Here is a 60,948-nt window from a genome sequence, read left to right as displayed (position 1 = left end):
ATTTGGAAATCAAGGTCCCAGAGTCTGGAGGAAGAGTAGAGAGGCACAGAATCCAAGTTGCTTGAAGTCCAGTGTGAAGTTTCCACAGTCAGTGATGATTGGTGTTGGTCCAATGCGTTTTATGAAGTCCAGAGTCAACGCAGCTGCCTACCAGGAGATTTTAGAGCACTTTATGCTTCCATCTGCTGACAAGCTTTATGGAGATGCTAATTTCCATTTCCAGCAGGACTTTGCATCTTCCCACAGTGCCAAAACTACTAGTAACTGGTTTGCTGACCATGGTATTACTCTGCTTGATTGGCCAGCCAACTCGCCTGATCTGAACCCCACAGAGAATCTATGGGGAATTGTCAAGATGAAGATGAGAGACACCAGACCCAACAATACAGACGAGCTGAAGGCTCCTGGGCTTCCATAACACTTCAGCAGTGCCACAGGCTGATTGTCTCCATGCCATGGCGCATGGATGCTGTAATCTGACCAAGTATTGAGAGCATAAATGAACAATTTTTCTGAAGGTCTGTATTATAAATTCTTTTTTTGGTCTTATGTGATATTCTAATATTTTGAGATACTGAATTTTCATGAGCTGTAAGCTTGCTTGTAATTATTGCTGTAGTGAAACCAGTTATTAAATTTAAGGGGGCAATTACTTTTTCGCAGGGGTGACATCAATGTTTGAACATTCGTTTTGTGTTTACTCAGGTTTCCATTGTCGCCAAAATCACATTTTGCCTGAAACCATTCAATGCGAAAAAGATGCAATATTAGAGGAAAACAGTTAGGCATAGACTTTTTCACGTCGCTGTATGTGTACTTAAAAAAAAACTTCCGTTATATTGACCTAGATACACCTGGATATGAAACATCCTTCAAGTCAATTATCTGTGAAAATGTGCGCCTTCTCTGCGGAAGCATGGTATTTAGGAAATGACTCAGACATGGTGAACTGTACGAGTGGGTGTGATCGCTTTTAAAACAAGGCAGATATTCAGGGTGAGTCATTCATATGGAAGCACAGACGTGAACATAGCCCTGCTATTGTCCCACAGAAGTTCAGGAATCATTTGGCTGGTTTTTCAGGACGCGATGGATTCAAGAATTGTCTCTCTTTTGTACGGGGTTATTCTTCTGATGGGAATTAATTTCGCTGGGACATATTCGCAGAGAAGTAAGAATTTATAACTTACACTGCTTTTTCTTTTCTCGGTTTCATTTCTTATTAGCACTATATAACAATGACAGCACCATGTAGTCTACTGTTATACACAATACACATTAAATTACTAGTCCGTAACACGTGAGTATTATGGTTAAAAAGTGTTTAACAAAAGCGAAACTTTGTTTAATACTTCGTTAGCCTATTACGGTTCTCTTAACCGGTTCCGCATTCTTTTGCTTTATTTCACTTGGACATATGCGGAGGGCCGGATGGGCGGTTTGCTCTGTGTCGGCAAAAAAAATGGATGAAGTGTATACCGCTTCATTCGTGCCAGAAAACATATGCTACGTAGGAGAGGCCGAGAGCAGCTAGACTTACTTATGGCAGGGAGCCAACAACACAGCGAATGACGAGCCGGTGCCGGCGACCGACGAGCCGGTGCGATGCCGAAATCAGTTTCCCCATCAGAATCGGTATCCCCTGTGCCGGGAGCGCACATTACTCTTTTAAAGGAACCACATACGTTTTTAGTTTACTTGCAGTTAAAAGTATTGTTGGCTTCTGTTTAGTATATTTAACAGTATTCAAATTTCAAAATTCAAAAACTTTTCAAATTATTTTGAAGAGAATGTCAAGTGTTGCAATTGGAACAGATAGAATATAACTAGCGAATTAGCCAATATCTACCAGTCCTATAAGAGAAAATATTTTCGGGTTTTTACGAAAACGACTTTTATCAGTAATTATAATTGGCAACTACAAGGATGTATAGATTTCTGATATAGATTAATGAAATTTTAAAATCAGTCGAATGCTATGTGTAAAACCGTAACAATCACTCAATGAATAGCCCAACTGTTGAATAAGTAAATGTCTGTGAAAACATGGGGAATGTCCAAGATGCAGTATATTCACCAGATAATCTTAGAATGACATCAGAGTTATGGCCAATAAACCATGTTATCCTGGAACAACCAGAGAACAAATGAGAGGGGGATACAATTTCTGAACTGGAATATGCATAACCTGACATGCAGCCTACCAAAAAATGTATCCCCCCTAGTAACGTTGGCTTGGAATGTCCCACATGCACTATATTCACCCGATCATCTTCGAAATACATCGGAGATATGCCTTATTAACCATTATATGCTAGGTCAAATATAACAAAAAATAGGGATACAATTTCTGTCAGCTGGCTCATGCAGCCTACAATACAGGGGGATGCAATTTCTCAGCCTGTTCCCGGAGCCTACTGAAAAGTCCCCCCCCCCCCCCCCTCCCACTAACTTTGGCTTGGAATGTCCCACGTGCACCATATTCAACACATCATCTTAGAATGACATCATATGCATGCCTTATTATCTATATTATCCTAGGTCAAACTGAAGAAAATAGATGGGAGCACAAATTCTGACAGAAACCTAAACATTCAAATACATTTTTATTTTAACAACAATATTATCCAGGAATAAATATGTCCAAATACATTATGTTCTTGTACCATGTGCAATGAGGGAAGCAGAACTTTATCTGGAGGTTTAACAAGCAGCTATGACAGCTAGGAGAAATGGGTATAGGTTTATGGGTCATTGGGACTCCTTTAAAGGTACAATAGGTTTTTTTGTGTTAAAACATTGTTTACAAGGCTATTGTAAATCCCTTCCTATCATTGAAAAAGGCTCACTGACATGTTGACTCACCCTCTGCCTGTATTTATAGTCCTTAAATTCAGGTTTTTTAAACATGGTAAAGAAAATATTTGCAGACAAATGGTACTTGAGATTGGGTCAATTAATAAGAGATCACTAACACCTAAGAATTAATCACTGATCACTAATTCCTATGTTTGACTGAAACTTGGCTTAAACCAAACAAATGTATTGCTTTAAATGAAGCTACACTGAAAAGACAGCAATTCAATTGTTTACCCTTGTAATAGTTTATAGGCCACCTGGGTCTTATACCATCTTCTTATCTGAATTTGCAACCTGGTTGTCTGATAGTAGGTGATTTTAACATTCATATATACAATTATAACAATCAGCAGTCCTATTATTGACTCCATTGGATTCTCTCAATGTGTAGATCAACCATATTGATTGCTGCATATTGATTGCTGCAACCATACTCTTGATCTTGATCCCATTAGCCTGTAATATGAAATCAGATTCCAGATTTTCTTTTTGGCATACAATCTCCTGAGATACTGCTAATGCCTTTATTGATGTGCTTCCTGGATCGTACAATCTGCTCAATGAAGACTCCCTTATCATAAATGCAAAGTTTGTATTTGTATGAACCACTGAAGAGGGATTATCCCCAATTAGTATTCTCAGGTGGAGAAAGAGACTATTCCGATTATGACATTATGGGAGCTCCAGTACAATCGCTAGCTTGCAAGAATCGCAATGATTGGCTCCTGGCTCATGATGACTTGACATCACACCTCCGTCAAGTATTCGGCAATTTTTTGCTCACTGAAATGTCACGGGACCAACGTGGTCCAATAAAATAAATGAAATATGTTGTTATGCATTACTTATTTATCTTACGAGAATGGGAAGTTATTTTTATGATATAGTAAACTGATCTAGGCATATACTTGTTCTGGGTACAGTTATTGTTCCTACCTAGTTGAATAGAAATGAAACTTCATGAAATGTAGCTTAATGCATGCAGTATTATTTTCTGTCTCTCACATCACCTGCATTTTGACAGGCAGAGATCAATGCTATTGATATTGCAAGGATATTTCATAATTTTAGGTTCATACACTAGAGGTACACACCACCACTACAATAACAGAATATCCAATAACTGAATGACCTGTTGAAATTCTTTGTCTGTATTTGCTTCACTCTGTCCCCTGCCACAACCTGTGAGAAGGAGTCAAGGTCAGGGAAAGGAAAGTGCTTGAGGAGGAAAACACAAAATTAGTGGACAAGCAAAGAATGCAAGAGGTCATACAGAGAACATCTTTTTAAATGTCTGGTCTACAAAAGTAAAAGGACAACGCAGTGTTAAAATGAATGTAGTTAGGACTATTTTAGTGTCAGCTGCAGAAGCAGTGTAGGTTATAACATACATTTACGTGTTCCTTTAAATAAGTACAGTACTGTGCAGAAGTCTTAGGCACCCTAGACTTTATTATATATATACAGTGCATCCGGAAAGTATTCACAGCGCTTCACTTTTTCCGCATTTTGTTATGTTACAGCCTTATTCCAAAATACCCCATAATGACAACGTGAAAAAAGTTCTCGAGATTTTTGCAAATTTATTAAAAATAAAAAACTAAGAAATCACATGTACATAAGTATTCACAGCCTTTGCCATGAAGCTCAAAATTGAGCTCAGGTGCATCCTGTTTCCACTGATCAACCTTGAGATGTTTCTACAGCTTAATTGGAGTCCACCTGTGGTAAATTCAGTTGATTGGACATGATTTGGAAAAACACATACCTGTCTATATAAGGTCCCACAGTTGACAGTGCATGTCGGAGCACAAACCAAGCATGAAGTCAAAGGAATTGTCTGTAGACCGCCGAGACAGGATTGTCTCGAGGCACAAATCTGTGAGGAAAATGTATGCTGATCTACAGAAAAATGTATGCTGCTTTGAAGGTCCCAATGAGCACAGTGGCTTCCATCATCCGTAAATGGAAGAAGTTCGGAACCACCAGGACTCTTCCTAGAGCTGGCCGCCCGTCTAAACTGAGCAATCAGGGGAGAAGGGCCTTAGTCAGGGAGGTGACCAAGAACCCGATGGACACTCTGTCAGCTCCAGCGTTCCTCTGTGGAGAGAGAAGAACCTTCCAGGAGGACAACCATCTCTGCAGCAATCCACCAATCAGGCCTATATGAGACAAAAATTGAACTCTTTGGCGTGAATGCCAAGCGTCATGTTTGGAGGAAACCAGGCACTGCTCATCACCTGGCCAATACCATCCCTACAGTGAAGCATGGTAGTGGCAGCTTCATGCTGTGGGGATGTTTTTCAGCGGCAGGAACTGGGAGACTAGTCAGGATTGAGGGAAAGATGAATGCAGCAATGTACAGAGACATCCTGGATGAAAAAAGCGCTCTTGACCTCAGACTGGGGCGACGGTTCATCTTTCAGCAGGACAACGACCCTAAGCACACAGCCAAGATATCAAAGGAGTGGCTTCAGGACAACTCTGTGAATGTCCTTGAGTGGCCCAGCCAGAGCCCAGACTTGAATCCGATTGAACATCTCTGGAGAGATCTGAAAATGGCTGTGCACCGACGCTCCCCATCCAACCTGATGGAGCTTGAGAGGTGCTGCAAAGAGGTATGGGCGAAACTGCCCAAAGATAGGTGATGCTTGTGGCATCATATTCAAAAAGACTTGATTGCTGCCAAAGGTGCATCAACAATGTATTGAGCAAAGGCTGTGAATACTTATGTACATGTGATTTCTTAGTTTTTTATTTTTAATAAATTTGCAAAAAAACTTCTTTCATGTTGTCATTATAGGGTGTTGTGTGTAGAATTTTGAGGAAAAAATGAATTTATTCCATTTTGGAATAAGGCTGTAACATAACAAAATGTGGAAAAGTGAAGCGCTGTGAATATATGTGAATTATTTTTGTGTGTTTCTGAGATTTATTTTCCAAAAGATTTAATTTGACATTTTTGTATTTAATTAAATAAAGTAGCATATTACTGTAAGCAATTGACTACTTTTCACATAAAAGCTTGATCAAGGTTGTCTGAGATCAGAAGCAAGGAGCCAACCAAAGTCTGCAGAAGAACTGTGGCAAGTATGCTTGAAATAACCTCCCTGCTGATTGTCTTAGCCAACACTCTCCTGCAGTTCTATATCTCAGAGAAGTGATGCAGTTTAACACTGAAGGGTGGTCACAAAAATATTGAATTGATTCTGTTTTTTACTTTTCTGACAAATTACTCAAATGTAATATAAAGTGAATAGTACATTTATTTAGGACATTTCATTGAATTATTTTTGAAAAACTCTTATCTATACAGATAGTTATACAGGTGCCTAAGACTTTTGCACAGTACTGTATGTCATTACATAACCTATTTGGCAGAGGTAATTAACTACTACTATAAGAACTGAATGGTTTAAAAAAGCTCACTGAAAGGTGACAAAATGAAAAACGTTTCTGGAATGGAAAATTAGGCTGAACCTGTTTTTAATTCTTATGGACTACCCCGACAGAAATATAGGCCAAATTGTTGTTCACTGTTAAACCTCAAACAAATCAATATTCTGCCCCTTGTTAGAAAGGCTCAAGCATTGGTCTCTGAATCTGAAACTGACATCACTGATATTCAAACACCGCAAGAGTGTCTAGTTCCAAAAATGGACTAGTTCCAAAAGTCTAGTTCTAGTTCTAGTTCCAAAAATGGACTTCATTAATGTACTGGTTAATGAATCCTCTCCTGACATTTTTATCCTGACAGAGTCTTGGCTTTCAAAAAAATACTCTGATGGACTCTGATATTTACATACATGGATACACTATTTTCCGGTGTGATCGTAAAACTAAAGGAGGCGGAGTATTGATTTACTTTAAAGAATGTTTTGTTTCCCATGAAATCACTTCCTCATCAACTCTGAAAGGCATTGAGTACATTGTTTTAGATATCAGCACTGGGGGTAATAATCATTAAACAGTTATTGGTTTTTGCCGTCCCCCATCTGTAAACTGTGCCTTAATTTTTTATTATGCCTCATCAGTATTATTACTAATTACTACTACTGCTATTGGATAACTCCTCTAGGCTTAAAGAGTTATGCATAGAATTTAATCTCTCGCAATTATTGTCCAAGCCAACAAGGCCACATTTTAAGAACCCTGCCAAGTCTACATTGATTGATGTCACACAATTAACAAGCCTCACAAATACTTAGAATGCGGTATATTTGCACAGGATTTTAGTGATCATTGTACAATTGCCTGCATCAGAGACACCAGATTAGAGTTTAAGTTTAAACCTAAAATCATCTAGTAAAGAATTTAAATGAACAAGCTTTTATACGTTACTTTTAGCAATTCAAATTTATTAATGGATAACCCCTAGAGATGAGCCATCTCATTTTCGAGGGGGTCCAACACAGAACATACAATACAATACAATACAATAGTACAGTACAACAAACACAGTCACGTACACCATACATACACAGAGGCTCTCATTTACCAATCCAGCCCGCACATCGTTCCCATAAACCCGCAATACCCACACAAAATAAGTAGGAGGTAGGTACAACAGAATGTGTTGTAGTAATAATAATGTAGTAATAATAATAATAATGGTAATAATGATGATAATAATAATAGTAACAAAATAACCAACAAGCAAATACAGTGATGCAATGGTAAAGGAGCAGGAAGACAGTAGCATTAGAAGCAGCAACATGACGTTTTAAGAAAGGGTAATAATGAGTTCTTAAATATACTTAGTGAGATAGTTGTTCTGATGTTGACGGGTAGATTGTTCCAGTCGGAAGGAGCTTTGAATTTGAAGGCGCGTCTGCCAATTTCTTTCTTGGTTTTGGGAACAGAGAAGAAAGGTTGCTGTATATGTCTAAGAGAGTATGAGGATATGTGTGGTACTAGATAATGCTTTAGGTAAGAGGGATAGTTAAAGTGGATGCATTTGAAAATGCATTGGAGCCAATGGTAATGTCTTCGAGCATTGAGGGGTAACCAGTTCAGAGTTTCATACATAGAGCAATGATGAGTTTGATAGGGACACCTTAGAATAAATCGACAGAGACTATTGTAAATAACATTAAGGGGTTGAAGATGTGTTTCGAAGGTGTTCTGATAAACAATGTCAGCATAATCCAATATTGGCAATAACAACTGTGTAACAATTATTTTTCTGAAAAGTAAAGCAATTTATGGAGCGATACAGTATGCCCAAATTGCGACTTAGTTTGTGAGTGATAGTCTCAATATGTTGTTTAAAAGAAAGCACTGGGTCGATCCAAAGTCCAAGGTATTTATAAGAAGTCACATGTTCAAGAGGTGATCCATCATTAAAAGAAATAGTCAGGTCTGAGGCATCACTCAGACCGTGTCTGGTACCAAGCAACATACTACATGACTTCCTTTTGTTGAGCAGTAGTTTGTTGACTGAGAACCACTTCTGAACAGAGGCAAACTCACGTTGCAAGGATCTCTCAATTGCAGATCTGTTAGTGCTAGATGTGTAAATTGCAGTGTCGTTGGCATATAGTTGTACTTGACAGTCAGAGCAGATTTTAGGAAGGTCATTAATAAAAATGGAGAAAAGGAGTGGACCTAATGATGAGCCTTGTGGTACTCCCTTCTCGACAATTAAGTAATCGGATTGACTTCCATTGAGACTGACGCACTGGCGTCTATTGTGAAGATATGAGTTAAACCATAGTAGAGCAGTCTGGGAGACACCAATGGAATACAGTTAATCAAGAAGTAAATAGTGATCAACAATGTTGAATGCCTTGGTTAAGTCAAGAAAAATTACACCAGTGAGTTTGCCATTCTCAGAAGCAGTAAACACGTCATTTGTACATTTTAAGAGAGCTGTTGTTGTTCAGAAGTTAGGCCTGAAACCAGACTGGCATGGGGACAAGATGTTCAGATCAGTAACATAGCGTGATAATTGATTGAAGATTAGTTTCTCAATGATTTTGGCTATGATAGAAATAGGACAGTAGTTATTAATGTCATGGGGGTCACCTCCCTTATGAAGTGGAGTAACTGGCACATTTCCAGGTGGAAGGGAGGGCACAGGTTGATAATGAGAGGTTAAATAAGTCACAGAGTGGATACATCAAGATATGAGCCGCTAACTTGATAAATTTAGTCTCAATGCGATCTGGTCCAGTTCCACAGTCATCTTTTAGTGCATTGATTGCACATTGGACTTCGACAGGTAGAATCTTTCGAAAGGAAAATGAACTTGTACAGGTAGAGCTACTAGAAGAATCACATGCCATGGGTGGATCAAATACACAAGAGCTACCTATAGAGGAAAAATGCTGATTAAAAACATTTGAGATAGTGGAGGGATCGTGGATAATGTTGTTGAACCGAATCTGGGTGCTGGTATTTTTGTTTGATTTATTGAGAATATTGTTCATAGTTTTCCAGAACCGTTTACGGTTATGCATATCATCAGATATTTGTTTTTTGTAGAAGTCTGATTTAGCATTGCGTGTTTTTGTTGTACATATGTTCCTTAGAGATCTGTATTTGTCCCAGTCAGCAGGATCCTTGGTTTCTCTGGAGATCCTCCAAGCTTTATCCCGTTGTTTAAAGAGACTAATCAGGTCAGAGCTAGTCCAGAGTAAGTGTTTACCCTTGACCCTGATTTCCCTCCAGGGGGCATGTTTATCAATGACTCTAGCAAGTTCAGAATGTAAATAATTCCAGGCATCTTCAACATAAGGTATAAGTGAAAACCTGTCCCAGTTTATTGAAATCAAATCATGTGTGAAATTATCGAAGTGAATGTTCTTGCATTGCCTAACTCTAATGCATTTTGGAGGAAGACTGAGAGATTTAATCTTCCATATACAGAAGATAGCTGAGTGATCACTAAAGCAGTCAGATAAAACACCAGAGTTTTTAATTCTGTCAGGATGCGTAACAAGGATCCAGTCTAATAAAGACTTAGATCTGGTGTGGACTCTGGTAGGCTCATTGATCAACTGGGTCAGGTTTACACTTTTGAATAGGGTTTTATCATTTGATGCGGTCAAGCCAGTTGCTGTTGAAGTCGCCCATGATAATCGTTTCACCTGGATGTTCAAGTGAGGTGAGGGTAGATAATATACATTTAGTTGAGTCGGGATGGACAGGTGGAGGTCTATAGATGCTACCAATGGTGAGATGTTTATTTTCATGGAGTTTTAACTTAACAAAAAGACATTAAAAAAATGACAGGATTACTTTAGGAATGGTAAGTTCAGATACAGGTGCAGGGAAACATATATAGCCACACCTCCTCCTCTTGTACCCCTGTTCTAAATAACATATAATTATCAAGTTTGATCTCATTGTCACATATCTTGCTGTGCAACCATGTTTCTGAAAAAGTAAGTACATCAGGTTTGTGCTGAGCAACCCAGACTCGAATTAAGTCAATTTTTGGGAGATATATATTCAAGTGCATGATTTTTAGACCTTTAGCTGTATCAATTATCGATCAAGGGGGTTGAGTGATAGCGGATGGGGGAAGGGAAGGGTCTGAGAGAGGAAGGCAGGAGAGCCATAGCACGCACCACATACACACACACACACACACACGACAAAAAAGGACAGAACAAATCAAGTGGCAACATAAAAACAAACAGCTCAGTCTGCATAGCTCATGAACAAAAAAATAAATTAAGGGTCCAAGACCTTTGAGTGATAATATAGGCCAAAGGAAATAGATAAATTATGAATTAAATATAATAATATATAATATAATATAATATAATATAATATAATATAATAATAATAATAATAATAGAACATGGCCTGTGCATCCATCATCCAGAACATTCCAGGATAAACTTCGGATGCCTTCATATTTTTCTATTATTCTGACAAGTTTTAATATTTGAGTCTTCATAATTAAGATAAAGTAACAGCAACTCATTATTTTTCTTCACTTCCCCATTTGTTTTTACTTCAGTCCTTTTACATTAAGCCTACGTTTTGCGGCAGCTGCAACTGCTTGACGGCAAACAAACAGGCTCCATGAAGCCGAGGATATCCTTACCCTCGGACTTCTCGGGGACAGAGATAAAGCTTAGGTTGGAGGCCCGGCTTCTGTTCTCAGCGTCCTCGGCTCGTTCTTTCAAGTGAGCATTGTCTTTTTCAAGCTGTTTAATGCGTTGCGTCAGGTCCTGTAGATTATCCTCATAAGAACCAACTCTCTGCTCAAGTTCATCGACATGCTCACCCAGTGTGGCAAGAGAACCCTACATTTTATTGAGGCTGGCCTTGATGGTATCGTGTTTTAAGTCCACATGGGAAATCATTTCGATTTTCATTTGGTGCATCCCCTCCAGAATGGTTTGGAGGGAGATTGGGTTTTGATCCATTTGATCCATTTGTAAGCCTACCGGGTTGTTCTTCTTAAAAGACAAATATTTTGAGCCAGCAGACTGGAGCTTGTTGCAGGACAAACACCACGGCGACCATCTTGCAATTTAAAAATCAGATTGGATCAAGTGTTGCACTTATTCCAGATATTGAGTTGGATTGAGCGTTGGATTGTTTTACTCTGTGTTTCCCTCTGTGGCTGATAAGCATGCTCAGTTTAAAAAAACTTTATATTACAAATAGAGCAAATCCATGGTTCTCCTCTGTGCTTTCTCAGTTACTCAGAGACCGAAATACATCTTGGGCCAAGGCAAGATCCACAGACTTGGGATTCCAATTGTCTTTATTTCAGGCAGCTTAGAAAAAATTGCACTCTTGAGATAATCTTCCCATTATCTACATTCTATCAGTGGGGGTAATTCATCCTCTGTCTGGAAAGCATTTAAATCAGTAAAAAACACAAAATGCCTCTCTTCCTCAGAAAATAATCTCAAATCCGATTACTATTACTGATTGAGAGGAAATTAGTAATACCTGAAATCAGCACTTCATTTCTGCTGGTTATTTATTTGATAGAAACTTTCCGGCTCATTTCTTGCAGAACACCTCTTTACCTACCTCTGGTACTCAGAATGTCTGTCAAACAACCCCTCCTACAGCTTGCTTAAATAAAAATCTCAATCATACCTTTTCTTTTAAAACCTTCTCCACATTGGAACTTTGGAGAGCCTTGACTGATAAGCTTGACCCATACCTTCTGCGTCTCTCTACCGGTCTGATTGCTGAACCACTGGCCCAAATCAATTTGTCAATTCTTTCTGGTTCAATCCCTAAGACTTGGAAGGCAGTTAAAATACTCCCGCTTCACAAGGGTGGTGACCAATGCGATACGAATAATTATCACCCTATATCTAGGCTTTCATGTCTTGCTGAAATTTTTGAAACTGTAATCAATTCTCAGTTACATTCGTTTTTATCCTTACATGGTATTTTAAATGTACATCAATCAGGTTTTAGAGCCGGACATAGCACTATCGCAGCTGCATCCTTATTAATTAATGGTATATGAGCTCGCTTGATAAAAAGCGTCACTGTGCAGCCCTCTACATTGACCTATTGAAAGCCTTCGATACTGTTGACCATGAGTTGCTCTTACAAAGGTTATCTGCCATTGGTCTTGATAACTCTGCTTGCATCTGGTTTCAAAACTACCTACAGGATAAAACTCAGTGTATCTCAGGAGATGGAAAACAATCAAACTTTCTCAGCATTGCTAAAGGCTAAAGGCAAGGCTTGACTCTGGGTCCATTGCTGTTCACAATTTGTATAAATAATCTTGGTCTTTCGCAGAGTAATTGTAAATTACATTTCTATGCTGATGATATGGTTGTCTATAGCAGTGCCCCTTCAGCCCAGCACGCTATTATCGATCTTCAGCATGGCTTTAATTCTCTCCAGAAATCCCTCATTGACCTGAAGCTGGTACTAAATACAAAAAAAAAAAATAATAATAATCATGTATTTTTCTAGATCTAGTTACTCTGTTACTCTGCATATTCACACATTGCATGGAACTGAAATTGAACAAGCATGCACAACAACTCATTATAAGTATCTGGGTTATCCGGGTTGACGATACTCTAACTTTTAAAACACATATGGAGAATTTGCAGAATGGTCTGAAGGCAAAGCTTAGCTTCTTATATAGAAATAAATCACATTTCTCTTATGAGAGTAGAAAGATTATTGTTCAAGCGACACTCTTCCCTGTACTCCACTATACTGATACAATTTACACAATTTACTATGCTGTACCCTCAACTCTTAAAAAATTGGATTTAGTTTACCATTCTGCATTGCATTTTATTACCAGGGACAGCTACTGTACATACCATTGTGAGCTTTATAAAAAAAGTATGATGGCCCTCCCTTAATGTAAGGAGAGCCCAACATAGCATATTGTTTGTCCATAAAGCTCTTATTCAAGAATTACCTCACTATTTATGCTCACTACTCAAATACAAAACTAGCAACACATGCTCGCAAGAACGCTTGGCACTGGAGATCCCTCGAGTGAGTACAGAGCTGGGAAAAACCTAATTTAGTTTTAATGCACCTCACATTTGGAACAACCTTCAAGGCTCGCTAGGGCTCCAACGCCTTGTTCCTCTTGATGAGTTCAAACTCTTGATTATGGATATTTTTATAGATGAAAGCAATTGTTTTTAGATGTTTTTAGAGTATTTGGCGTGCTTATATATTTATGTGTGTGTATATATATATATATATATATATATATATACACACACAAGCTATATATATATATACAGTGGTGTGAAAAAGTGTTTGCCCCCTTCCTGATTTCTTATTTTTTTGCATGTTTCAGATCATCAAACAAATTTAAATATTAGTCAAAGACAACACAAGTAAACACAAAATGCAGTTTTTTAAATGAAGGTTTTTATTATTAAGGGAGAAAAAAAATCCAAACCTACATGGCCCTGTGTGAAAAAGTGATTGCCCCCTAAACCTAATAACTGGTTGGGCCACCCTTAGCAGCAACAACTGCAATCAAGCATTTGCGATAACAGAATTGTTGTAATTCAGCCACATTGGAGGGTTTTCGAGCATGAACCGCCTTTTTAAGGTCATGCCACAGCATCTCAATAGGATTCAGGTCAGGACTTTGACTAGGCCACTCCAAAGTCTTCATTTTGTTTTTCTTCAGCCATTCAGAGGTGGACTTGCTGGTGTGTTTTGGATCATTGTCCTGCTGCAGAACCCAAGTTTGTTTCAGCTTGAGGTCATGAACAGATGGCCGGACATTCTCCTTCAGGATTTTTTGGTAGACAGCAGAATTCATGGTTCCATTTATCACAGCAAGTCTTCCAGGTCCTGAAGCAGCAAAACAGCCCCAGACCATCACACTACCACCACCATATTTTACTGTTGGTATGATGTTCTTTTTCTGAAATGCGGTGTTACTTTTATGCCAGATGTAATGGGGCACACACCTTCCAAAAAGTTCAACTTTTGTCTCGTCAGACCACAGAGTATTTTCCCAAAAGTCTTGGGGATCATCAAGATGTTTTCTGGCAAAATTGAGACAAGCCTTAATGTTCTTTTTGCTCAGCAGTGGTTTTCGTCTTGGAACTCTGCCATGCAGGCCATTTTTGCCCAGTCTCTTTCTTATGGTGGAGTCATGAACACTGACGTTAACTGAGGCAAGTGAGGCCTGCAGTTCTTTGGATGTTGTTGTGGGGTCTTTTGTGACCTCTTAGATGAGTCGTCGCTGCGCTCTTGGGGTAATTTTGGTCGGCCGGCCACTCCTGGGAAGGTTCACCACTGTTCCATGTTTTCGCCATTTGAGGATGATGGCTCTCACTGTGGTTCGCTGGAGTCCCAAAGCTTTAGAAATGGCTTTATAACCTTTTCCAGATTGATAGATCTCAATTACTTTTTCTCATTTGTTCTTGAATTTCTTTAAATCTCGGCATGATGTCTGAGGATCATTTGGTCTACTTCACTTTGTCAGGCAGGTCCTATTTAGGTGATTTCTTGATTGAGAACAGGTGTGGCAGTAATCAGGCCTGGGTGTGGCTAGAGAAATTGAACTCAGGTTTAATAAACCACAGTTATGTTTTAACAGGGGGGGCAATCACTTTTTCCACACAGGGCCATGTAGGTTTGGATTTATTTTCTCCCATAATAATAAAAACCTTCATTTAAAAGCTGCATTTTGTGTTTACTTGTGTTGTCTTTGACTAAAATTTAAATTTGTTTGATGATCTGAAACATTTAAGTGTGACAAACATGCAAAAAAATAAGAAATCAGGAAGGGGGCAAACACTTTTTCACACCACTGTATATATATATATATATATATAATTTATTAACTTTATTTTATTATTATTTACTTATTATTTTTATTGCTTTTATCTTTCATGTCCTTGCTTCTATTGTATCTGTATTGGTGTTTACACAGGGCTCATCTGAAAATGAGACTTGTCTCAGTGTAATCCCCCTGTGTAAATATAGTAAATAAAATAAAATGAAGTTTCAGCCACATCAGAAAATGTACAGTGGAATGCTGCCTGCATGCTTTTTGTGCAAGGTGTCATGTAAATTCAATGCCTTGCCATAAGCACACCATTGAAGATATTTTTTAAAAGTTCATTTTTATCCTGCAACTTACCATCATGAATATTGGAATATTATGTCCAAATTTTCATGCATCCTCTAGAACGAGAACACAAAAGACTTGGCTTTGCCGTAAAAACCAAACTCCTTCGTAACATCCCAGAATCACCCCAGGGAATCAGCGAAAGACTAATGACCTGGCGCATTCCACTGGCCAAGGGCCACTTTGCTACCCTCATTAGTGCATACACACCAACCCTGGTTGCAGACGATGGTTTAAAGGATGCATTTTATGAGGTCCTAGACAATATACTGTCAAAAACACCTTCCTCCGACAAAATCATCCTTATGGGAGACTTCAATGCCAGAGTGGGCACCGACAATCTACTCTGGCAAGGAATTATTGGAAAACATGGCATAGGCAACTCAAACAGCAATGGCCTAAGGCTTCTCTCACTCTGTGCTGAACATCAATTCATCATCACCAATACCATATTCCAGCTGAAAAACAAGCATAAAACATCATGGATGCACCCACGATCTAAACACTGGCATCTACTCCACTAAATAATCACTCGTCAACAGGACCAGCATGACGTGTCCAAAACTCAGGCCATGCGTGGCGCTGAGTGTTGGACAGACTATCGTCTAATCCGCTCAAAATTCCAGTTAAAGATCCGCCCTCACCGCCCAAAACAACCCTCCCGCCGAAAAATTGACATCAGTGGACTCCAGTCCCCTGATGCCCTGGCGAGTTACCGCTGGAAACTCTACGTAGGTCTCTCCACCCCCCAAGCTAGCAACCCCTGCAGCAACACCCTCAACATTGAGCGTTCCTGGGCTAACCTCAGCTCAGCCATACACACAGCTGCATATGAATCACTAGGCCTCGCCAAAAAACATCATCAGGACTGGTTTGACAGCAACTCTGCTGAAATTCAACATCTCTTGGAAGCAAAACGTAAGGCTTATACTTCCCATATCTCAAACCCACAGTCCCCCTCCCCTCTCTCACGGTGGAAAGCCATCCGTGCGGAGACCCAGAGGCAGCTCTGAACCATGGAGAATGAATGGTGGCTCAAAAAGGCTCATGAGATCCAAGCCTTTGCAGACTCCAATAACACACACGCCTTCTACCAAGCAGTCAAGTCACTTTATGGACCACAAAGACATGCCATCTCCCCAGTAAGGTCCACTGATGGCTCAACACTTTATAAGGACAAAAAATGAATTATTGAACGCTGAGCCGAACACTTCAATGGCCTCCTTAACCAACAAAACCCCTCAGACCACTCTATCATAGCCAAACTTCCAAATCTCCCACCAGTACAAGAAGTGGATGATCCGCCCACCTTCTCTGAGGTCCTTGCAGCAGTAAGAGGCCTCAAAAACAATAAAAGTGCTGGCCCCGATGAGCTCCCTGCCGAGTTCCTAAAGAAAGGTGGCTACTTCCTCACATCTAACCTACACAAACTCATACAAGCAATATGGTCTCAAGAAACTGTCCCCCAAACCTGGAAAGACGCAAACATAATCACAATCCATAAGAAGAAAGGAGATAAAGCCATCTGTGGGAACAGCCGTGGCATTTCGCTCCTGTCTGTGGCTGGGAAGGTGCTAGCACGGGTCATGCTGTTCCGCTTGACCCAGCACATCACAGAAAACATTCTTCCTGAAACCCAATGTGGATTCAGGAAAAGCCGTAGCACTAGTGACATGATCTTCGTCGCTAGGCAGATCCAAGAGAAGGCTAGAGAGCAAAATCAAGACCTGTACATTGCTTTCCTGGACCTAGCCAAAGCCTTCGACACAGTTCACCGGCAGGCACTCTGGAGCATCCTCACAAAGTTTGGGGTTCCACCCAAATTTTTGAGTATCCTTCAACAGCTACACTCTGGCATGCAAGCCTGTGTGTTCATCGGTGGACAAAAATCCCCACCCTTCCCCGTTCAGGTAGGGGTAAAGCAAGGTTGTGTACTTGCTCCAGTGATTTTCAACCTCTTTCTGGCAGCAGTATCTCTCCTTGCGCATAAGTCTCTCCAAGCCGATGGCGATGGGATCCAGCTTCAGTTCCGCCTTGACGGCAACCTTTTCAACCTCCGCCGTCTACAAGCCTTCACCTAGACTACAACCATCACTGTACACAAGCTACAATATGCAGATGACTGTGCCCTCATCGCTCACACCCCTGCTGCAATGCAACATGCACTGGACACAATAACAGAAATTTACTGTGCTGTTGGCCTTCAAATCAACACCCAAAAGACGGAAATTATTGTCCAGTCTGCAGCTCCTGTACCCACCCCCCCCAGTGTTCAATATCCACGGTTCACCACTAAAAGTGGTCCACCAATTCTGCTACCTCGGCAGCATCCTTGCATCAAACTGCCAAATTGACAATGACATCCAAGCACGAATCAATCGTGCTTCATCTTCCTATGGCAGACTGCGCTCTCGGGTCTTTGAGAACAACAACCTAAAGTTACCAACTAAGGTAGCAGTCTACCAAGCAGTCTGTGTTTCCACCTTACTGTACGGTGCTGATGCATGGACCCTCTACCGACGTCACATACGCCAACTGGAGGCATTTAATATAAAGTGCCTCCAGCGCATCCTAAAAGTCACATGGCAGGACCGAATACCCCATACAACCATCCTTCAACGCACCCAGACAATCAGTGTGGAAGCAGCCTTAGTACAGCGCCAACTCCGCTGGGTCGGGCATGTAATTAGGATGCCTGAACATCGCCTCCCAAGACAAACCCTGTATGGACAGCTCCTGGGAGCCAGCAGGAACCCTGGAGGACAAAAACGGAGGTTCAAAGATCATCTCAAGGACATGCTCAAGAAATGCGGAATAAAGCCAGGGGATCTTGAAGCAACTGCTATGGACTGCCATGTCTGGACTACCTCCGTGAAGTCTGGCATCGCCCTACTAGAATCAAAACGCACATTCCAGGGAGAAGCACAACGACAGCGCAGGCATCACCATGTGCAACAACCCCTAGCATCACTAGACTCAGTCCTCACGTGCCCCAGCTGTGGCAGGGCATGTGGATCGAGGATTGGGCTTCATAGCCATCTTCAATGGCACCGCCGTCAGCAGCAGTAGCCACAACACTCCACCACTCACCCCAAGGAAGTGACGTCATCTTCGGCAACGATGGACAGCAGCAAGCAAGCAATTTTAATATGGCCTTCCTGCAATTAATATTTATGTGGTATGCGGTCCTGCCAGGTAAGTAAGCCTTTCACACCTGGCCTGACCCCTCCTCCCTACCTCTATGACAAAGCCTTTCCACAAAGCAATACTCAGTGAGCCATTTAGAAGGCAGAAACAAATACATTTTTTGATTCAGTAATTTATTGAAATCACCACACAAATTTTATACAATGAAGATGCCATTCACAAACAGATTCCTTGGGTACCTTCTGTGAGTTGCTGGTGGTGTACTCTGTGTTTCTTCTGCATCTTCATCTCTGAAAATAAAATAAAATAAAAACAAAAATTGTTTGGAAATGTGACGAGATGCCTCTTTACCGACTATCCTTTGTCTAAGATGAAAACGCAGAGGTATTATTTTGAGATGTAATGGTTAGAATTGTTCAGAAATTCGGAACAGAGTGGGAACTGACAACATTACATTACATCACATTACAAGGCATTTAGCAGACGCTCTTATCCAGAGTGACGTACAATAAAGTGCAGATTGAACACAGGAACAAGTGTGAAGAGGACCCTAGAGGACACTATGGTTCCGAGTCCTAGCGTAACCATACAGATCCAATCAGAACCCTTGAAGAATACATCAACTTCAGAGATGAGTCTTCAGTCTGTGTTTGAAAGTGGTCAGAGACTCTGCCGTTCTGACATCCACAGGGAGGCCATTCCACCACCGTGGGGCCAGAAGAGACAGCAGTCGTGACAGACGGCCCAAAGTGGTGGAAAAGAGGGGTCTTGCTGGTGTATATGTCTTGATAAGCGATTGTAGAAGAGGAGGGGGCCGAGGACTGAGCCCTGGGGGACTCCTGTAACAAGAGGGCGAGGGGTTTACACTCTTCCAGCCCTGGTCACCTGGGAGGACCGGTCAGAGAGATAAGATTTAATCCAGTCTAAAGCTGTGCCACAGATCCCTGTAGATGCCAGGGAGGATAGGAGGATGGAGTGGTTGACCTTGTCAAAGACTGCAGAGAGGTCAAGGAGGATCATGACAGAAGAGAGGGAAGCTGCTCATGCAGCCTGAAGGGACTCATTGACGGAGAGGAGTGCTGTCTCTGTCGAGTGGCCAGGTCTGAAGCCGGACTGGTGGGGTTCCAGCAGGTGATTCTGTGAGAAGAAGGAAGAGAGTTGGTTGGTGGAAGCTTGTTCAATGGATTTGGATAGAAAAGGGAGGAGAGATACCGGACGGTAGTTCTGAATGCAGGAGGGGTCCAGAGTGAACAGTTGACGAGGGTTAGAGGTAGAATTTAGCAGTGGTGATAGCGGAGGAGAATGCTGCCAGGAGAGACTGGTAGGAAAAGAGGTCCAATGGGACCTTTGATTTCCTCCACTTCCTCTCAGCTGCTCGTAGGCTGGGCCTGGAGTAACGTAGAAGGTCGGAAGCCCATGGGTTGGGAGGGGAGGATCGGGCAGGCCTGGAGACAAGAAGACAGAGAGTCAAGTGCTGAGGAGAGAGTGGAAAGCCGGGTGGATGATGTGGAATCGGTGGGTAGTTTGGAGAAGGATTCAGGAGGAGGGAGAGAAGCAGTGACTCTGGGGGCAAGCGAGGAGGGTGATAGAGAGCGGAGGTTACAGTGGACTGAAACTGGGGGTGAGAGGAGGAGAGGAAGGCAGGGGAGCAAGGGGGATGGAGGAGGAAATGAAGTGCCGCATTACTGAATATTCAGATGAACAAAAAAAGATGTTGCAATACAGAACACGTTTTTACGTCTGTTTAGTAAAGTTCTTTTTTCTGCTGTTTTCTAGAACATAGATACAGTATGCTAATATCAATTGTACAAGGACACCCAGCTTTAGAATCCTGGCTACGCTACTACACATCATTTATGTCTTATTTTGAGATGCAATGGTTAGAGTGTGGGAATTTACAAATGTGCATATTAATGAATATTCAAACGAAGCTTGAGAAGTTGCAGTACACACGCAAGAAATGTATTACTCATGAAGTTTATCCTCAGCTGGATCCTTTCACTGTTCAAAATGACACCTCTCTTCATCTGAGTACCTGATGATTTGTTCGCGTCTTCTTCATCTCTGCTCTCCCACAATGCATGCAAAACCTTGGGGACAAGATCAGATCAACTTTCCTTTCTATTTGGATGATTAACTTTGTGAGATTTTACCATACAGATGCAAAAAACATATTGACAGAAACCATAGAATGTTGACTTTCACATATTGACACATAATATTAATTGTTTTAAAATGTTTTAAATGAGGTGAATAAGACCACTGCAATTTCATAATCTTTACTCATGTGAGTTTTGCTCAGCAAATTCCGGACCATCTCATTCACATTGAAACAAGGTGATAATCATTCTCTGGCAGGGGAGGGACGATGTCATGTGCGAGAACACCTACTGATAAAGAAAGAAGTGAAAGAAGTGAATAGCCTATGTTTCTGTGAAGTAAACATTTTTCATCACAGAATACATTTCATTTCGGAAAATGGTACGCATGACTGGACGTCATGAGTAAGTGCATTTCTTCTGTGTCTATTGCAACTTCTCCAGCTTCATTTCAATATTCAGCAATATGTGCATTTGTAAATCCCCACACTCTACCCATTGCATCTCAAAATAATACATACGTCTTGTGTAGTGACATTGTCAGGATTCTAAAACTGGGTATCCTCACATAATCGGTATTAGCATACTGTATCTATGTTCGATGAAAAAACAGAAATAACTTGGCTAAACATACCAACTCCAAGAGCAAGTGTATTTCTTATAATCATATTGGTAAATATGTGTGCTCACTGTGTTCATCTGAATATGAACGATTGTAATGGATATAAAGCTCTACGAAAGTGCAAAGAGTGTGATGCCCCCTTGTGCTTGCAGCTAAAAATGAATTGTTTTGAAAAATGGCATGCAAAACTTTGAGGTGCTGTGAATGGCATCTTCATTGTATATAGTTTGTGTGGTGATTTCAATAAATTACTGAATCAAAAAATGTATTTGTTTCTGTCTTCTAAATGGCTCACTGAGTATTGCTTTGTGGAAAGGCTTTGTCTTAGAGGTAGGGAGGGGTCAAGTCAGGTGTGAAAAGCCTACTTACCTGGCAGGACCGCATACCACATAAATATTCATTGAAGAAAGGCCATTAGCCCTCCCATTGTCAACTGGTGCTCAGAAATAGTAGTGACAACACTACATTTGTAATTTATTTTATATTTCTAATTGGATTTGCTACAATATTTTGTCATCTCTTGATACCCAAGACCTAGATGAACAAATTTCAGTGATCCAAATATATTTTAATTACAATTGATTAGTATGTGTTTTTACATCATTCCTGCAGCATTTGTGCACATATTCAAAACTACTATTTCCAATTTGTGTGGTTCTAGAGCAATTTACAACCAACATATTATTCTGACCGAATTACTATTGCCGTAATATTGTAGCTTTGTGCTGAAAACAAAGATATGAACACTTTGGAATCACTGTATATAAAGTTAAAGTTAATAAAAATAACACAAATGTCAGAGCATGGTACAGTCACCAGTTTCCTCATTTTGCCCTAATAATAATAATAATAATAATGAAATGTTACAATGTATCGAACGTGGCATTCATATGCTATGAGTTCAACGTTACCTACACACTGCTTAAGTTAATATAAAAATAATGTACTTACCGATGAGATGAGGTGATAATGCAGTTTCTAACATGGTTAGTAAGCTTACTAAATAAGAAATGGTGGCTTGCTAGGTAACATTAGCTTGTGATAACGCAAACTCACTGTGTTCCGAACACCAAAGTTAGCTCACCATGTTCCGAAGTACATGACAAATAACAAAATAATTACTTCCAGATCAGCTTTGGTTTTTTATTTTTATTCACTGTAAACATTTTGTCTTTTCAGCTCTTCTTCACACAGGTGAATGTAAGAAAGAAGAATTCTGGAATTCTGATGTAAGCCGGTGCTTGCCCTGCTCTACATGCAAAGAATTTCCAAAAATTCCATCATGTGACACATGTAAGTTAGAAGATTTTGCTCACAGGAAGTAATCTGTGGCATTCGGGTATTAATATGCTTGTTACTTTAATAGGAATATAAAGGTAAAATGTTTTAAATATCTCAGCTTCACCATACCTCTACTCAAAGGACAGGACATCTTCCACAGACTAAATAACTACCTCTCATCTGTGCTGCTCTCCCATGCCCACCTCTTCAAATTCAATATGCTTTTCCTCTTAGGGCTTGTTATGTAATTGATGTATAGTGGATTCTAAGTTTGGTTCTTTGGTAGCATAGTGAACTGCATGAATGCTTTAATAATGTGAACTATATACTTTCTGGTCTTGGGATGTTGTTAGCCTGACAATCATATGAATCAGTAGCAGTTGGTGAGCTGAAAACATGCATGCTCATATACTCATATGCAACCACTGAGTGACCACTGTATTGGTACATCTGTACATCAGCTCTCATCTGGCAGCAAATAAATCCATAAAAGCATGCACACATGACAGGTTCAGCAGTTGTTCAGATCAAACATCAGAATGGGGAAGAAATTTGATCCAAGTGACTTTGACTCTGAAATGATTGTTGGTGCCAGGTGGGGTGGTATGAGTATCTCAGAAATGGCTGATCTCCTTTGATTTTCACACACAAAAGTCACTAGAGATTACAGAGCATGGTGCAAAAAACAAAAAAACATCCAGTGAGCGGTAGAGGAGAATGGCCAGACTTGTTCAAGCTGACAGGAAGGCAACAGTAATACAAATAATGACGCTTTACAACATTCATATATAGAAGAGCTACTCTGAACACACAGCATTTCAACCCTTGAAGCAAACTGGCTACAGCAGCAGAAGACCACACTGGGTTCCACTCCTATCAGCTAAGAACAGAAAAATGAGGCTACAGTGGGCACAGGCTCATTAACACTGGATTGGGAAAATGTTGCCTGGCCTGACAAAGGACTCTGAATACAAATTGAGCATTATTTAAATGTCACAATATTATCGCTGACCATGTGCATCCCTTTATGGCCAGTCTACCCATCTTTGCATAGGTACTTCCAACAGGATAACGTGCCATGTTACAAAGCAACTTCATGATCATTCATTAATATCGCTTTCTTATAACCAAATTTTACAGACATCCTTTCTCTAATTTTCCTTAAACTTGCTCTTCAATAATGTTGTATCTTTATCATGCATTAATTTTTGTACCGATGCGTGCTTACCAATAAGCACGACAGATTGATCATTCATTAATTTTTTTCCGTAATTTTATTCAAAAAGTAAAACTTTCATATATTCTAGATTCATTTCACAAAGTTCAATATTTCAAGCCTTTTTGATGATTACAGCTTACAGCTCATGAAAATCAAAAATCCAGTACCTCAAAATATTAGAATATTACATAAAATATTACATAAAACCAAAAAAATCTAAAAAAGGAGCCGCGGTGGTGCAACAGGCTAAGACGCAGAAGACTTGCGGTTGCAGTTTGCTGCAGTTGCACACCGGGGACCGGGGTTCGATTCTCGGTCCTGCCAAAAGCCAAGTTTGGCTGGCTCACGTGGGGCAGCAATAATTGGCTCGCTGCTCCAGAGGGAGGGACTTGGCAGGATTATTAGATCGCCGCACAATAAGCACCTCGGGCGCGAGAGGGCTTGAAGAAGGCGTGTCGCTCTCATTCGGGCCGCCGAGGGACGGGGTACGGGCGGTACATCTAATACGACTACCTCCAATTGAATCAGACGAGGTACAATTGGCTACCAAATTGGAAAAAAAAAAAAAAAAAAAAATCTAAAAAAGGATTTATAATACAGAAATGTCAACCTTGTTTTCAGCACAAACTCAGCTACAATAAAATGGCAACAGTAAGTAGGTCAGAATCATATGTTTGTTGTAAACTGCTCTAGAATCACTCAAATTGTAAATAGTAGTTTTGACTATGTGCACGAATGCTGTAAAAACACATACTAATCTATTCTAACAAAATTTTTGGATCACTAAAATTTGTTAATCTAGGCTTGGGTATCAAAAGATGACAGAATCCATTGGAATTGTGGCAAATCCCATTAGAAATATAAAATAAATTATTAAAACGTAGTGTTGTCACTACTATTTTCAGCACCAGTTGGGAGGGCTAATGGCCCAAGACAGAAACAAATACATTTTTTGATTCAGTAATTTATTGAAATCACCACACAAGCTACATACAATGAAGATGCCATTCACAAACACCACAAGGGGGCATCACACTCTTTGCTGGATGGACATTTGGAAAAAAAGTGGAAGTGCAGAGTATGCAAGTTTTGCAAAAACACAGAGGTATTATTTCAGTGGTAACTTACAAATGCGCATTACTGAATATTCAGACGAACACAGAGAGAAGTTGCAATACAGCACACATATTTCCCAATATGATCATAAGAAACACACTTGCTCTTGGAGTTGGTCTGTTTAACTAAGTTATTTCCGCTTTTTCCTTGAACGTAGATACAGTATGCTAATATGGATTGTGCGAGGACACCCAGTTTTAGAATCCTGGCTACGCCACTACACATCACATATGTATTATTTTGAGATGCAATGGGTAGAGTGTGGGGATTTATAAACACGCATTACTGAATATTCAAACGTCAAACGTTGATATTACATTACATTATTGGCATTTGGCAGACGCTCTTATCCAGAGCGACGTACAGTTGATTAGCAGGAGACAATCCTCCCCTGGAGCAATGCAGGGTTAAGGGCCTTGCTCAAGGGCCCAACGGCTGTGCGGATCTTATTGTAGCTACACCGGGATTAGAACCACTGACCTTGTGGGTCCCAGTCATTTACCTTAACCACTACACTACAGGCCAATGTAGTATACCAATATCGATTGTGTGAGGACAGGCAATTTTAGAATCCTGGCTACGCCACTACATATTACATATGTATTATTTTGAGATGCAGTGGTTAGAATGTGGGAATTTACAAATGTGCATATTGTTGAATTGTTGTATTTAAACAAAGTTCAGTACACACGGAAGTACCGTTCGTTGATTCATAGCAGTGATACATTTTCTATATACCACGGCCATGCTTCTTTACAGTTCTATTTCAAGTATCACTCCGCGGCAAACCAGCCATTCAAGTCAAAATGAAAAACCATTAGATGAAAGACGATGCCCGTCAATCAACTTACAACAATTTTGCCCAGAATTTGCAAGCAAGCAGGTACGCAGAACTACACACTGCCTCCGCTTCCACGTGACTCAGAAACTATCTGATGGGGCTCTTGACTTGAGAGATTTGTATCCATAACCAGGGGCAGTTCTAGGATTTTTATTGGGGTGGCCAAGGGTTGTCTTTGAGTGTGGCCACTATATCTCCTGGCTTCACACCCACAAAACATCTTTCGGTTTATTTATTTATTTATTTATTTTTTCACATGCAAAAAAACAATAACAAAAAAAACTATATGCATTACTAGTCTGCTAAGACTAAATATAAATCAATAGGCTATAGGCTACTGATAAGCTAATGTACAGGATGACATTAACAATGACAAATAAATAGGCTATCGCCTCTTTGGTCATCAAAACCCTTCTCTGAGCTCACTAACAAAAGTTAAGGCTATTCAGTAGACAAATGCACTAAGCAAACCACCAAACAAAAATGCATTATACAAACCCTGGGTTTTATCTTTCTCTAAATTGACACACGGAGCAAAATTTTGAGGCTCTTCAGTGCACTGTGCACTAAAATGGGCAATGTGGCAAAAATGTGGCATGGAACAAGGAATGGAATGTTCTGAGTCAACTGTATGTGTATAGTGAGAGCACTGCATTCCATATTTCATGCCACACTGCCTGTTTTAGCACACAGCGCACTGAAGAGCCTCAAAATTGCACCAATTATGACTGATCTGAAGTACATAGTACATCATACATTACATCATATCGTTATCATAAGACGATTAGATGTTTATGGATCAAGAATAAAAACAAATATTTTACCATATTTAAGGCCATTAAACTCATGGACTATGTTCTGCAGAACAAACTAAGGTGTAGAGCAAACCCTGCCATGGTACACCAACATAATACCAATTTACAGGCTTGTTTCAAAGTAAGGAGAAGAATAACATGAAGTGATTTGATAAGCAAGTCATGCATCAGAGCTGGTGAGAATGTGATTTTGGACAAAGCAACAGTGTGTATTACCATCATGATGTATCTGAGATTTATTACAATAAATAATGATCTGACCTTTGTTCAGGAATTTTGGTCATGGATCTATCATAAATTCACTTAATTAATATGATTCAAATGATTAATTAAATTAATTAAAATGACATACATAATATCATACACATTGTTGCTTTGTCGAAAATCACATTCATGAATAATTACTAGAATTAATACAGAGAACACAAACTCAACAACGACATAAAAAAATAACCAATGACATGCGGGGTGGCCAATCAGATTGATGCTTCTGACAGACCAAGCTTTTGACGCACATTTGCAAGCCAACAAAATGGGAAAGACGGTGTCTCGGTAAAAACGGTGTCTGGGTAAAAGCATTCTGACTACGTGAGGGGTGACACTGGGGTGGCCAATCAAATTCTCCACTCCTTTAAAACTGCACTTAACCGTAAGCTAGCAGAAGTGAGAGAGCTTTAGGTGAACGAAACGTGGAAACTTGTGGACCGGAGAAAGCAGAGCAGCATTTGCGTCAGTGCTCCGCTGACGGTTTTTCAGTGCTTGCGTCAGGCTGAATGCCCCTTAGCTGTGTTAAAATTTCTATATACCACTGCCTGTCATTTATTTCTCACAACATTTTTCAGATACATTTTAGATTTTAAACAATTGGCATCTGGTTTTCAGCTTTTATTAAAGAGTATTTTTTATAAATGTTTGTTATACCATGTAGAAATTACAACACTTTTTATACATAGCCCCCCTCATTTCAGGGCACCATAATATTTAGGTCAAATGGCTTAACAGATGTTTCTAATTCATCAGATATGTTCAATCGCTTCCTAAGTGCACGTATATGAGAGCTTTCACCATCTAGTCTTGATAGATTATGTGGCTGATAAATAAGAAAAAAAGTCACCGACATAGGCCAAGCAATAGGCTTACCAAAATATATAGTTTGGAAAATACAGTCTCCTTCACAAATATTGGAACAGCAAAGTCAATTCCTTTGTTTTTGCTATATACTGAAGACAATGGAGTTTGAGGTCAAAAGATGTACATGAGATGACAGAGTTGTTAAACAACTTAGAACATATCACCTTTTGTATCAGACCACCCAATTTTTAGGTGAGCAAATGTATTGGAACATGTAACTGACAGGTGTTTCTTGTTGCTCAGATGTGTCCTGTTGAATTGATTGGTTAAACAATAAATAGTTCTGAATGTCTACTCTTGGTTTTAGCTTTGGGTTTTGCCTGTGATGAATGCATTTGTGTTAGAAAAGATCGACCAACATGGAGACCAGAGAGCTGTCTTTGAGAGAAAAGCAAGCTATTTTGAAGCTTAGAAAAGAGGGGAAATCATTGGGGATAGCTTCTAAAACAGCATATGCATTGGCCTTTTTGTGGTTCTGAGCATCAAACACAAATAAATAAAAATGTAATTTGTCAAAAAACTTTTTTATATTGTTCAAAACATGCTGCTTTATGTGAACATTCTGAACATACATGCAATTCATCACTCACTTTTTCACAATTTTCAACCAAACATGAAAAAGCTCATATGGTGTGACTGTCCGAAGCACTGTTCACAAAGTTTAAACCTGAATAAAACTAAGAAAAATAAATGCAACTCTCCTCAATAAAGTACAGAATGATAATACAGATGTCTATTAGTGAGTCTGCTCTTGTCAAAGTCCAGGCATAATATTTGAGTCAGCTGTGATCAAAAAGATTTTGTCCCAGATATCATATGGTGTGACACTATTTTGTAATATTTAAACTGGCAATTGTTTGAAGACCCTTGGGGAGGAGGGGCCCTTGTTCAACCAGGAAGTACAGAAGACATCTCAGAAGGACATGGAAGGGCTACAAGGTCAGTTGTCTCTTGTCATTTATTCAATAAATCAAACCTTTTTGGCACTCCCACTTCAGTACTCTTTCCCAGTGTCTTTTGGTGTGACGCTTTTTACACAGAAATGCCAAAGATTATGAGTTTTTTGTCATTATTACATTTAAATCAATGTTAGCATGTTAGCATGCTAGCATATAACCACAAGGCACAATGTTGTACAAAGTGCATGAAACCTCATATGGTGTGACAATAAATCATATTGTGTGACAGGTTTTGCTTGTCACACTATATGATCAATTTTTCACACCATATGATATGAACTCTCCTACGATATGAATTTTCCTACACATAGAATCATTATTCATTTGAGCTAACAATTTATTCTTGTATGTTATAACTAATAGCTAAGTTTAATGTATGTTTTTTTCCTTTTTAACACTTTTGTTGTCTATTATCACATGAAAAAAGATGTATACCTACTCCACTCAGGGGAATCCATACTTACCTACTCCATTTGCCGTACCCAATCCGGTAACACTTTACATTACAGCTAGGTAATAACTGGGTTATACTATGGTAATATCTATTAAATAGAAACAGGTAATGTTGCATCTTCCAGCTCTGATTCCATGTTATTACATGGAAAGTACCTCTCTGTTTCCATGTAACAAATCATGGGCTTAAATGGGATGTTAGGAAGGGATTGGGGGGTAACTACTGGTAACTAATGGTAATTGCTTGTAATTTTCTACTAATACTTTAGATATTGCCATAGATTACCCTGTTATTACCAAGTAATGTGAAGTGGTACCACTCCATTTGTCACACTTAGTCCATACTTACCTACTCCATTTGTCATACTTACTCACGCATGTGCTTCCTTTTTGTTTTGTCTGCTTGAGGCAGATATAGTAAAGATGACAAGTGCAGAAAGGAGATACAGGGAGAGATTAAACGCAGATCCTGCAAGGAGAGAGGAAAAGACAAACATAAAGTAAATAGAAATGTTAGAGACCTGGGTCATAATATGCTTGTGGTGCAACATGTGCAAATGTCAATTAATTACAATTAATTTAATCTATTATTAGGTATGTATTTTAAATATTTGAATACACTGTTTTGTTTCTCTGTTAATAGATACAAAGAGAAGAAACTCAAAGGGGAAATCAAAACATTCAGAGTGAAGTCTCTTCCACCATCGCAAAGAGAAAGCTTAGAGAATTATGGAGAAATGCACAGTTAAAATACAGGACAAAGAAAATAAATCTACAAATGGTAATGAACTTTCATCCCCAGAAAACCCATTTAACAATGAAGTGGAAATCCAGCCCAACCCAGTGCCAGTGCAATGTAGCACACCAGAACATCCTGTTTCAGCACAAAACCAGGAAAGTCCACCAACATCAGCACCACCAAGCTCTTGTAGAACAGAGATAGAGAAGCTTAAGACCCAGTTAAGAAGGCAGAAAAACTAAAATAAGGTGCTAATGAGAAAAATTGACGAAGGAAATTAAAGGCTATGAAATATAGAAAACAAAGTCAACGGCAAAAAATAATAAAGCTAACAGTCAGTGAGAAACACAGCTTGCCACCATGCAAAAAGTCTGGGAAGGAGAAGAAATATCAAGTGGAGTCCTTTCTGCTGACAAAAACAGTACACTTCTCCCAGTGAAGAAGGGCACAGTAGGCAGGAAAGAGAAAAAACAAAGAAGAATACTTACCTGCACTCTAGATCTCCATAAGACCTACATGCAGAAATGTGAGCGAAAATGCCACATGTCCCACAGGCTATTTACTAGGTACAGACCTTTTTATATAACAGAGGAAAAGCCAAGTGACCGCAACACATGTGCGTGTTACCAACATGCAAATATCATTCTCCTGATTGACAGTCTTGCAAAAAGAGGCTTGGTCCCCACAAAAAGCCTTTCTGCACTGCTTTCAAGTATAAAATGCAATACAGAAGATGAAAGATGCATGCATCGGGAGTGTACAGAGTGCTGCTTCGACAAAGTGCAGCTTAGTGACCACAGTCCAACTGACACTGCAACATGGCAGCAGTGGCAAAAGGAGTCACCAGTTTAGCTGGCTTCACCAGGTGCAGCAATTCAGACACGCCAAAGAGAACCTTAAAAACAATGAGATGGTTTGCACATTGACTTCTCAATTACGCCTGTAAACTAAACACTGATTCAGGCCTTTCACTTCGGTGGCAATAGACAACAGGCAACAATACACACTGGAGTTGCCTACTCAGTCAATGACTCCCAGTGCTATGCCACAATTTCAAAGTCAACGTGCAGTGTGGGCACACATAAAGCCAGTTATAGATGATTTCCAGAAAATAAAAGACCATGCAATTGACACCCTGCATGTCCTGATTGATGGGCCAGCAACTCAAGTATTGCAATCGAGCAAACTGCTTCCTCATGAGCAGTATTCCCTATACATGGGGATTCAAGCAGGTCACTTGGAACTTCTCGGAGTGTTCACATGGAAAGGGTGCACCTGATGATGTTGGAGGACTGTTGAAGCGTAAGGCAGACATGCATGTATTTGGAGGCAGTGACCTTCAAACCCCAAGGGATGTGTATGACTATTTCCAGAAGAGCTCTGAAAATGTTACAATCAAGTGGATCGAAGAAGAAGAGATCTCTGCCATGAATTAAATGCTCCCTCCTTCAGTGTCCAGTGACTAGAATCAGTAGTACACACCAAGTTCTGTCTTTTGCCCCAGGGCAAATATTTTACAGAGCTGTAAGCTGTTTCTGCAAGTAACCAGAGATCTGCACTTTCCACAAGCTGAGCAAACTTGAGTTTGACCGTCTCTCTCCTGCTGAGGTGCCATGTGCCCAATCAAGCCACCGTCGCTGTCCCACAGGAGAGCACCAAGCCCGTCAGAAGTTGTCACATCACGTAAACCCGACCCCGAGACAAGTTCAGATGAACAGGAAAAATACATGTTTGTTATCGTTAAATATGATGACAAACCGTATGTGGGACAGATCATGGGGATGTATGGTAAGGAGGGGCTGCAGGTGAACTGTATGCAACAAAAGAAAGAAGACTGCTTTTGTCTGTACAAACAAACCAGACTGCATTTTCTATCATCACAATCAAATTGTCTGGAATAACAGACAGCCATGCAGACAGCCATGCAGTCGGTTTGCTACGCTCTTGAAATACAACTGGCTTGTGTATAATGTGAGAACACACACAGACACAAAAACTTCAGCTGACATCGCAAGAAAGATATCATTAACTTGTCATATTCAGTTGTTGTTTAACTCATCTGACTAGAATGTACTGCGTCTATTTTTGTTACAACCGTTTGTCATATTTATTGATTTGCCATTCAGAAATTACTATTTCAGATCAGACAGTAATGACTTCCTCCTCCTGTCTTGTAGTCGCAGACCAAAATAAGGCCTACTGTCAATAAAAGGTAGTTTTTAATCCAGTAAAAAGTGACTAGTGTTGCTGTTGTTAGTGATATTTTTAGTTTTTACACAGACTAACTGAGCTGTTCTTCCATTCCCTTGTGCCTGTGAATGAGGATGAACTCATTCCATCACTTTGAGTCTGCAGGTCAAATGTTCTCCATGAATTTCAAAACTGTTGTAATGAGTTTCCTACCACTCACATTTCATGGTATTGTCATCTGTTGTACTCAGTTTTGAATTACCTATAGTTAAAAAGGCAGTGTTCCATATCTCAGGCTTGCTTATGAACATATCATTAGGGGTTCTAAAACCTATTGGAAATGCATGTAATACATATTTTTGCATTGACAAGTTGTGGTGCGGTGTGGACATTCAAAACTGTGACAATAAAAAGGCTTTGTTAGTGATGAATCCTAAAAATCTCAATGGAACACATGGAAAATAGTATCAGCAAGAGGTAATACAAAATTAATTTGCACAAGGAAATGCTGGATCTTATGATGGTAATGATAAAGAATTATGATAAAGTGAGTTACTTCATGCCTTGAAGTAAAAAAAAACCCACCCATGTATGTCCTGAAAAAGAAAGAAACCACTGGTGCACAGAGCAACAAACATTGAACAGGTCGACCAAGGAAAACAACAGCAGTTGATGACAGAAACATTGTGAGAGCTGTTTAGAAAAAAACCCAAAACATCAATCATTGACATCACAAATAATCTCCACAGGGCAGGAGTGAAATCAACCATTTGAAGAAGACTTATAGACAGCAGCAATATAGAGGTTATCCCATATGATGCAAACCACTCATAAGTAGCAAGAATCAGAAGGCAATATTATAATTTGAAAAGAAGTACAGAGATGAGCCACAAAGGTTTTTAAACAAAGTTTTATCGACTGATGCAACCAAGATGGTTGTGGTTAAGGTGTGGCTGGAGCAGCCTGTAACATAGTGGTTAAGGTAAATGACTGGGACATGCAAGGTCGGTGGTTCTAATCCCGGTGTAGCCACAATAAGACCTGCACAGCCATTGCGCCCTTGAGCAAGGCCCTTAATCCTGCATTGCTCCAGGGGAGGATTGTCTCCTGCTTAGTCTAATCAACTGTACGTTGCTCTGGATCAGAGCGTCTGCCAAATGCCAATAATGTAATGTGTTACTTCAGAGGATAGTGCTTTATGAAAACGTGGGTGTGTGTTTAAAGAGGTGAGTGTGACGGCAACACGGTTAGTGGTTCTGATACGGGCAGGCAGCTCAGCTAAACATGTTCCTTGTACAATTATTAATGCCCAGTTCCGTGTACAGATGCAGATAATTTAATTGGTTTAATGGATACGGAAATGGATACGAATAATGCAGTACTTGCTCGCCCCTAATGTTTGTGTTTTGTTGCATTTCCTTTGCATGCCTGTATTGCAGCCATCTTTAGCTCATGCTAGTTTTGGGGGCTAGTCCCCTTAAGTTCTCTTCAGCATATGAAAGACATGCTTAATTGGGTTCAAATTAAGTGATTGACTTTGCTACTCAAGAATTGTTTTTGAATGTTTTTGCTTCAATAAACATCTTTGTTGCTTTAGCAGTTGGTTTGGGATCATTGTCTTGCAGTAGAATTAACTGCTGGCCAATGAGTTGAGGCATGTGCTTGAACTTGAGCAGATAGGATGTGCCTATACACTTCAGAATTAATCGCTACTACTCAAAAATCCCTTCAGCAGTTATATACAGTACTGTGCAAAAGTCTTATGCACCTGTATAACACTGTGTACAGATAAGATTCTTTCAAATATAATTCAGTGAAAGGTCCTAAATAAACATACTATAAATATTACGTAATATTTTAGTAATTTGGCAGAATAGTTAAAAACTGAATCAAATCAATATTCGTTGTGACCACCCTTCAATGTTAAAACTGCATCAGTTCTCTGAGATGGCCAATGCTGTCCTGCAGTTCTATAAGACAATCAGTAGGGAGGTTGTTCCAAGCATGTTGGCGAACTTGCCATAGTTCTTCTGTAGACTTTCGTTGGCTCCTTGCTTCTGATCTCAGACAGCTTTGATCAAGTTTTTATGTAAAAAATAGTCAATTGCTTACAGTAATATGTAATTTTTTTTAAATAAATACAAAAATGTCTCTGTAAAATTAAATCTTTTGGAAAATGAATTTGGAAATCTCAAATGTGTTCTTTTATACTAACACACACACACACACACACATAAAAACAAACATATATACGTGATAAAGTCTAGGGAGCCTAAAGGCCGGACACACCAAACCGACGGTCAGCCGCGGAGCGCCGACAAAGATCGCCTCGCGTCGATACGTGTCGTTAATGTTGGCTGTGCCGAACACACCGCAACGACGGTCCGCTGACGGCCGAGTTGCACGTACGTTCTGTGCCTGCGTGAGAGGTAATAACTCTCCACACCAGCAGGTGGCGGTAGTCTGTATTTGTCTTTCAAAAAATGGAAACCGGAAGACCGGGGAATGCGTTTGCATTGCGTTGGACCTAGAAGCAGCCAACAAACAGTTTGCAGCAATTTCCTTGTTCTCTCGCTATTTAGTAATACTAATCGAAAATTATGTCTGGTAGTGATAGTAACTTTGGAATGGCTTGCTTTCGTCACTTCCGTTTCTCTTCTCGTGCACTGATTCGCTAGCTGGACAGCCAATCAGAGAGCTCTCTCTCATCGACGGCTCCGGGGGCTCCGACGCCGATTGTCGGAGCCCTCCAAAACAGCGGGACACACCGGAAAGACTCGGCCGACAGGGCGCCACCGATGTCCGATGGCCGACCGTCGGTTTGGTGTGTCCGGGCCTTGACTTCTGCACAGTACTGTAGGTGGTATGCTTCGGCAGTTCCTTCTCTCCTCCATACTTTGCTCTTGCCAAGATATAAGTTAATCTTCGCCTCATCTGTCCACAAGACCCTTTTCCAGAACTGTGGTTGCTCTTTTAAAAACTAAAGGCTAACCAGTGGTTTGCATCTTGCAGTGTAGTATTTCTGTTCATGAAGTCTTCTGCAGAGGTTATTGACAAATCCACACCTGACTCCTGAAGTCTTCTTAAAGGTACAATTTCAGGTAATTTCAGACTCCTAATGGTCAAGAGAGGAATTGAAGCAACAAACACCCTCATACCACAACATACACTGTTTTGGAAAGTTGAGTGACAAACCCAACAGAGCCTGCTGTCTCTTCATAGTGTTCTAGTAAGAAAATGTTCACCAAGCAGATGACTTAAAGAAATATTGACTTTAGTGTGCTGCACAACACTATTTATATGTTTTGTCTTTTTGAACTATATTATGAGCAGCAACTTATTTGGCTATGGAACTAGCTGGTTATATAACTAAGATATGATAGTGTACCAAAAACGATGCAACTGCAACTTTTTGAGACAAATAAAGGTTTCGCTAAACACGCATGATTCAACACATAAAGAGATAAAAGGAACATGTAGCTGCCCAAAATGCACTCCAGACAAGCAATAACTGAAACTCTGTATACTATTGCTTATTATCCAAGCAAAGAATACATATCTAGTTACCATACCAGTTACCGATACCAGTTCGTTATCAGTAGCAACAAGCAAATTAGCTATTAGTTAGCTTGCCGATTTACAAATATCCACCTGAGAAACAATGCTTGTGCAACTATACTTGCAACGCTTGTTACTATGTTCATATTGCCTCAGGTGGATATTTGTAAATTCATCAAGCTAATATGTCTAATTTGCTTGTTGCTACCGATAGCGAACTGGTATTGTTTTAAAACTAGATATTTAGTTTCAGTTATTGCTTGTTTAGAGTGCAATTTGGGCAGCTACACACAAACAATCAGAATAAGCCTCCACGCCATTGGCTGTGGCAATTAATACCAATTTTCAATCAATGAGCTTTGATTACCTATTACCTATTGTCTTACCTATTGTCCCTTGAATTAAGTTTGAAACAGTTGGTTTGGTTTGGCTGAAATACCCTATAATAAAATCTGAGAATGTGCACTTTGTTAATGTTCATTGTGTGATTCAAAATCTAAAATTGTGGCAAATCAGAGGCAAGTCGAGACATAATGGGTCTTTGTACCAAACATTATGGGGGGCACTGTAGCTAATGCATGAAGATGTTTAGCATGCTTGAACAAAATGTCTTTAGATGACACGAACACATATGGTAATTTTAAGTTATGTTGTTTAGGGTATTTATTGTCTTCACAGCTGCCCCGTCACTCCCCAGCCCAATTAGTCTGATTAGGTCCACATTAGGACTTGCAAGCACATCTTTTATTTTAATAGAAATATACTCAGCAGGTAGTTACACCACAGTTGCCAATGAATGCCGTTTCACATTTTCCTTTGTTCTGAAGCAACATTTTCTCAACAGTTATACTTGTCTTCTCGTCCATAATTATCCCTATTTGATTTTGGCAATGCGGTGATCAAGTGTGTTGCTGATGGTTTTGGCTATCTCTTTCACCATTTGCTGTGTCAGAATGTGTAAACATGCGCATCGTTCAAGTTAGGACACCCAGCCGATTGCAAGAGTACAGAGACCCCCCCCCTACATTCCATAGACTACTCTCGGTTTTTCAATCGTGCATTCAGTTTACCTTGGGGTACACATCCACAAATCAAACGCACTGATTGCAAAACTGAGAGTAGTATGGATTTCCAGATTTTTTACCAAAGTCTAGTTTCTAATTTCCTTCTCACCTCATCCTAAGAGTTCCCTCGTCTTTTGAGGAGAGAGACTTATTTTCTGAGATGATTCCTTTGGTTGTCCAAATTACCTTGCTCCAGTCTGTATAGACTATTCACCCTCTTCTCTGGGTTGTTTTGTGTTGGCATCGTCGCCTGGGGTTTTTTTCCCTTTGTTTTTCACCCTCTTTATCAGTGGTCATCCCACGAACCGTGGGTAACTTACTGATCCCCTCAAGGTTGCATGTGGTCCTCCGACACCACTCCCTCACACATCCTTTGTCATCGGTTTCTGCCTGCTCAGTTATTTTCCAGTTGTTTCCTCTTGGCTTTTGCTAAAAATGTGAAGATGATGTGCTACATCTACCACTGTCTTCTTTTTTCAGGCACTGTAAGCGATGAAGCCTCATACACCTGGAAAATCACTGCCATTACCAGTTTATCTGTGCTGGCAGTTGTAATTGTTTCTGGAGTGTTGCTAGGAGGAGTACTGGTACATCAATACCACTCTAGGATGAGAAAAACTCTATGTGGTAAGGATATTTTCTTTATTAGTGGCATCTCAAAAATCTGTTTTGTTTTAGTGGCTCAGGTTCATGTACAGAAATACTAAGATCTGACCTTGTCCCTGGAGAGCCTAGGCCCTTTGTGTTTCCGATTTCCCTGCAATTCCCTGCACACACTGTAGATAATATTAAGGGCGGCCACGCACAAGCACAGTGGTATGCATACACATAGGAGAGTGGAAGGTTATTCAGCCAAACACAACACAAAAGGAAGCTCAGCTCTGCTCTTAGCACCAGTTAAGGAATTAATGCAAGAACTAGTTATATGGATGTGACAGAGAAAAGCACATACTGATATTGTTTTATACAATAACTGAGTCTTTCGACATGAGATGGTTGAATATGACATGCTTTTTACTGGTTTTTGAATGTTGTGCTCTGAATCAGCTACGCCCTTTTTTAAGAATGTAGTAGGGTTGTAAAGTCCCAGGAAAATGTCCCATTTTGAGGAACTTTGTATTAATTTGGGAAATTTATTCTGTTATTACTATATTTTCCTAAAATCATAAGTATGTCTTCGGTTTTCTATGTATTGGACCTATTTCAAGTCACTGAATAGTCACCTTTTAAAAATTATTAAACCAGGGGTGCCAATAATTGCCAGTAATAACCAGTTTTTGGGGGAAATAAATAAATTGAATCCAATGAAATGCTCATTAAGCACACTACTTTACACATGTTAGGATATACACTCAGTGAGCACTTTATCAGGCAGACCTGTACACCTTGTTAATGCAAATATTTAATCAGCCAATCATGTGGCAGAAACTAAATGCATAAAAGCATGCAGAGGTGGTCAAGAGGTTCAGCTGTTTTTCAGACCAAATGCCAGAATGGGGAAGAAATGTGATCTAAGTCACTTTGACTGTGGAATAATTGTTGGTGCCAGACAGGGTGGTTTGAGTATCTCAGAAACTGCTGATCTCCTGGGACGTTGTTAATGAGAGAGGTCAGAGGAGAAGGGCCAGACTGGTTGAAGCTGACAGGACGGTGACAGAAATACAAATAACCACGCATTACAATAGTGGTATGCAGAAGAGCATCTCTAAACAGACAATGTGTCAAAAGTGGATAGGCTACAGCAGCAGAAGACTTAAGTAAAAAAAAAAAGTCTAAAAAGGCCTAATAAAGTGCTCACTAAATGTATGTCATTCATTGTATTATTTTTAGTAAACAGTATTTTTGTCAAGGGTGGCAATAATTCTGGACTGCATATTACCTTTTTAGAGCCTATCGAGGAGACTACAGGACCTCTATATCAAGTATAACCATTTCAGTACATTGGTGAGTATGAACCCGTTTATCTTTCTGGGCCGCGTTTCCTGATAACAGTCTCTCTTAGTGTTTTACGAAGACTCGAAAGGTATACCTCACTAAAGGTCTTTACTTTTTATAGGTGTGTTCCGCGAACTATCTCTTTTTTTTTTTAAGATATTTTTTAGGCCTTTTTCAGCTTTATTGGACAGTATATAGTATAGAGAGACAGGAAGAATGGGGACAAGAGAGAGGGAAAGACATGCGACAAACGTCAGACGGTCAGATTCGAACCGCCGACGTCGCGGCTCACAATGAGCATGCGGTCAGTGCTCTACAGGCTGCGCCACCGAGACACCCCCAAACTATCTCTTAAGAGGTTGCTTAAAGTATAGCTTCAACATGCAACGTTACTAGCCCATCGACAGATCCAGGATTGATTATTCACTCCATGCAGCGACTGCTTGACTGTATTAGGGTGGCCTGTAGCGTAGTGGTTAAGGTAAATGACTGGGACCCGCAAGGTCAGTGGTTCGATCCCCGATGTAGCCACAATAAGATCCACACAGCTGTTGGGTCCTTGAGCAAGGCCCTTAACCCTGCATTGCTCCAGGGGAGGATTGTCTCCTGCTTAGTCTAATCAACTGTACGTCGCTCTGGATAAGATCGGCTGCCAAATGCCATTAATGTAGTGTAATATAATGTAATTATGAGAGAAAGTAGTGTTCTTTATAAATAAAACACTGCAGGAATACTTAAAAATATTGGGGGGAACTTATTAATAGAATAAAAAAACTTAAAAACAGAATTATCCAACCGTATATATAATTTTCACCAAATAGGTTCAAGAACCCGGCACCTCAGATTCTGGTTCACACCTCATCCCGCTATGCCACCTAGCAATACGCCTTCTTTGGCATGTCATTTTTTACTTATATTAAATTACTTTGCAATCAGGGTTGATTTGCCAGAAGCACCATCACATTACTGGTGTAATTCATTATTTTCTCTGATTGGCTGATGTTTTCAATGAAAGTGCACCAACAAGCAAAATGCACCAACACGAAAACAACATAAGCTAAGGTGGAAAAAAACAAAAACAAAGAAAGAAGCGGTTCCGTAGCTTCACAACAAACAAAATGGAAATATTGTTCGAGGATGTGGCGCTGAATAAAGAAACATGATCTTCAAGTTTTAGGACTACGGTGTCCAACAAAACAAAGAAAGAACTATCGTTAAACATCGCTGCAGCCCACAGAGAGAGTGGGAAATCTTCAGTTTAGAAATATAATTTAAAATTAGGCAATTAGGCAACATGTTCAATAAAGTGCAACATGCATCCTTGTAATGTACAATTTTATTATTTGCATGAAAACAGTCCCATTAAAGTGGTAGTTTAGTAATATTATTAGCCAACTACAACTGTAGAATTATTACTGGACATATTTCTTGACAGATTTAGATAACTAAGAGCAACAGCAGATTTCAGAGGCTTGCGGTCATAACAGTAGTGGCCACTAGAGGAGTGAGCTGACAACATTGCTAAGGTATAGCTAAGAGTGGTCCAGACCAACCTCACAAAAGTACCACTTACAGAAGGTATGTTTAGCTAAGAACGTTTCGGGAAACACGCTGAAACATTAAGGTAGAGCTTAAGGTATAACTTACAAATTAAGCGTTAAGTAGGCTTTGGGAAACGCAGCCCAGTTTAGTTGATGATTTATTACAGTATATAAAACACATGAACGTTTAGCAGACTTTCATCTTCCAGAGCAACAAGTGCATACTAAAAAATCTGAAATTTAGGAAAATGGGTTTAAATAGAAAATGTATATATGTACTTGAAATAAAATGAAATGAGGTTTTCAGGTAACTTTATCATTCATCTGGCTTATCTCTCCCCGCTAGGCTAAGAGTTGTTTGGGGACTGACGCAGATGGAGACCAAAGCACACCAGTCAACTCAATCTAGGACTGAATTATTTTTTTTACCGGATGGGGACCAAAGAGTCTTGAGGCAGTTTCACATTATTTTACATTATTTTCTAAAACTATATAAAATTATAATTATTGATATTTAGATATTTTCATAATAGTCCATCTTTGGAACAGGGCAATTTGCAAACACAGATACTGTAAAGTAATATCCCTGGGGGGAACTTGGATATTTAAGAGAGACTTATGTCAGTCATTGGTCAATTTCATGAGCTCTGTATTTTAGGGGTACCAACACAGAGTGCACAAATGGCAATTCACTGAGACCTAACTTATTTATATTTGCTATTTTGGGTGAAAAAGAAAAAGTGGATTACTAGCCCTTAAAGTGGTAATCCATGATTTTTTCATATGAAAAAATGCCATATTTGAGACATAGTTCCACTGGCATTTCTCTAGGAATGACCATTGAGACCATTTTTATGACATTCAATGTTTCTATATATTCAAATTTGAAGTTAGTGGAGGACTTGCCACTGCCACCGTGTACGGAAATGTACACAAGGAAGCCTAGCAGAAATTTGTTTTCAGTGCTGAGATACATCCTTGTGGCAGGAATGCAAGAGTTTGAGTGGCATAAACACAAGAGGAAGAGAAGTTTGAGCACAGTTGTCTTTGTTTGAAGAAACTTCACAACAATGGATGAAAGTACAAATAATAAAGTGACCAAAAAAAGGAAACCACACTAACAATCAGAAGAAGGAAAACATGTGAGATGGCTGTATGGCTGTAAGATTATGGGAATTGAAGTGTAGAATAAACCTGCCAGTCAGCATGGGTGGCCATTAAATCCACCAAAACTGAGGAAATCATAGATTTGCACAAAGATTATTTTCAAACACTCCAGTCATTTTGTTCTCAGTGATTTTCTATAACTGATTTCTGTACCATGAGTGTCTGCCATAGGGTAAAAACTGACTGGACTGCTTCTTGGTAGTCATCAGTCATGCTGGTTAAATAACAAAAGTTCAAGATGAAATAAGCACCAACTGAGAAATGGGACTGGTATGAAAATCAAGTGCCTGCGGTATTCATCTACAAAGGAAGCAATATTTGACTGGAAAACCCATGTTTACCTCAATACACATCGCACAGCAATGGTGTGGTGGATAGAAGCACAAAATGGCAGTCAATGGCCTCTCTATTAGCACAAATGATATGGGTAAAATATTGGTCTCACAAGTGTCTCGCTTTTATGTATATTGTTTTTTTGAAGTTGTTATTAGAGAAAATGAAGGGTAATGTAATCTGTAATCAAACTGTCCCATCATCTCTGTTATTTATGAACTTGTTCCTTAGTTTTAGTGAAATTCTGAGCTCCATAAATATTTCATTTTTAGAAATAGTGGTAAAGATTGTTATGAGGATATTACCCTGGAAGAGGTATAAAAGGATACAATATTGCTTTTTCAGCTTCATATGCCATGCTTTGTTTCCATTTTATTTTGTAATATACAGTCCCCTCCAAAAGTATTGGAACAGGAAGGCCAATTCCTTTTTTTTCTTCTGCAGTACACTGAATACATTTGGGGTTGAGATAAAAAGATGAACTTGAGACACGAGTTCAGAATCTAATTCCCTGACAAAACAGGATTACTTTAAAAAGAGACAGGAACCCATGAAACATTAACCCTACTTCAACAACCGAAGCAGAATGCCTATACCGAGGCTAGAATACACAAATAATGATAAAGATGTGGGGAAAAGAAACTCAGCATACAACCAGCTAGGGTTATGGTATTGCAGTGGTGACTGAGAAGCATTTTAGCTAATGGCATTACGCTTCAAACAGTGTATAGTTTGTTAGGTTTGCCTGTGTACATTAACACGTACGCTGAAAATTGTGCTTGAGATTCTGTGCCAAAAAAGGGTGACGTTTTACAACAAAAAAAATACTTTGCAATGCCGACATCTAAATAGAGGACTTCCAAGGAAAATCTTGTCTGAGTGAATATTTCTGAGGAAGACGTGGTCCCATTTTATATCAGTGGTCCTCTAAATACATTCTCAAAATAGTTTATTATTATTCAGTATGCTTATAAGTAAGAAGCAACCCTGCTTAATACATGCATAGCATGTGAAATTGTAGAATGTGTTTGACTTGTTGATAGGGGTTGGATACTTGACAAAAACTTCATCTACGTCTTGAAAGCCGGTGCACGAAAGGAGGGAAAATATTTCATCAATATTAACTTATTTTTATTCAAATAGAACATACAATCTGCTTTATATTTGTATATAAACAATGTGTTGTAATAAAATAAGAGATTGTTACCTAAATGCAATATTGGGTTGTTTTCATTATTTACAGGGGAAGAACAAAGGGCAAACAACCGTTCTTAACTGCAATGCTGACATTATCCTGACCTCTGGAACTAACACAATCTGGGCAGTACAAACTGGAAATTACTCAAGAATATATCATTACCGAGGGCTGTTAAATGTACCCCATCCCTTAAAAACTGTTCCGATCGATTATATTTTATGCCAGTGTGGGGAACACATGCTCCACCCAAACCTCTGATAAAGACTGTCATGATGTTATTAACCCAGATGCGAGCTTTGTATATTTTGGCTGGCTGGTAGACACTTTTATCCAACGTACAATAGTGTACACATTAATTATATTGCTATTAACAATTGTTATGTGTTTCTAGTATAAGGTCACATACACTCACCGAGCACTTTATTCAGAACATTTGTACTTTGTTGCACTCACTTACTTTCCCGCATAGTAGTCTCAAGTTTGCAAAGAATGGTGCCAAAATACCCAAAAAATCCAGTGAGCAGCAGTTCTGCAGACAGAAATGGCTTGTTAATGAGAGACATCAGAGGAGAATGGCCAGACTGGTCAAAGCTGACAGGAAGGTGACAGTAACGCAAATAACCACACATTACAACAGTGGTATGCAGAAGAATATCTCTGAACACAATGCATCATAACTCCAAGTGGGTAGGCTAAAAGATAAGTAATAAATACCTAATAAAGTCCTCACTGACAAACGGGGGGGGGGGGGGGGGGGGTTGTGATGTTCTCACAAATTTGGACTGTATTTTGGGCCATTTGAATTCTGATCAGGGAGATATGATACAGTTGATTCATGATCAACCTTTGCTCTTTTCTGATGCCCCAGGTTTGAAATCACTTCCATGATCCATGATGTGCATACTGGTGGGGCAGTTCCAATTAAGCAGCATCCATATAATATAACAACAGGCCATTCAGCACAGCAGTGCTCACCTTTTCCTACCCCTAAGTGTACCTACTCCATTTCCATTTGTGTCCTCTTGTTCTGCTAACCGAACTCAACCTGAAGAATCCCCTATACTTAACTTTGCTAATCCCTTTAATGAATTTAAAAGCCTCAATCAAATCCCCCCTAAGACTCCTTTTACTAAGCTTAAAGAGATTCAGCATCCTAAGTCTATCCTCGTAACTCTTATCTTCTATACATGGACTCAATCTGGTTGCCCTTCTCTGAACCTTTTATAGTGCCTCTATGTCCCTTCTTATAGTGTGGTCACCAGAACTAAGTGTGGTCTAACAAGAGTATTGTTTAAGGTGAGTATAACTTCCTTGGATTTATAATCAATACTCCTGGCTATGTATACTAATATATGTAAGGGTCATGTTCTTCATTGATTCTTAATTGACAATGTGTGTTAACAAAGACAATCACATGATTACAAATAACCTTTTAGTGTTAATCGTTATTACTATTAAACCACTTTCTGCATTAAGTGCTTACTAGGAGTCTTTCTCTGTCTCTCTGTCAGCCTTTGACCTTAATGTCTCTGCTTCTCCCAGTCGAATGCTTTTTGGAAATCTAGGTATACAATATCATGAGCCCCGTTATCATCAAAACACTTGGTAGCTTCCTCAAAGAATGCCAAAAGGTTTCTCAGGCATAGAAAGGTAGACTGTTAGACTGACGGCCTATAGTTTCCTAGATCCGTACGGTCGGTCCCCTTTCTTATATATTGGTATTGTATTACCTTGTTTCCAGTCATCTGGTATTTCTCCAGTTTCTAAGGACTGTCTAAAAATACTTGCCAGTGGTTTAAAAATGATCTCACTAAACTCTTTGAGTATCCTTGGGAATATGCCTCTGGGACTGCTGCCTTATTTGTCTTTGGTTTATGTAATTCATCCAATATTTCTTTATCCCCTATCTCAATATTATCACGCATACTACAATTTTCAGCTTTATTGCTCTCAGTGCTGTCCTTTTTATATATCTGATACAGTTTATTCTCTTTTCGCAAACTCATACGTATTCATCCACTGTGGAGAGGAGATTGTTTTCTTAATTTACATTTCTGTGCCTTAGGAATTAATTTACACAGTGTGTCAAGTATAACCCTTTTGAACCTGCTCCACTTTTCATTCACAGTCCTGTAATCAAGAACTTGCTCCCAGTCTACATTACTTAAATTTGATCGCATCTTTTTAAAGTTTTTTAAAATCCTGGACTTGGAGGAACCCCTCTTAATTTGCCAGGTCATTTATAACATCCAAGAATTCCTCCTTGCTCAATTCCTGTTAATATTTGGGCAATTGAAGTCTCTCATGATAATAGTCTCACCTCCCTGGCAAGCTTGTTTTATATTTTTAAAGAGCACGTATTCACACTACTATCTGAAGCTGGCTGTCGGTAACACACTCCAATGTTAAGACCTTCATCTTCTTCCCCAATAAGCTTAATCCAAATAGCCTCACTAGGCCTGTGTTGGTCAATTTCTGGAATCTCTTGCACACTAAGATTTTATTTTACATAAGCAGGAACACCCCTACCTCTCTTACTAGATCTGTCCTTCCTAATAAGTTTATACCCCTCTGTATTATATTCATCCCCATCTTCGTCCCCAAGCCATGTCTCTGTAATCCCTGTAAATTCATAGCCCCCACTAATAACTGCCTCAAGTTCCAAAAACATATTTTTTATGCTTCTAGCATTTAAACAAAGGCATTTCAGTTTGTTGTTTCTACACATCCTTTCCTGTTCCTTCATTCCCTGCTGTCCCAAGCCACCATTACTCGATTTTTGCCCTGTAAGAATTTTGTTATTGCTCTCACCATTACACGTAGCCTTCGTCATTTCAGTCTGCGCAGTCTGTACCTCCCTGCCCATTACCCTCTCTATCCTCCCTGCCCCGCAAGTCACTAGTTTAAATAAGCATATGCTGACCCAGTGCAAACATTCCCCTCCAGTTTAGATGCAGCCCATCATGCTTGTCCAGCTCACCCCAGTCCCAAAAGGAGTCCCAATGCCCCATAAACCTGTACCCCTCTCCCTTCCCTCTGCTTGGTATAGGTAGAATTCCAGAAAACACTACCGTAGAGGTTCTTCTCCTAATCTTTTCTGCTAACTCCACAAATTTGTCCTGCAGAACCTCAAACCTGCCCTTACCTATGTCATTGGTTCCAACGTGGACCATAATCACTGGATCCCTCCCTGCTCTGGCCAGGAGCTGGTCTGTGCACTGTGTGATATCTTCTACCTGGGCACTAGGCAGGCAACACACCGTACGAGACTCCGAGCACCAGCTATGCGGTCTATACTTCTAATAATTGAGTCCCCCACTATAACAAACTCCCCTTTCCGGGAGGATGTGGCCATCGGGGTGCCCTGAGGCTCATCAATCCTCTCACTCCCAGAGACAGGGGTCGGGTCCAATTCCTGCAAGGGCCGGAATCGGTTGGACACCACCACCTCTGGAGATACAGCCCCTGAATAGAGTGCACGCCTTTTCCCTCGCTTACACCCTACTGTCACCCAACTCTCTTGTCCTGCCTGGTCGGAAATCTTTCCCCGTCGGCTGTGGTGTGCACACTAGTATATAGAGCTAACCCGCATAAATTAGACCTGATTAGAGAAGAAATGTCATATATGCTTCAGAATAACCTCACTGAACCAAGTTCAAGTGACTGGAGTTCTCCTGTTGTGGCAGTGCCTAAAACAATAAGGATTTATATTGACTATAGGAAAATGAACGCTGTAAAACAAAGTCTGATTCCTATCCCTCCCACAGATTGAGGGCTGCATAGATATGTTTGTGGATGTTGTTGGTGTTGGCTTTTGTCACACCGGATGCCATGTACCACTGTCGTGTTCTCACATTTGGCTTTAAAAATGCACTGGCTTCATTTAAACGATTGTTGAATCAGATCACAGAGAGTCTACCTTACTGCATGACATACAGTACTGTGCAGACGTCTTAGGCACCCTAGACTTATATTTTATATACAGTGGTGTGAAAAAGTGTTTGCCCCCTTCCTGATTTTTTTTTTTTTTTTTTTTTTTGTATGCTTGTCACACTTAAATGTTTCAAATCATCAAACAAATTTAAATATTAGTCAAAGACAACACAAGTAAACACAAAATGCAGTTTTTAAATGAAGGTTTTTATTATTAAGGGAGAAAAGAAATCCAAACCTTCATGGCCCTGTGTGAAAAAGTGATTGCCCCCCCCTGTTAAAACATAACTGTCGTTTAACTGTCAAGTTCAATTTCTCTAGCCACACCCAGGCCTGATTACTGCCACACCTGTTCTCAATCAAGAAATCACTTAAATAGGACCTGCCTGACAAAGTGAAGTAGACCAAATGATCCTCAAAAGCTAGACATCATGCCGAGATCTAAAGAAATTCAGGAACAAATGAGAAAGAAAGTAATTGAGATCTATCAGTCTAGAAAAGGTTATAAAGCCATTTTTAAAGCTTTGGGACTCCAGCGAACCACAAGAGCGCAGCAACGACTCATCCAAGGGGTCACAAAAGACCCCATAACAACATCCAAAGAACTGCAGGCCTCACTTGCCTCAGTTAACGTCAGTGTTCATGACTCCACCATAAGAAAGAGACTGGGCTGAGTTCCAAGACGAAAACCACTGCTGAGCAAAAAGAACATTAAGGCTCGTCTCAATTTTGCTAGAAAACATCTTGATGTTCCCCAAGACTTTTGGGAAAATACTCTGTGGTCTGACGAGACAAAAGTTGAACTTTTTGGAAGGTGTGTGTCCCATTACATCTGGCGTAAAAGTAACACCGCATTTCAGAAAAAGAACATCATACCAACAGTAAAATATGGTGGTGGTAGTGTGATGGTCTGGGGCTGTTTTGCTGCTTCAGGACCTGGAAGACTTGCTGTGATAAATGGAACCATGAATTCTGCTGTCTACCAAAAAATCCTGAAGGAGAATGTCCGGCCATCTGTTCATGACCTCAAGCTGAAACAAACTTGGGTTCTGCAGCAGGACAATGATCCAAAACACACCAGCAAGTCCACCTCTGAATGGCTGAAGAAAAACAAAACGAAGACTTTGGAGTGGCCTAGTCAAAGTCCTGACCTGAATCCTATTGAGATGCTGTGGCATGACCTTAAAAAGGCGGTTCATGCTCGAAAACCCTCCAATGTGGCTGAATTACAACAATTCTGCAAAGATGAGTGGGCCAAAATTCCTCCACAGCGCTGTAAGAGACTCATTGCAAGTTATCGCAAACACTTGATTGCAGTTGTTGCTGCTAAGGGTGGCCCAACCAGTTATTAGGTTTAGGGGGCAATCACTTTTTCACACAGGGCCATGTAGGTTTGGATTTTCTGTCTCCCTTAATAATAAAAACCTTCATTTAAAAACTGCATTTTGTGTTTACTTGTGTTGTCTTTGACTAATATTTAAATTTGTTTGATGATCTGAAACATTTAAGTGTGACAAACATGCAAAAAAATAAGAAATCAGGAAGGGGGCAAACACTTTTTCACACCACTGTATATATATAGTCAGGTCCATAAATATTGGGACATTGACACAATTCTCCTCTTTTTGGCTCTATACACCACCACAATGGATTTGAAATGAAACTTTTTAAGGGACCTTTTATCTGCTCCTTGTAAATGAGATAATGAGGGAATAACACACACCTGGCCACGGAAAAGCTGAGCAGCCAATTGGCCCCTTAAAAAGTGGGAGGCACATATACAAACTGTTGTAATTCGTACACCGTTCACCTGATTTGGATGTAAATACCCTCAAATTAAATCTGAAAGTCTGCAGTTAAAGCACATCTTGTTTGTTTCATTTCAAATCCATTGTGGTGGTGTATAGAGCCAAAAAGATGATAATTGTGTCGATGTCCCAATATTTATGGACCTGACTGTATATATATATATAGACACACACATTTATTTTTTTGTGTGTTATTATAAAAGAACACATTTGAGATTTCCAAATATTCATTTTCCAAAAGATTTAATTTTCCAAAGACATTTTTGTATTTAATTTTTAAAAAGTAACATTACTGTAAGCAATGGACTACTTTTTACATAACTAGATCAAGGCTGTTTTTTTGAAAGAATCTTATCTGTACAGAATGTTATACAGGTGCCTAAGACTTTTGCACAGTACTGTATATTGACAATGTGGTCGTCTACAGCAACTCATGGGAAGAACATATTGCTCATGTAGCACAATTTTTTCAGAGACTGGCTTCTGCTAGTCTGGTTATTAACTTGCTCAAAAGTGAGGTGGGGAAAGGACAAGTCACTTATTTGTGCCATGTGGTGGGCCAGGGTAGAGTGCACCCACAGACTGCAAAAATCCAGGCAATTTTAGGGATGTGCCGTGTTTTGGGCTCCTTTCTGTCTGACTCACAGTAGTGCCACTAGAGTTTGTATAGAGCATAGATTAAGCATTTGACTGTTTTGTAGGTAGAAAATGGGGAAAGAAAGGAGTGTACAGCTTTTTAAAATCTTTTATTTTATTTTGGGGGATGGAGGTGTTCGGTATTTCGAGTATGTCACATCCATCCATCCATTATCTTAACCTGCTTATCCTGAACAGGGTCGCAGGGTGGCTGGAGGTTATCCCAGCATACATTGGGCGAAAGGCAGGAATACACCCTGGACAGGTCGCCAGTCCATCGCAGGGCACACACACCATTCACTCGCACACTCATACCTATTGGCAATTTAGACTCTCCAATCAGCCTAACCTGCATGTCTTTGGACTGTGGGAGGAAACCGGAGTACCCAGAGAGAACCCACGCAGACACGGGGAGAACATGCAAACTCCGCACAGAGAGGCCCCGGCCGACGGGGATTCAAACCCAGGACCTCTGGCTGTGAGGCGACACGTGTCACATACATACTTCATATTGTTTAGTTTTTTTTTGGCATGTGGCTGCAAGACGTAGTTTCTTCCTCATTGAGCTTAAAAGGATGCAGCCAGCAGGGGAGGGGTGTGAGATAGGTAGAGGTTTTTTGAAGAGGTGTTTGGCATTTGTTTGGGAAAAGAGTGAAGCAAATTTGCTTTCTTAAAACAGTGGAGATCTGTTGACTATTTTTGTGACCTGTGATCTGGTGAAAGAACTGGTAAGGGGGAGGACCGTATACAGAACTGCTACTTTATTTTCTTTGGATTTTTTTGGTTTTGTTTTATGTTTTGTACATCCAACACAATTATTGCAGATCATGCACCAGGTCAGGACCCTATTTCTATGCCACTTGGTTGTTTGCTTAGAATATTGCCCAATATTGTAATAGTCTTGAATTGTAGTTAGACAGCCAGATAGGAGGAGGTGGCCAGATTGCAGAACCTGCAAATTGGGTTTGTGATACAGTGAATATACAATAATACTTTAGTAATACCAGCGAACAGAAAAATTAGCTCAAAGTTAATGTGAGCTACCCTATTTGAGACAAATTGTTATAATTAGCATATTATCATGAAATAGATGCAATGAGACTGCAAACTCACCTGAAACAAATGATAGTACTTTTTAGTACTGCTTGAAAAATGACTAGTACTGCGAGAAGCTTAACCTGCTTATCGAAAAACGATACTGCCTGGACTATTAGTAGGGAAACCTTGACACACCTGCTGAAGGTAGTTTTAAAAGGTAGGTACCATCGGAAGACGGAAGATACATGTGTGTTCAGCTGTTCTAATTCCAACCATCTAACTTCTCTGAAAACAACGTTTCTCATTTTCATTTTTTTCTGCACGTGTATTTCAAATACACATGATATCTTGTGTAAATAAGACCGCTTCGGTGTTGCTGTAAGGTGTATTACTACACTTTGAAGGAGATAGTTTAGCATAAAGACTTTTCGAAGTCAGTAGCCTAACACGTTTTACTAACATGGAAATTGAGCCAGCGAATGAACAAAAATGAAAATTAAATTGAAAGTCGGAAAAAAAAGTATGTCCCAAACTGTTGGGTGTTTTACTTTAATACCTTTGATTCTTGTTCATTGTTTTCTCTGGTTCGTATAAGTAGTCTTGTATAGTTTTGTATAGCACGTTTTGTAAGCTGCATGTTTCTTTTAATTTACCAGCTCACTTGGTGGCCATTGATTTAGTGATTAGCCAGTGGTTAGCTCCAGGCTAACTATAGCAGATTTGTTCTTTGTCAGTGGAGTTGGCTGGTTGGGTAAAAAATAAGTTTACAGAAGGCTAACATGATTTGTTTTATTTAGCTAGCTAGATAATCTTTCAGCATGGATAGGTGGCTCATGCAAGTAGTTATCCCAAGTGCCCATTTTGACAAACTGTGACTCTTTAGTGCAGGCTAGTACCATAGCTAGTATATTCTGTCCCACCTGATTCCTGTTTTTGCTTTGCCTGTTGCAAATTTGGTGTTTACCATTCTGAACAAGAGGACTTATTCACAAAACGAGGATACACTAATTGGAAGAGAGCGCTTGAACGAGACAGAGGTTCTCTTAAACATGCCTCTAGTATTCCTCACGTTACAGTGACATCTGCATGGCAGGAATAGCAGCGTTGCTCAAACAGGTGAAAGTATTGTGCAGCTACTGGGTCAAACCCAGATAAGCAGGTGGTACTATGTTAAAACCAGACATTCAGTTTCTCACTTTAAATGAGCTAGCAATCCGTGGGCACCATCAAGTTGTTTGATTACACCACACTTTATCCTAGCAAGCTATCAAGGGCGACATGGCTCAGGCAGTAAGAGCAGTCGTCTGGCACTCGGAGGGTTGCCGGTTCGATCCCCCGCCTGGGCTGGGTCGAAGTGTCCCTGAGCAAGACACCTAACCCCTAAATGCTCCTGACGAGCTGGTCGGCCCCTTGCATGGCAGCCAATCGCCATTGGTGTGTGAGTGTGTGTATATGAATGGGTGAGTAAGAAGCACCAATTGTACAGCGCTTTGGATAAAGGCGCTATATAAATGCAACCATTCATCAATTGCATTCTAGGAGTTGTATATTCATTTACACACACAAACAAAAAAATGAGAACAATAAGAAATTCATTCATTCATTCATTATCCTAACCTGCTTATCCTGAACAGGGTCACAGGGGGGCTGGAGCCTATCCCAGCATACATTGGGCGAAAGGCAGGAATACACCCTGGACAGGTTGCCAGTCCATCGCAGGGCACACACACCATTCACTCACACACTACAATAAAAAATATTAAAATGAAGATAAAATACATGTTCTGACACATAGGTCCCTGTCTGTATCTCCGTCTGCCAGAGAGACATCCAGAACTGGATGGACAACTGCCATCTAAAGCTCAACCCAGGTAAGTTGGAGCTAATCTACATCCCTGCTCTAACCTTTCCCTTCTCTGATTTTTCCATTTCACTAGGGGACACCAGAGTGACCTCATCCCCCAGTGCAAGAAACCTCTGAGTGGTGATGGACAACAGGCTGTCCCTCTTCGACAACATCACGGCGGTGACCCGGGCATGCAGGTTCTTCCTGTACAACTATATAGATTCCTCACCACCTACTCAGCTCCGCTCCTTGTTCAAGCAATGGTCCTGTCCTGCCTGGACTACTGTAACACTCTGCTGGCTGACCTTCTGGCATCTGCCGTCAGATGCCTAAAACTGTTGCAGAACGCCGTGGCTCATCTGGTATTCAACGTCCCCAGACACTCTCACACCCCTGCTCCACTCATCGACTCCACTGCCTGCCTGTTATGACTCACATGAAATGTAAAACATTGGTACTTGTATACCTGGCAGTTGAGGTACCAGCCCCAGCATATATCCAAAAACTAATCAGACCCAACACACCGGCCAGACCTCCCTGTTCCGCTACCTCAGGATGCCTGGCGCCTCCCCTTCGCACCTACACTTCTTGGGCACAACTGCTGTCTACCACGGTGGTAGAATGACCTTCCTATGGCCACTTTCAACCAAAGACTGAAAAACCTCTTCAGGCTGCACCTTTCCCTCCCTACCTCACTACTACAATTTGCCATGTATGCTATGTGTGGATAATTACTTTAGTATTCGGGGTCTTCTCGCTGCTAACCATGGTATGCTACTTGGAAAGTTGATTTATTCTTCAATCAACTTTTTTTAATCTAGTTTTATCTGTGTGATCACTCTAGGACTTGGAACTGTACTTTCCTCTTGGGTCTTCAGCACACTTGTCCCTGGTTCTGATTGGATAAGAACATCTGCTAAATGACTAATGTTATGTAATGTCATAGTGTGGCCCACGGGAGGTTCACTCTCCTTTCTGGCACCTCCCTTACTTATGTAATGATTATGTGTACTACTAGAAGGGGGTGGGAGACCCCGTTAAACACTTATTTAAATAATCCCGCACAAGTACTTTCCAAATTAATGAAAACAGGCGGCAGCTGATGTATAAAAATATATTAACTTTATTAAAATATTCTTTGGACACAACAAAAACATGTAATAAAAGACAGAGGTACATAGAAAAGGAGGGTCCTCTCTGTAAACTATAACAATTCCAATTTCCAAAGCAAGCGCAGGGACAATTCTACCATGACCAATATTACTAAGGCTCACTGTTTCAGGGCAGTAGCAACAGATAAGAGTGAAGGTTTGCGACTATAATGTGAATTTATGCACAGCACACTCCAAATTGTACTACCCAAAATAGTAAGCCCAACCAAGCTATCCACCTTAACACATCAGAAAAACTACACCCCACTCCAAGTGTAAGGCATTCACTGCACACTCAGTATTGCATGCTACCCAACGAGACTAATAAACACAGGAAAAGGAATATGTGAGGCGGCAGTGCTACCCACTGCACCATCCGTGCCGCCTTCAATACATAATTTACATAAAATAAACCAAAAGGAGACATATACCTTTTACAACCGCTATACCACTCTGATCTTGTAGTGGCGTATACTTTCCCCGGCAAAGCTACTGTAAGATACAAAAGTCCCTAAACAGACATTTCAAATAAAAATATAGCTGCAAGCAGCAATGAACGGGCCCAAGCACCATGGGCACAACCGCCTTGGTGGCACAGTTGTGCCAATGACATGTTTCACAATATGTAGACACTTTGGAAATAATTACCTTCCTGGGCAACGTATAGTGTGCACAGGAATTCCCCTTTGATCAATGAAGATGTTGGTGCTGCTATTGGAATGCATCAATGATATAAGACTCACTTCCTGTCGCCAGATGGTGGTGCTATAATATTGAGCCGTGTATGGTTTTTGAATTTGATTACACTCCAATAATAAACCTATTTCAACATTTTCAGCCACATCGGAAGATGTTGAGTGAAATTAAGGTCAATTCAATGTTATAGTTTCCAGATGGTGGCGCTAAAATATTGAGCCATTTTTGGTATATGGATTTAATTACACTCCAATAATAAAAATATTTCTACATTTTCAGCCACATCGGAAGATGTCGAGTGAAATTAAGGCCACTTCCTGTTGCCAGATGGTGGCGCTATGCCATTGAGCCTTGATTGGTATATGGATGAGATTACACTCCAAAAATGAACATGTGTGAAGTTTCAGCCTCATCAGAGAATGTAGAATGAAACAAAAATAACTTCTTGCTTGCACATTGTGCTATCATGCTCCAGTCCTGTATGGAGAGCAGAGATGAATTAATTTCCATAGATTTTACAGCGGGAGGCACAATTTATGCTTGAGAAGTCATTCGGTTATAAATATGCACTCAAAATAAAACCATTGGCTTAAAGAAACTATTCAACTTTATTGTGGCCGCACCGGGGATGGAACCGCGGACCTTGCATGTCTTAATCCACTGCATGATCCATTAAGCAATACTGCCCTCTTATACACGTACGCCATCTATTGGCCAAAAGTTGTATGTTTCCTTTTATCTTGGTTAAATAATTTATCTCCGAAGTGTCGGATAATATTGCATTAAACGTCTAGCTAGCCAGCATCATTCTTTTCCATTTCACCGGTAATTATGCTGCCTGAAACGCATTTGTTCAGCCAAATCTAAAGGAGATGCCAAGTCTCTGCCCTCAATCCGGTATTTTCATATTAAGTCAAAAATTCCTAGCGAAATTGTATGTTCTCTTAATTCGTGTTTAATGACAAGCAAAAGAAACTAACATAGCTGGCGATTTAACTGAAAGTTTTCTATTCATGTAAACCAACGTAGCTGACCTGTTTTTTGACTCACACAGACAATGGACTGGCTGGCTGCTGTTAGCCCGTGCATGTCATCTCGCAACGACCTGCATGTGATACCTTTGTTGAACAAAACGGTCTCATGTTAACACAGCGTTCGAGCAGAGCCACCTCAAATGCTAAAGTTTCTTTTTGACTTCATGTGTTATTCTTTTAAATATATGATACTCTCCTGCCAGTTAAAGACAGTCATTAAATGTCTTTAATATTTATTTCAGATATTCAATTCATATAATGAAAATAGATGCAAAGAAACGTCGGGCTGGGTGTTGTCAATACATTTTGTCACGTAGGCTGCAGCTGTAAATCATACATCGTTATGCCTACTGGCTCGCTAGAAAAAAACAAAAACCTATCGTTGAAAAATCACTTGAAGGAAGAAAAAAATAAAAGTACCACTTTCTGCCAATAAATGGAATCCCCGTATCAGAAATGGGGGGAAGTTACAGCGACGCAGTTAGTCTGTGAGTAGAATAGATTGTGTAGACAACTTCACTGTTTCCACAAAGGAACCAAAAATGTTTTTTAACAGGACTTGGTCAGTGTAATGATAGCATTCGATTATGGTCAACGGTACCGAAAATGCCCGTTGCACCAGCCATCATAACAAATGTCCCAATGTAGGATCGATTTAAAGCTCTATATATTTTTATTTCACGTTGACAGTGTAGGCTATTATGTGTATTCCGATGTGAATTACATTTAATTGGGTTACGGCATTCACTTCAACCGAATGAAGTCAAATAGAAACGGCTCGAATTCCTTAATAAGGCTTCTTGGTTTTCAAGCCAACTTTCCGAACAGCTGTTTTGTATTGAGTCCTTAAAATGCTACAATACGTTTTTTTTTTTTTAACAAAATACCATTTAACGTCAATGCAAGATATGCATTATTTGTGTTCATCTTTGAAATATATGCTACTTTCCTGCCAGTAAAAGCCTGTCTTTTATTTTAGTTATTCAATCCATATAATTAAGGTAGATGAGAATGAACGTTGCTGTGGGCTGGGTGTTGTCAGTACATTTTGTCACGTAGGCTGCCGCTGTTACTCATACATCGTTATGGTTACTGGCTCGCAAAAAGAAACAAAACTTGTCGTTGAGAAATCACTTTATCCAAGAAAAAGAGAAACAATACCAAGCATTTGCCAATAGATGGCAGTCGCGTATTAGAAATGGGAGAGTCAGTTGCGACTTGCGTTGAAGTTTTAAGACTGGATATAATGAGTCTCCAGTGAAAATAGTGAACCATTATTGGTTAGTGGATGTGATGACACTCCAACAATGAACATATGTGAAAAGTTGTAGCCTCAAAATCAGGCAATGTAGAATTTAATACCTTTTTGAAATTATTTAATACATAATTTTCCTGTTTGGGCAGCATTACAAGTTAATTTTAAGGGTGACCATAGCCATACCATTCCAAGATATTAAAAATCAGTTCATAGTTGTGTGTCAGGGTTATAATATCATGCTGACCACATTTTGTGTGAATGTGATGAACCCCCTAGGAAGAGTATTTCAAAGTTTGGTACGTGAAAAAACACTTAAAAACACACAAAATCCAAAATAGCTTACTTCCTGTTGGGAAAAGTTAAGGGATGCAAATGAGAAATGTGTGTGTCTTGAGGAGACCTATATGCCGACCAGATGTGGTGCATTTACGTGAAAGTATATGTCCACAATATTAGAAAAAAGCCATAGGGGGCGCTGCGTAGCCACGCCCAGATGTATGTGGATATGGATGTGATTGCACTCCAACAGTGAATATATCTGTAAAATATCAGCCCGATCAGACGATGTAGAACGGAATTAAGCCCACTTCCTGTTTTCGCTCGTAACGTGTGTATTGTACGCCTCGCCATTGCCAAACCGTTTGAGATATCAAAAATCCGTTTGGCTTTTAGGGTCAGGACTATCCTAAGATCATGCTGACTACACTTGGTGTGAATGTGATGAATACCCTAGCAGGAACGCATACAAATATGATAAAAACCTCACTTCCTGTTGCCAGATGGTGGCGCTATAACTTTGACTTCTTCTTGGGACATGGATGTGAGTATACTCACACAATGAACATATATGTAAAATATCAGCCAGATCAGACGATGTAAACCACAAAATTATGACCACTTCCTTTTGGCGCGGCGTGACATAAAAATTGTACGCCTCGCCATGACCATACCGTTTGAGATATCAAAAATATCCTGGCAATTTAGAATCATGACTATCTTGAGACCATTCGTACCACATTTGGTGTGAATGTGATGAACCGCCTAGGAGGAGTACTTAAAAGTGTAGTACATGTGAAAACGCACAAAATTCAAAATGGCTGACTTCCTGTTCGCATATTTGCATCAATGCAAATGAGAAATGTGTTTCAATTGAGGAGCCACACATGCATACCAAATTAGGTTCATGTAGCTCAAAGTGCCTGCCCACAATAGACAACAATGCAATGGGGGGGGGGGGGGGGGGCAGCGCAATAGGGGGCGCTGGGGAGTCCCTCGGCCACACCCAGGTCTGAGCATCTGAAAGATCCTGACGGCCACCACTTCTGATGTGTCTGCAAAATTTCAAGACTTTTTAGCCATGGCAAGGCCCTCAAAAATACCCATTTGACGGAAGAGAAAGAATAATAATAATAAATATAGCTGCAAGCAGCAATGAACGGGCCCAAGCCCCATGGGGGCAACCGCCTTGGTGGCATAGTTCTGCCAATGACATGTTTCACAACTTGTACACACTTTGGAAATAATCACCTTCCTGGACAACGTATAGTGTGCACAGGAATTTCCCTTTGATCAATGAAGATGTTGGCGCTGCTATTGGAATGCATCAATGATATAAGCCTCACTTCCTGTTGCCAGATGGTGGCGCTATATTATTGATCCGTGTATGTTTTTTGAATTTGATTACACTCCAGAAATAAACATATTTGTACATTTTCAGCCACATCGGAAGATGTTCAGCGAAATTAAGGTCAATTCCTGTTTCCAGATGATGCTGCTATAACATTGAGTCGTTTTTGGAATATGGATTTGATTACACTCCAACACTGAGCATCTGTGTAAAGTTGCAGTCACATCAGACATTGGAGAATTTAAGTATGACCACTTCCTGTTTGTCTGGCATGATGTGTTTTTTATGTGCCTGACCATAGCTATATCATCCCAGTAAATCAAAAATCTGTTTTGTCAGGACCATCCTAGCATCATGCTGACCACATTTACCGTGAATGTCATGAACCCATTGAAAAATAATGCTTAAGAATGCAATATAAGGCTCACTTCCTGTTGCCAGCGGGTGGCGCTTTGCCATTTAGCCTTTATTGGAAAATGGATGAGATTACACTCCAAAAATGAACGTGTGAAGTTTCAGCCACAACAGACAATGTAGAATGAAATAAAAATAACGTCTTGCTTGCACATTGTGATAACATGCTACAGTCCTGTATGGAGAGCAGAGATTAATTAATTTCCATAGTTTTTACACGGGGAGGCACAATTTATGCTTGAAAAGTCATTAGGCCATAAACATGCACTCAAAATGAAAACAATTGGCTTCAAGAAACTATTCAAATTCATTGTGGCTGCAGCGGGGATCGAACGGCTGAATTTGCGTGCCTTAATCCACCGCCCTAACCATTACGCTATACTGCCCGCTTATACACGGGTGCCATCTATTGGCCAAATGTCTCCTTTTATCTTGGTTTAATAATTTCTCTACGAAGTGTCGGATAATATTGCACGAAACGTCTAGTTAACCAGCATCATTCTTTTCCATTTCACTGGTAATTATGCTGCCTGAAACGCATTTGTTCAGCCAAATCTAAAAGATGCCAACTCTCTGCCCTCAATACAGTATTTTCATATTAATTTACCATTCCTAGCGAAATTGTATGTTCTCTTAATTCGTGTTTAATGACAAGCCTAATAAACTAACATAGCTGGCGATTTAACTGAAAGTTTTCTATTCATGTAAACCAACGTAGCTGACCTGTTTTTTGACTCACACAGACAGTGGACTGGCTGGCTGCTGTTAGCCCGTGCGTGTCATCTCGCAACGACCTGCATGTGATACCTTTGTTGAACAAAACGGTCTCATGTTAACACAGCGTTCGAGCAGAGCCACCTCAGACGCTAAAGTTTCTTTTTGACTTCATGTGTTAATCTTTTAAAAATATGATACTCTCCTGCCAGTTAAAGCCTGTCTTTAAGTCTTTAAATGTCTTTAATATTTCTTTTAGTTATTCAATTCATGTAATGAAAATAGATGCAAAGAAACGTCGGGCTGGGTGTTGTCAATACATTTTGTCACGTAGGCTGCAGCTGTAAATCATACATCGTTATGCCTACTGGCTCGCTAGAAAAAAACAAAAACCTATCGTTGAAAAATCACTTGAAGGAAGAAAAAAATGAAAGTACCACTTTCTGCCAATAAATTGAATCGCCGTATCAGAAATGGGGGGAAGTTACAGCGACGCAGTTAGTCTGTGAGTAGAACAGATTGTGTAGACAACTTCACTGTTTCCACAAAGGTGATGTGCATTTTAACAGGACTTGGTCAGTGTAATGATATAAATGCTAGCATTCGATTATGGTCAACGGTACCGAAAATGCCCGTTGCACCAGCCATCATAACAAATGTCCCAATATAGGATCGATTTAAACCTCTATATATTTTTATTTCACGTTGACAGTGTAGGCTATTATGTGTATTCCGACGCGAATTACATTTAATTGGGTTACGGCATTCACTTCAACCGAATGAAGTCAAATAGAAACGGCTCAAATTCCTTAATAAGGCTTCTTGGTTTTCAAGCTAACTTTCCGAACAGCTGTTTTGTATGGAGTCCTTAAAATGCTACAACACGGTTTTTTTTAAACCAAATAACATTGAACGTCATTGCAAGATATATGCAATACCAACTTTTGCCAGTAGATGGCAGTCGCGTATTAGAAATGGGAGAGTCATTTGCGACTTGCGTTGAAGTTTTAAGACTGGATATAATGAGTCTCCAGCGAAAATAGTGAACTATTATTGCTTAATGGATGTGATGACACTCCAACAATGAACATATGTGAAAAGTTGTAGCCTCAAAATCAGGCAATGTAGAATTTAATACCTTTTTGAAATTATTTAATACATAATTGTATTAAAACATGAACTGTTTGGGCAGCATTACAAGTTAATTTTAAGGCTGACCATAGCCATACCATTCCAAGATATAAAAAATCAGTTCATAGTTGTGTGTCAGGGCTATAATATCATGCTGACCACATTTTGTGTGAATGTGATGAACCCCCTAGGAAGAGTATTTCAAAGTTTGGTACGTGAAAAAACACTTAAAAACACACAAAATCCAAAATAGCTCACTTCCTGTTGGGAAAAGTTAAGGGATGCAAATGAGAAATGTGTGTGTCTTGAGGAGACCCTTATGCCTACCAGACGTGGTGCATTTACGTGAAAGTATATGTCCACAATATTAGAAAAAAGCCATAGGGGGCGCTGTGTAGCCACGCCCAGATGAATGTGGATATGGATGTGATTGCACTCCAAAAGTGAATATATTTGTAAAATATCAGCCCGATCAGATGATGTAGAACGGAATTAAGCCCACTTCCTGTTTTTGGGCGTAACGTGTGTATTATACGCCTCGCCATTGCCAAACCGTTTGAGATATCAAAAATCCTTTCGTCATTTAGGGTCAGGACTATTCTAAGATCATGATGACTACATTTGGTGTGAATGTGATGAATACCCTAGCAGGAACGCATACAAACATGATAAAAACGTCACTTCCGTTGCCAGATGGTGGCGCTATAACATTGATTTCTTCTTGGTATTTGGATGTGATTACACTCTCACATTGAACATATTTGTAAAATATCAGCCAGATCAGACAATGTAGACCATGAATTTATGGCTACTTCCTGTTGGCGCGG

At 39.9% G+C, this 60,948-nt stretch overlaps 1 long non-coding RNA gene across 1 annotated transcript; it reads left to right on the top strand.

Annotated features, from left to right (window-relative positions):
- The first annotated feature begins 1,019 nt into the window (after positions 1-1,019).
- Positions 1,020-42,789, top strand: LOC133111703 (uncharacterized). Its single transcript, XR_009705009.1, has 5 exons — positions 1,020-1,171; positions 22,475-22,588; positions 37,142-37,288; positions 38,549-38,605; positions 40,484-42,789. It is a non-coding gene; the product is annotated as an uncharacterized LOC133111703 (long non-coding RNA).
- The last annotated feature ends 18,159 nt before the right edge of the window (positions 42,790-60,948 follow it).

This window comes from Conger conger, chromosome 2 (genome assembly GCF_963514075.1).
Source record: "Conger conger chromosome 2, fConCon1.1, whole genome shotgun sequence".
Classification (NCBI taxonomy): Eukaryota; Metazoa; Chordata; class Actinopteri; order Anguilliformes; family Congridae; genus Conger; species Conger conger.
The sequence above is the reverse complement of the archived record's forward strand: the minus strand, read 5'-3'. Positions and strand labels throughout refer to the sequence as shown.